At 40.5% G+C, this 61,400-nt stretch overlaps 1 protein-coding gene across 2 annotated transcripts; it reads left to right on the top strand.

Moving 5' to 3' along the window:
* Nucleotides 1-29,490: 29,490 nt before the first annotated feature.
* On the top strand, nucleotides 29,491-58,885 carry AMPD3 (adenosine monophosphate deaminase 3). Of its 2 annotated transcripts, XM_062494227.1 has the most exons (15): nucleotides 29,491-29,512; nucleotides 32,197-32,422; nucleotides 34,884-35,079; nucleotides 35,513-35,678; nucleotides 37,760-37,979; nucleotides 40,382-40,511; nucleotides 48,348-48,542; nucleotides 48,789-48,920; nucleotides 49,812-49,975; nucleotides 51,126-51,252; nucleotides 52,066-52,229; nucleotides 54,256-54,376; nucleotides 56,360-56,533; nucleotides 57,611-57,721; nucleotides 58,653-58,885. In XM_062494227.1, the coding sequence occupies exons 1-15, from the start codon at nucleotides 29,491-29,493 to the stop codon at nucleotides 58,827-58,829; spliced, it is 2,325 nt and encodes a 774-aa protein (XP_062350211.1). In that variant the 3' UTR covers nucleotides 58,830-58,885. The 2 variants fall into 2 exon arrangements, with proteins under 2 accessions (XP_062350211.1, XP_062350212.1); XM_062494228.1 differs by lacking the exon at nucleotides 29,491-29,512 and having other exon boundaries at nucleotides 32,181-32,422.
* The last annotated feature ends 2,515 nt before the right edge of the window (nucleotides 58,886-61,400 follow it).

Genomic DNA, 61,400 nt, shown 5'->3' with positions numbered 1-61,400 from the left:
AGGTACCACAAATTTTTTTTTTAAGCAGCCATGTCACCTGAACAACCACAAAAACTGTTTGTTCTCCAGGTACATCAGAAAGTGCTCAGAGTTCTTCCACTGTTACCTAGGAACAGCGTCTACTTCATCCAAAAAGTAGAGAAACTGGTGTACTTTCAGATGATTATCAAAATCTGCAAAGCATCTTGGTCCATGCTAAGAACTGCAGTCAGGTGCCAGATATAAACTCTTTCTGCAAGCACAATGACAGAAAGGGGAATACTAATGAATACTTTGGCACATATGAAGCCTTTTCTGGCTCATTGAGTACCCAAAGGACAGCAAGTCATAATTAAAGCCAATAATGGCAACTCCAGACAGACATCCAAATAGTTTCCTTGTGCCGTCAATTCACCGTTTCATATTATCTCACATCATACTTAAGTAGTGTAGAGCACACAAGCATCAGGAGAAAGAATTCCAGCATGACTTAGTACAACCAATAAGTAAATCCAATTATGCCTAACTAAAATGTGTTTATTGCCTTCACAAGGGTTTGCTTTTATTATCCAAATATTTTTTAAGGAACAGGGCTTTTTTTCACCAAATAATTTGTGTCAGCTTTGAAATTGTTTTAATTTTTAAATACTTAATTCTTTGGAGTGAGGCCATGTATTCTTCATGAGAAGAAGGAGCATAATTTGTTCATGAGGTAAAGAACTTTGCTATGTAAAAGCCTTTTTACTATAAGCTATGTACACTAGTCAAAATGCTTGGTAATGTCTCCAAATGAAAAACAAATGGTCCCATTTAGACTAGAATCAATGTTAATGATTTGACAAGACTGGAGTGTTTTGCATGCAACATTCCCAGCAAACACAACAGCAATGAGGATGCCAATTTTTTTTTTTTCCACTTTCTTTGATTCTGTGATAACTTTTACAAAACATTTAACTAGACCTCCTTGAGTCTCTCATCCACTTACAAAATCCTGGGGTTTTCCAAAGTCAAGAAGGATCTGTTCTACCCACTGAAGGCACATATTTTGTAACAAATTCTGACTCCCAGAATAGGTTTGCAAAAGAAGTATTCTTCCAATACTTTCTGTAAGTTGTCACTTCTTTGAAAATTACATGTAACTTGTCCATGAGTTATAAAAAGGTTTACATTTTCTTCATACTTCTCTACAATGGTGCAAAAACAAACAAACAAATGTCTGGGTTCTTAATCTCTGATGTCCAGCAGTATGGGCAGAAAGGGGAGAACAAACAAAAGGGATCTTATCTGTTAGTTCAGGAGCAGACTGAGCAGTTCATCAAACAAACATGCTTATTGTCCTTTTAAGAGGTGGTTACTGTGACAGGAGTTCCATGAAGCTGAATCACTCCAAGACTGCAAGGCACCGTGTAGTTCATCCCACTGCTGTTACAGCACAGCACAGAAGGGTGTGGGGGGTCCTCGTCTCCCCTGATGTGACCCTGCTCTGCTGAATCTCTGTTGGAAAGCACCAAACTCTCAGAGGCCACCACACTTCCCTGCCTGCTCACGAGGGCTCAGGAGCAGGTCTGAGCTGCACACCGGAAGAGGACAGCTGCACCTTGCAAAATAAGTCTGTTGTCTTTAGAGACAAGGAAAAAGGGAGGGATTCTAAGTCACTTTTTCTACGTATTTTTTTTCCCGAGGCTGTGCAGCCCATCATCTCATTCTGCATAAGGAACACATTCATAGTCTGGCCTTTATTGATAAACAATATGAAAAATATGCAACTAGCATTTATCATTAGTCTCCTTGCTGCCGACAGACATCAGACATGCTGGTGTGATGAACTGGTGAGCCAGATAAGAATTTTAGCACCAAATCCCAGGCCTGAGATTATCCCATCTAATTGAAACAAAACTTCTACTGACTTCAGCGGGAAGAAAATCTAAGCCCCAGCTTTCTTTCAAAAACATGTCTATTTTTATACCAAAAGATTGTATTGTAAATTTTGCTTTATACTTCATTTATTCCCAATTTCTGGTTTTGAACATTGAAGAAACTACTAAAAGATACAAGAATGGGATCCCTGTCAAAAAGAAGGAACACAAATCCAGGCTCCCCATTCAATCTGAAATGAGTTCAGCAGTGTATGCTTATTGCTGCTGCTCTAAGTGGATGTGGTGCTGCTGGCAGTGAAAACTTCAGCAAACATACATGTATCAAGTGTGTCACTAAATGTGTTCAAGAGCAGGGATGGAATCCCAGAAACTTCTAGTGCTCTTGTCCAAAACCCAGACTTTTTTTAAATTTCATGCAGTAGGACTTTGGTGTGTTTTAAACACAAAGAATTTATATAGTAGCATTTCCTTCCTCCTCTTTTTTTTTTTTTTCTTTATGTTAAAAAACCCCACCTTTCTACCTATTTTGAAGTGTTGGAAAAGGACTGCCCAAGTGAGAGAGGAATTCCATAGCCTGCAGCAGAGACTGGCAGTCAATCAAAGTGCACACACCACACTTTGTTACAATATTTGCACAAGACCATCAGGACCTGTTTAATGAAGGATATAAAGAGATTTGCACAAAGAATTGAGTCCTACAAAGATGAAGATGATTAACTGAGAAATAGTTCACATCCTCTCACCCCAACCTGATTTAATTAACTCCTGGTAATGGGGGAAAAACAACCCCTTACATTACAAGTGCATGAGGGCCAATAAACCTGATTTATTGTCTTAACCACACTGCAAGACAGACAGAAACAAATGACACGTTTTTTCCATGGAATGTTGTTAGAGTGTGTGCACGAAGATATTTTCCTTCTCCTGGTGCATCTGTACAACTTTGCTGCCATCTGCTGCCTCCTGAAGACAAACAAATCACTCTAAAATGAGAGCTGGATGCCAGTGGCACGGAGCTGCTGCCAGTGGGAAGGGAGGCCTGGCTTAGAAGTGTTTTATAGCTGCCCTGGGCTGGTTACTCAATATGCTGAGTAAGGCAGAGACTCAGATTTTTCATTCCTCCTGAGCTTTACTCAGAAAAAGCAGGAACAGCACAATACCTTTGCACATTCCAAGGAGATGGAGGAAGGAACTACCCTGATACCACTTTTACCACTCTGGGCTACCAAGAGAACAGTAGCAGCATTTTTTGAGAAAAGAGTGATTTTGAGGTGTGACATGAAAAGATAAAAGGAGAACACTGGCTCCTGTGCTGCAGGAAAGACATATTTACTGAAGAGAAAAGAAGACTGAAGTTAGAAAAGACCAGCAGTGCCTTTTCAGGAGAACTCATGATTGGAGAGATGTGCATATGCTCTTCATTTCTATACACAGAGCTCTTTCAAAGGCAGGAATCAAGACAGTGTGCTGAGTCAGACTGGCCTGTTTCTCTGCCTCAGGCATAAACAACACCATCTCAGTAGTAGTCAGGTATGAACTGTCAGCTTCCATGATCACAGACGTCAAGTTGGACATTAACTGTTACAAACAGAAGGGATTATTTTCAGAAAAAAATAAAAAGTATGCTGGATTGAAATCACAGTTGTATTTACTCTACATAATTATGTAATCTACACACACTTAACACAAGTAACCTCATTTTAATGAATGGCATGTTGCAAAATGTCTTCATTATAACATATAATCCAAAAACACACAAGAAGTAAGTATCATATCTGGTATGAAAGGCTGCTTCAAATTCTACCTGAGGAAGCTAGAGACAGTAGAAATGGCTTTTAAAAGATTGTAAAAATCTCTTGGTTGATGTGAGGGATTTTTAAATTTTATTTTTAATCCTGCCAAGTAACTCAACCAGGCATTGATAAATGGACCTTCCATCAATATATTTATTTTCCTCCTTATGGCTGTAGAGATACTTCAAAAATTATATTCTGTATGCTGCTGATATAGAAGATTCAACCCTTCATTCATAATGGGTTTAAAATAAGTAGCTGAAATGGTTTATTTTGAAATTTTTTTGGAATCAGTGCTGGTTACCTTTGCTCTCTCCAGGATACACAGGGATTCACTAGTTGGGGCACAACATGGACCTTCAGCCAGGACATTACTTCATGGACTTTCATATAGATCATGGAAGCACAGAAACACAGACAAGTAAACACAGCTGCCCAGGCTTGAGAAACAGGTTTGCTGTCACCTGTAGGGCATGGCAGCAGTAATAACCATGCAACCCACACATATGTCAGCCCTCTTCCCTTAAAGCCTGGAGATCACTGAAGGAGGCCCCCATGTGAACAAGCCCACTGGGAACCTAAAGAGCAGCACTCAGCAGCCAAGGCAGCCTTCCTTCAGTCCTGAAACAAAGGCCTGTGCAAAACCCAGTCTAAACATTCTACTGCACAAATAGTTGCTAGGGGATTCCAGATTTCAGTCAAATTAGGATTTTGAAATAGTAGCTTTTATATATGTCTGGAAAGGGTTTCAAAATGCTATTTCGAATTCTGTTCTAGATCTAGTTTTGTTTTCCAGTTACGATTCAATTTTGTTTTTTTATTAAAACCACAGCACTTTGATGTCACCAGTTGCTAAATTAGACTGGATAGTAACTCTGACAGCTCTCATGTATTCAAGGTAAATGGGACTGGAGAGAAAAAAAGAATCTGTGATGGAGAAAGTACTGGAGTTGTGTGATAGGCCACATCAGAGATTCTGAGGGAGAAAAGTGACCTTCCAGCTCAGTGTCCAGAGCAGCAAGCAGTCAGTATTTTGGACATCATCAGGAAGGGTACTGAGAATCATTAAGGTGGTTAATAAGGTGAATGAATGTGAAGTGTCACTCATCAAATCCTGCAATATTATAACGGGGGGAAAGGGGCAGCCACTGAAACTGTCAGGGGAATGGTATCACAGAGAACAGTATCAAAGCAAATGCTACAGGAAATAGGCAGAGCTGTGCTCCTTAATCTAGTGGTGCTGGAAGAGCAGGAGACCAGACCACAGGAAGTGGCCAGGTTCACACAATGTCCCTAAACAGGACCTCCTTTCACTGCAGGAGACTGGCCCAGCACACTGGCACAGACAGGCTGCTGTTCTAACCCAGGCAGGCACTCCTGTGTTGTTCTGAATAAAGCCCCTGTGTTGAGCATCCCCTCCATGCAGGAAAAACCACTCTGTTGTGCTGTTCTGGGAATGTGAATGGTGGCTGTGCTGTGGCAGATGACTGGGAAACTGGCAAATGAGGGTGTATGGGGTCAGAAACACACACACCATGACAGATTCCAACAGACAGCCCACTCCAGTGCCCACACACCCTCCAGCTGCAGCCTGAAACTCTCTAGGACTGAAAGCTTAGAAGAAAGTTACCTCTTGTCAGCAAGGCCTTGCAGTGCAGATAAAAATAGACTCAACATCTCTGGAGGCAGAACAACATTGAAGAGTCAGTAATTGTTACTACTGTCACCAGTACTTGGCAGGATTATAGAAACAACTGTTGAACTACTTCAAAAGTGCTGCAGAGTGGAATAAAACATATTACTAGAACTATTCTAGCCATGTTCTGCTTTCTCTTAATTGCTGCTTGTTTATGAACAGTGTTTCAGTGCTTCTTGTCCACTGTAGCAAGAGAGAAGCTTGGAACTTCTTTTGGCTTCAGTTGAGAACAGAAGAGGTCTATGAGGTGCTTTATAACTTAACTGAATGACTCAATAAAAGAAAAAAATGCACAGGTAAGAAGCTTCTTCTTTGTTTTCATGCATATTTTTGAAGGCACAAGTTTTTTGTTGATTAAGGGTTTTACTTTTACCCTGCTTTCTTACCAGCCTCTCTGCTGATGAAGGATGAATAGGGAAAGTGCTGACCTTTCTCTCTCTGTTGCAGTTAATAAATACAAATAACACTTTCCTGTATCCGTGCCCAGTTTGGATAAAACAGTCTGATAGATACTGTATCCCAGATGTTACATTTGATAATTAGGCAGCTTTAAAACGCAACATAGCTGCATGTTATTAAAACCACTAAAATAAAATTAAATCTTTATCCCTGTCTTCTTTTTCTGCAGGAAAACACAGGTTTTGCCTTGAAAAGGTCAGAGAAAAGAAGAAGCATGATGATGTAGAGGAAGGTAACTTTCAATTCTAGCTTGTCTGTATTAAATACTTTGCAATAAACTGCTCATTAGCTGCTTATCATAGGCAAAACAGGCAGTTGGTGAGCTCTGTTGCTTTTGTGCATTCTAATACACTTCTAGCATGATCCAGAAAATCCAGGCAAGGGGTAATATATGTGATTACATGACTTGTTATCTTAAATGGTTTCATATGTGGTATTTGCTTCAGTTATTTGACATGACTCAAGTTGACCTCATTGTTTGTATGCTTGAAAGGGAACAATTATGCAACTACTAAATGGTATGGAAGACAGCAGTGCCACATGAGACAGAAAAAAAATAGGAATGCAATGTCTACTAAGCTGTCAAAACGTCTGACACCAACATAGTAAGTTTATTTTCTTTGTATGGTCCTACACTACAGAGTAATGAAAAGCTAACATTCATGCTGTAAATATGGATTAAAAATGACAACTTGTAGCTCTTATTGTGATTTGGAACCTACAATTTTTGTGGTTCTCTGTATATTTTCAGACAAGTTTTGCATTTGCCAGAATAACAAAAAAAAAACCTACTTAAGTAGACAACAGTGGTACTAAAACCAGCATTTTATGACAACGCTGTAAAATTATAACATACATAAAATTATGCACATGTATCTTTAGTTACAAAATCTTTGTATATAGTTAATGTGAGTTTGGCAACCTCTTATAGAGGATGTTGAAGCAAGTACATCTTTAGTTTTATCAGTGGTTTACAAAAAACACTAATGAAATAACATAGCATTACTTAAAACTGGACAAGATGCAAACACTATAACTTTCTTGTTAGCACTGACCTACTTCTTGCAAAGCACTTGTATTAACCAGTTAGAAAGATGGAAGAATCCTGGAAAATTCATTGGTATCTATTTAATCTGGTTTTCAAGTTCTTTATTTCAGTTTTCTTGGCAGCTATTCCACATTTTTGTAAGGGAAAGCATGTAACATCTTATGAAACTGCAAGGCATCCTCTTAAAACCATTTTGCTTGATTTCAAACCACCTTGAAGCCTTTACAGAGGTTATAGAACAAGGACATCCTATTGCTCTGCAGCCTCTGACTGCACTCTCCTATTAGCCAACATCAGCAGCCACAGAGTGACTGGCTGGCCAGCACCCAGCTGAACCAGCACAGCATCGTGCTGGGGCTCCAAGGTGAGTGCTTCCTGCTGGCTCCATAACAAACCAGCTCAACAGGGATTGCCACAGACTGCTGAAGGTTCCTCAAGGCACTGTTAAACCATGCCATAATTAAAGAGTTTATTGGGCATTTGGTACTGATCCCAGTGTTCTGACTAAAGCCCACACCTGAGGAATTGCACTGTATTCCCTGGTCCTTCCTCCCCTCTCTGTGTTTTCTATTCCCTGTTCTACAGGTCTCTGGGGATGGCATGCATGCTCCAGAAAGTGCTACAGTGAAGAACTGGAGAAAGGGAACTTCAGAAAAAATCAGTAAACATCTTTGGCTTGCACACACTCTTGGCCATCAGTAGGTGCTGGTTTGCTACACAGTATAAGAAGCTTTCCTGGTCCTAGTGGCAGAATCACTGACACACACGGAGACAAGAGCCTAGAGAAGATGTATGCTGCTTTGGGGCTGAGGTAATTTTCTGCACAGTGGCTGGAACTGTGGATTTGTGCTTGATAGTATAGTGGATAATACAGCTATAAGCTGTTAATATGGAAATGTCTTTGTTATTGCTGAGCAGGGCTTGCACAGAGCCAAGGCCTTCTCTGCTCTCTTCTCCATGGCTGGTGAGGGAGCTGCAGGTGCACAAGGAGTTGGCAGGGACACAGCCCAGGACAGCTGCATGACCAAAGGACATTCCGTGTTGCACAGCATCATGCTCAGGATATAAAGTGGGGAGGAAGAAGGAAGAGGGGGACATTTGGAGTGGTGGCCTTTGCCTCCCCAAGTCACTGTTCGTGTGATGGAGCCCTGCTCTCCTGGAGATGGCTGAACACTTGCCTGCCCACAGGAGGAAGTGGATTTGTTTCTTGTTTTGCTTTGTCTTTATTTCAACCCCATGAGATTTCCAGCCTTTCCCCTTCTGATTCTCTCCCTGATCCCATGGGAGAGCGAGCGAGCGGCTGCCTGGAGCTTGGTGGCTGGCTGGGGTGACACCATGACACTATGACAAAGTGTTCTCTTGGAACAGGAAGGTCACTGCTGCCAGCTCTGAGGGAGGCAGACACTGCTGCCTGAGGATTTATTAAAATTTTCCCCAGATGATCTTGCCTCCAGATACTGCTTTCTTTCAGTACGTGAGTAGGAAGATCAATTTTAATTAGCATGACTTTAAAGCTGACAGAAGCAAATACCAATTACTGTCAGTCAACAGGGTGATTACAACTACCTCAGACACATTGCAACAGAGGAGTGGTTGCTTTATTTATGTCTTAGAAGTGGATGGCAAAGGAAAGCAAATATCCTTATTTAGCTCACAGCCTTGGAATCAAGAGGAGAAAAATATTTTTGCTTACCATGACACATTTAGTGTTTTGTTCTGGATTTCCCGGGACTTCTCTCAAATATTTAGTGCCACCAAAACAAGAGAGAAAAGTAAATATATCAGAAACCCTCAGAGCAGAGGGCTTTTGTCTCATTTGTAGCATTCATTAGCCCAGGTGTTCCTTCCTAAGTTCACTGCTATGGCATTCCTTGTTGTAGGTTTCCAGAATGATTATCCCAAGCAGAATGCCTTGGGAAGGTAATGGCTTCTCTGCATGTGTCTAGGTCATTCTGACCTAACCCCTTTCTAACATTGTCAGACAACTGGCCCACTGCCAGAGTGCTCAACAAATTTAACATGCCATTAGAAAGATTATGGTTTGTGTTCAGTACAGATTTTCTGCAATTCCAAATGTTGTGAAAATGCCTGGAATATTCAAATACTGCTTGTCCTGGGCAGAGATAGAGATGATTTTTTGTTTTGTTGACTCCTGTCTGAAAAGCTCCTCCAATCTTTGAGTTATTTTTATCCATGTCTAACTTGGAGGAGTTTTGAAACAGCATTTAGCTAAAAAGAGAAGCTGACATAAAAGTGTGTGCCAACTTTCCAAATGCTGAATTACAATTACTTTCCTGCTTCACTGCCACCTATGAAGAATGTGGTTACAGAGATAACCCAGGGATTGAGATACCAATCTTCAACACTGCTACATTTGATGAAAATTTCAGAAACTACAGAATCAGAAAGATGAGCTGGTATGGGGGCCCTGTGAGCTTGTGGGGACATCTCTGTCCCTGAATTAAATTACTTCTTTTAGCAAAACCTTGCTCTTACTGGGCTTGGTGACATTGTTTCTTGTTTCTTATACTCCTGTGTTGTGTACACTTCACCTAACAACAATACAGGTTTCTTGTACAATAAAAGTTGTCCAGAAAAACAAGTGCAAGTAACAGCACACACTATGGACAAAAATGCCAAATCCAGAAGATCCAAGTAGCTGGGAAATGACATGTCTGACTAAGGACACCTTTCATTGATGACAAGAATTTAATACATGTATCTAAGAAGTGATAAAATATATAGAATCCCAGAGCACTACAATATTTAGTATCAGATATATTTAGGTGTGGACTTCTTTGTAAGTTTGTGGAACATTCAGCTAGAGGCATAGAAGTCCATCTTCATTTGTTTACTATCTAAGGATAGTATCTGTGCCCCTAAATGGATTTCCAAAGTACATAGATGGTCTGCACTGACCTTTGAAAATTCCAAATGAAATCTGCATATGTATGCAAGTATCAAGATGTTTCCATTTTACTTTGGAAAAAGCTGGTTGGAAATTAAAGAAAATGGGAAATGCATCAATTTTGAATCTATTGTGTTAAGTTTTCAGGACTATCTGTTTTCATTATTTTGGTTAGTTCACCTCTATACACAATTCTTTAAAAAGTTGCATATATGCATGGTTAAATAGGCTAGGTAGTGCATGTGGACATGACCTTGCTTGGGCTGAAGACTTTAAAATGCAAAATGCCTTGAAACACAAAGTGGTAAGAGAGTTCATAAAGACTGTTTTATATTACAATAAAGAGTATTCTATTTAAAAGTTACAGGCTTGTGGTTTATGTTGCTGAACTCAACACAAATAACAAAATCAAGCTCAGTTTATCTCCCCCAATCTCCATTTTTTCTCTAGAGAAGTGTCTTCTTTCTGTCACACATTTTTCTTTCTCTCTATTGTATACCACTGGATGGATCTCTTGTCTGTATTTTTGTTTACTACAAGGCACTGAAAAGAATACTGACAATAAAGAGAAAGACTTCCTGGTCTCACAGCAATATCAAGTCACACTTTATCCTGGATCAGCTGTGTCAAAGAAGGTGCACACACTTTACCTTGAGAGCTGTAATTTCTGCTCCTCTTGTCACTGACCACAGAAAAAAGCCACGGCTGGTACTCCTCCTTCAGGCAGCGTCACAGTTTGTCTCATTGCATTTTGCCAGGATGATTGTTTTTACTGAAGCAGCAAAGAGAAACGTCTATTGCCTGCAAGCACCTTCCAGTGACATGTTTTCAAACATTAAGGCAAAATGCATCAGGGAAGATGTGGGTTTTCAGGGGCTGCCAGGCAGGACAAACCACACGCTTCCTGTGGCCCCGGTGACACGCTTATGTTCTGCTTCTGAAAGCTCTGCTGGAAACCAGGAGACAGAAACCAGTTTCTCCTGGCAGAGAGCAGTTCACCTTTGGAATTCTGACTTGTACAGTACAGCAGAGGCTTTGGTTAACAGGGCACTTTGAGGGAATCTCTGTGAACAGAGACACAGTGCAGTGTCTTTACCTGTCTTTAACACCAACACTGACAGATTCTTCTTGGCCTTGCCCTGGGTGCCCTCTCTGGGCTCCTGAAGCAGCAGCTGAGCTCTCTCTGACTTACTCTAGGACAGAGTTCCAAATACATAGCTTTCCCCATCTTGGTGTTTCTGGCAAGGAAATTAGTACTTTTGCAAGAGTACAAATGGGAAAACCTGCATTTTTCCAAAATCTGTACACCCAGGAGTCAGGAGGATTCTTCTAACAGACTGCCAGCTGGACTAAGAATAATGAAGTTCCAAGTTTTAAACAGTGGTCTGCTCTGGCTATTCTTGATGTAAAAAGATACTTTTACTCTCCCCTCCAGTTCAGTCCTCCCACTCTTTAATTTTTTGGTTCCCTTTCTTGGACTTCTGCAGATTAAAATCAGAAAACAAACAGTATTCCTTCCCCCACTTCAGAAGAACACTTTTCCTGCTTTTCTTGGCTGATTGCTCCTTTCATACTCCGTGGGCATCCTTGGGATATCTCCCAAGGCAGGCTCTGCAGAATGGCCCAGCACCAAGCAGTGTGGCTGTCCAGAGCCTACCAACACTGACATGACCTCATGTGGCTTAATTTATTTCTTTATACTCTTAGATAGTATGGGAACTCACACCAATCTCCAGGTCTCATAACCACATCACAGCCTCCTGAAAGGAGACACCAGCACTGGCTTCAGTCCTCTTTCTGAAGGTTCCAATGTACAGAGCCCTTGTTCTTTGTCTTCCATTCCTGCAGTTACAGGAAAACCCAGAGAGCAGAACAAGAGGCTTCATTGTTTTACAAAACTGGTTAACACCTTGATAGCTAATTTGGTTTAGGGCAAAAAATAACTAAAAAAAACAAACAAAAAAACCCAAAGAAACACCCCCTTCACCCATTTCACTACTGTGCTAGAGATTTGTGTCTCCTACTCTCAAATTCTTTCTAGGAATCTGAAATCAGAGACCATTCACCAAAAACATCTTCTGAGTAACATCAGTGAGGGGCCACAGTGTTCTAAGGTAGTTGATCTACTTCTCTAACTGATTAGATTCACATATAGTTAATTTCTGGATTATACCAGAGATTTAGAGACTTTAGCATTACTTCAAACCCTGGAAACAAGATGCTTGAAATCATGTAGTTCATAAATATTAGAGGAGCATCTTCTGATACCTCCTCCAACTTTTGACCAACAAATGAATAGTTTGGCAAATGTTGTTCAGTCCTTCAAACAGAGGACAAACACAGAATTTGGGCAAGAATGAACTTCCACTTTTTGTCCTTATCACAATCTTTACACATACAAAAATGCATCCAACCAAAATAAAATCCATCACAACATTTCCAAAAAATCTATCAGATAATGTAGGAATTTGACCTTGTCTGATGGCCAGGTGCCCCCCAAGTTGTTCTATTACTCCTCTCCTCATCAGGACAGAGGAGAAAATAAGACAGGACAGAATTTACGGATCAAGGTAAAGGCAACTTAATAATGCAAAACCAAAGGCTGTGTGCAAAGGAAAATCGAAAGATTAATTCTCTACTTCCCAACAGCAGGCCATGCCCAGCCACTTTCTTGAAAGCAGGGATTCAGTACATGCAGCAGTTGGCAAATTTAACTGATGGTGGCTTCTGCTGCCTGCCTCTATGATTGTCCTTTGCTCTTTCCCACAACAGTGAAATGGAATAATCCATCCCACAACAGGGATATGAAACAATCCATCCCATAACAGGGAAATGGAGTATCCATATCCCTGCAAGTGTTCAAGGCCAGGCTGGGTGGAGCTCTGAGCACCCTAGTGAAAAGTGTCCCTGCCCATGGTGAGGGGTTGGAACCAGATAATCTTTAGGGTATCTTCTCAACTTAAGTCATTCTGTGATTCTATAGCTTTTAAGATGTTCCGCTACAAAAGCACTGATTCTGTGCCACAGAATGTGGTGCTTTGAGACCAGCTCCTCATGCAGTGCAACTGTCCCTACAGCAGAAGTGAAAATCTTTGGAAGAAGCAAGACACAGACATTGGGAAGGCCTCTCCTTGCAGCTGAATCCCACTGTGTCACTACTGGGTGTTCTCAGCTGTCTCAATTTCCATGCAAGAAATGAACAACTTATAGCTTATGAATCTGAACAGAGAATTTAATTCCTCCAAAGACTCAGGACATGAATAATAACTCCCTCTGACAGACCAATGATGATAGTAATTCCTAAGCTATTTACACCATGCATTGGCATTTAAAAAGCAGGGAAAAAATGAACTTATGCTATTCAATTGCTAATTAAAAGTGAAGTACATTACCAGATCATTCTTATCTAAAACATGAGAGATATACAACTGGACTATTGCAATTCAGCTTGCATCAGAAGGGCCATGATAGTAGACCATAAAGGATGGCTAATTAATTGACAGACAAACCACCAAGATATAAAAGAAATGTTGGTTTTTAACAGCTTTTTCATTATTAATAGTCAGGTTGTAAATTAGAATTTGCGTCTCCTGCCCATCCTCAAGGCCCAAGCAAAAGAATTATCTTACTGTTCATTTACATAATAAACGAGGTTCTGGATCAAATGCTTATTCAAATTTAGAATTACATATCTTATTTGGAAATATGAAGAGAACTGGTGGGTGTGACTGCTGCCACATGCATATTGGGAAGAAGCTAACATATTGCAAAGTTTGAGAATTTTGAATAATTTAATTTTTTAATTTTAAGTTAAATTAAGAAGCTCATAGAATATTGAGACCAGAGTAAAGGAATACTGGAAGGAAGACTGTCCCTTTCTCAAGGAGGATTAGGTTAGAGAGCGTCTGGGCAAACTTGACATCTACAAATCCATGGGCCCTGCTGGGATGTATCCACAAGTGCTGAGACTTGGGTCACCTCATAGTGAGGCTGCCCAGGAACATCTTTGAAAGGTGGCATTGGTCAGGTGAGGTGTCTGAGGACTGGAAAAAATGTCACCTGTCTCCAAAAAGGGCAAGAAGGAGGACCCAGGGAACCACCAGTCAGTCATCCTCACCTCAGTCCCTGGGAAGAAGACAGAGCGCCTCATTCTGGAGACCATCTCTGTCCACAGGGAAGACAAGAAGGTGGAATCAGGTGGATTCATGATGGGTAAATCCTGCTTGACCATCCTGATTGCATTTTATGATGAAATAACTGCCTGGAAGGGTGAGGAGAGAGCAGTGGATTTTGTCTACCTTCACTTCAGCAAGGCTTTGGACACTGTCTCTCACAACACCCTCATAGGCAAACTCAGGAAGTGGGGACTGGATGAGTGAACAGGGAACTGGTGTGTTCTCCACAATTCTCCACAAGTTATGGGAGAATAGTTTTAAAGTATTTCATTAAATAAATTATTTACCAGTAAAGAAACTGGGACAATTCTAAATGCTTTCATAAGATAAGCAGCTAAAATATTTTATCATAGGAACCACAAAACTTGCATCTAATAATCAGAAATTTGTCAATATTTCCTCAATAAAACATGTAATTCCTAATAATTCTGTATTTATTAAATGTGTTATTAATTTTCAAGAAAATAAAGTATATACTTGGAAGTGAATTGTAATTACATTGTGTTCTCCACCATTTTGTTGAAGGTGGACTATTTCACAAGCTTTCATTTTTCATTGGTTATTTTAACTCATTTTTCCTGACAACTGAGGCACACCTATAAATTACTGTCACTGTTTGTAGCAGCAGACAAGCACCAGTAAACTCAATTTAGAGCCCTATCTCCAGATCTTTATTTTTTTTCTTTGTTCACACAGGTCTGAATTCTTGTCAGCATCAACTTAGGAATGCCTCCCTTTAAGTGATGTCACATTCTGGGTGATCTTTGCTGTCTCCTGGCAGCCTTGTTATCCTCTTTCCCTCTGTTTCAGAATCACCATCCAGGGCAACGCTTTTCTTGCTGAATGGAGCTTGCAAGCTCTCTGCACCACACTGTGACAACTAAATCCACTTAGGATTTAGTCATGAGCCAGATACATCCCACAGGATGTGGCTCCATTATTGCTTCATGCATCAGACACGTCCCTCTTGAACTGCAAGCGCAGGAGACTTAATTGAGTAAATCTTAACTCGGAATTTTCTCTCTAATCTAATCTCAAAAGGTTGCATTAAAAAAAAAAAAAGATATGACTGGTGTTATATAATGCTGTAAGTTTGTTCCTCCCCCCCCAAACAGCCTTTTAATTTTATTGGAATTAGCTGAATGAAGCAAACCGGATTTAGCTCATGTTCCTTCTGTGGATTTTTAGCTTTAGATTAGATATCTTGTGATTTTTTTCAGTGAGTACAAATATGAAACATGTCAAGTACATGTTATTGAAGCAATATTAGTGAGATGGCAGGTAAGTGTTGAGTTGAACAGGAAGAGCTTATTGTGAGGTGGTAGGCTGAGGAATTGCTTCCCAGGGGATGGAACAGAGCTCTGTTCCTGGGATTTCCAGAAGGAAATCTCTTGCAGGAGCAAGAGAGTGAATGGGTCTCATTAGTCAGGGGAACACATTACACACTTTCTGGAGCAAAGTCCCAACATATTCTATTCTTTATATCAAATGCTACTTGCTGCCTTAGTGTCACACTAATTAATTTCATTTAATGGCAAATAAAATGATTTGTGTTGGTTTGTTTTGCCATAGTTCTGTAATTGTTGTTTGCGAAAATGGTGCTGTGTTCAGGTATCAGTGAGATGTGAACTCACCCCCTCATGATGACCCTGCCTATTCTATTTTTAAAGGCCTACTCTACTTTTATTTTCATTACTTGTTGGTTTTTTTCCTGTTTGTTTTGCTTGGTTTTGTTTTTTTTGGTATCGTGCTCTCTTCTACAAATAGATAATTAACTGATGTGGATATGGACCTTATCCTTTTACATTTTCTGTTGAGATCAATATTCTGATGTGATTTGTAGAGCTACAGGGCTATGAAAGCAGTTTGAAAGAGATGTCTCACAGGAGCTGAAGGAAGGAAAAAGCCCAAATCTCATCCAAACCCTATGAGAGCTAAGCCCCAGCCTCCGGTCCTGGTGTTCTTCCTTTTCTGTGTTTTATTCCTTCTGAAAGGAATTTGTGTGAATGGAAAGTAGACAGATTCAGAGACGACCTTTGCCTCAGAAAGCTGGAATTCTGGAAGGTAATGCAGAGAAAGGGGGACTCAACACCTGCCTTGTCCTTGTGCACTTTATGTAAGCTCCCATTAGTTTTGCTTTAGTCACTGTGACTTTATAAGTTTGTTCAATGCTTATGAGATCTGTTCACCTGTTTTTATGTTAAACACTTTGATATTAATCTAAACCCAGAGTATAAATCCATAAACAAAGTATAATTCACAATCACTGTCATTTACAGAGGTATTCACCACAGAACAGAAAACCATGTGAAACCTTTAGGCAGCACCTTCCCAAAGAGATTTTGCAGGACAAAGGCAGGAAAAAAACCCAAACCCGAGCACATAGAACAGTTAAAACCTTGCAAATACAACACACAGATCCACACAGACCTTGGGAATATATTTTTGTGCAGAATGCCTGTACCTTTGCATAGCACAGAGCCCTATGACCTGATTTTTGGAAGCCTGTATCCGAGGCGTGTGATTTGCTCAGCAAATAGTAATTGAGCTGCTATTTTTAAGGAAGATTTTCCCTATCCTAAGGATGCCTCAGGAGAATCTGAGCACTGTGCTCATCAGTGTTTTTGCAAGGCTGGTGGAGGCTGCACTGCTCTCCTGCAGAACTGGGGTGATTAGTGGAAGGAATCACTGCTTCTGTTGGGCAAAAGAGACACCAGATACCTAAGCCTTGTGTTCTGCCCCCTCTGAGACCATCTTTTTCCTTCACCATTCCTTCCAAATCATTATTTTTCTCTTCAAGGACTGAATCATGGCTCCCTGCCTGTGTCCTTGTTAAGATCTCAGCTAGAAAAATGCTTTTGCTTAAGAAAATAACATCATGGGAAAGGCCATGGCAACACAAACACTTGTTTTGCCAGAACACATTTATACTGGATGGGTGGATAGTTCAGATGGCCATGAACACTTAATAAAGATCATTTTTCTAGTAATTCCCCAAGGCACTTCCTTAAAAAAAAAAAAAAACCAAAAAATTTATAGAGAGACAGGCATTTCAGGGGAAACTGCCAGACTTAAAACAAATACGATTCCTTTCCTTTCATAAGTTTTCTTGTCACCTTAGCAATCTAGGGAAGGCAATTCCTAGTCTAAATAAATTGGATTGGTTTATGCCTTTTCAAATCTTCAGTCTTTCCTAAGTTTTATTTTTGCATCCAAAATCCTAATAACAGCCTGTAACACATTTACATTCCTGCATTCTTGCCTCTATTTTGCTGGGGACACAGTATTCCTTTTCCTTTTTTTTTTTTCCTCCTCCTCTCTCTCCCTTTGGTAATATGACCATTTTGCATTTTTCCAGATTTGGAAAAACAGGAATGTTTTCAGCCTTCAAGTTAGTGTTTAAGGAACAAGAAGAAAAAAGGCACCTCTGGCCTTCAGGCACAAATTTAGAACATTAAACTACATGCAGAAAGAAGCAATATTAAATCTAGAATGAGGAAGTCAAAACTGTCTAAGAAATTTCACAGACTGAGAGAATTTAAGGGCAGGATGAAATGACAGCTCTCTGAGTTTGACTCCTGTTTGTGAAGGTGATTACATTTTGCCCATTTATTACTGTGCTGAGATCCACAGCTCTCTTCAGCTGAAGCATTGCCTCCAGAAAAGTACACTGCTTTGAAGTGAGAACATCAAGAGGTGGGAAATCAGCACCTTCCCTGACACCTATTAATCACACACACTGTTAAATAGCACACAAGCTTCTCATTTGAGTTTGCTGCTTTCCCCCTGCTGCCTTTGGATCTCATTTTTACCTCTTTCCACAATATTAGAGAGTCCTTCTGTTGTGATAACTCCACACAGAAGAATCCTTTATGGAGAATTGGCTCACCTTGGTGCACAGATCTATACAAACTGCAGTGCTGCATTTCATGTCATTGTAGCACTTTACTGGTCTTCATGAGGACAACCCAAGAAATACGAGGTGTATTTTCCTGACACATCCTAGGTCACTTAATACAAGTAGATACCACACTGTCTGCAGTTATCTAGAACCTGGCTCTTGAAAGCTCCAGCCAGAATTTCTCCTGTCCAGTCCACTTGCTCAGGTCTCACTTCCTGCAGCTATTGCAGACTTCCTGTCCCAGGTTTCCAGTTTTCTGAAGTTTAGTTCCCCTGAAGAATCATTTGGGGTAAAACATTCCTCTAACTTCCTTGTCTAACTTGGTCAAATTAAGATTTAAAACAAAAGACTCCCTTTCACTCCTAATCTCAGACAGAAAGGCTTTCCTAGCAGATGTGGATACACATTCAAGCACAGCTAATAAAAACACACCTGAACATTAAAACAGGGTGAAAAAATTCCATTACATACTCAAATATCACAAATATTATTGTATTTTTTCAATCAAGGTAACCTTTTATCTACTCCTGAATTATGTAAATAAATGAAGCAACACTTCTGTAAAATCACTTTAGCTCCTGGTTCTTCAAGGATTGAAAATCCTGTCCATGTACTGTGCAGGAAGCTGACAGACTCAGGCACACCAGCTCAGACAGTATCTCAGGGCAGGTGTGAGAGAGGAGGCTCTGTTGCCCTGTTCTGTCTTTGCTGGCTCCTGTTGCACAGCTCAGGTCCTTGTTATTTCCCCTGCTCCATAGCTCCTGCCACACATCTGGAAACAGCACACTCTTCCTTCAGTCTGTCACAGTACTGAAGTCTGTTTATAGGACACAAGTGTCTGCCACAGGGAGGGAAACAAACAGCTCTGTTTTGAGTGAAATGTCAGAGTTGGGCTTTGACATATTAGGAATAAGTGAAGCAAGCAGTGAAAAGGCTGGCAGAACAAACATGGGCATGCAGTGGGGAAAATATTGCCTTGGCATTGGGGATATGAAAAGTCATTCTGCAAAGAAGGTCAGATTTCACATTTAATGACTGCTTGTCTGGATTTAGGACTCTGTGATGCACTTAAACCAGCAAGGTGTACACTGATACCAGTGGGGTACAGGCATGAAGATCTAGAGGATATCCTCTCCTTCTGTACTGCTATAGCTCACTCAGCCTTACAACCACCACCATTTCTCAGTTGAGGAAACACTCCCATCTTGACTGTTAATTCTGCACTTTGACTTTCTTCTTTACAGTTTTCCTTTTGTTGCTATTCATTCCCTTTCCTTTGGAATTTTCCTCCCTCTGATAATTCCCCTTTCTTCTCATTTGTAATTTTAATTGCCTCCAATCAAAGTTTTACTAAGCATTCCAAGTCATGTAATTGGATTTTAATTCAAAGATAACTCATGTTCAAAGATAACTAATACCATTCAGAATGTTATTGCAAGTTGCCTATTTGTAGAGTCCTGAAGAAAATGCTGCAAAAATGTACAATGAGTTCATGTTTAGAATATTGTAATGGATTTTCTTCTCTCCAGGGAAGGTTATGGGTGTAACCCCTGTAGCATAAGCTAGTCCACAATAGTTGCTTTTAAATAACTAGTTCAGCTCTGAGAAAAACTCCGTTTATGCCATGAGAGCTGTATCAGAATATTTCCTTGTGTATATCCTTATAAACAGGATAGCTTGGCACGGACCTGCTTTAATGTAAACTGGATGTCTGGAGAAACTGGGTATATCATGGTTTTGTGCACTATATCAGCTGGGGGAAATGGAAACACTCCACTGACTCAGACAGGTCTTTTCTGGTCTCTTTTCTATGAACCACATTGCTGGCTCTCCTATGTCCCTAACTGCAATATTATGAACTTTCTGGCCTCCAGCTCTTTGTTCTAATGATTAAACAAGACTAACATTTTTTTGAGGTCACAGTGATAATATGATAGTCCCTTTGAAGGGATTCAGTAAATACAATACAACAGCAGTGCACTGTGGTATTATCAGGACCTTAATTTTGACTTCTGGCAATACTATCAGTGAAGAAATTCTGGTTTTAAAACTTAAATGTATAGTGGGCAGAAGAACCACCAATAATAACCAAAACAGGTTTATAAAGCACAAGACTCAGTTTCCTTTCCTGACCACACTGGGCAACTACTAAAAGGAATCCATCTGTTTAGTGATTCTTAGAATCATGCCCCTCCTAAGATGGCCATGCAGAAGTAGCTTCCAAGAGAACTACAATAACTCTGACTCATTCTGAGATTCCTGGTAAGCAACTGATTTTTAGTAGTTACTGCTGGTCATGTGGGATTGGCTCCAGCACCTATGTGGAGATCAAAATAAACCCTTTCTTTGCTTCTTAGGGACTGTAAAGAGTCTCAGAACATCAGCTTGAATTTGGCCACTATCTTTCAAACAGACAAAGCTAGATCAGGTCACCTCCCATGTCCAAAGCATGCCCTACCTTTGAATTATACATATTTTAGACTGCTAAATGGACATTAGGTTTTAAATTAATCACTGCATTATGTTTACCAAATCTGTATGATTAAACTAAACTTGGACAGGAAAAAAAATTAACAAAAAAAAAAAAAAATTAACATGAGACACCGACTTGTGTCATGGACCCAGGAAGAGGTGGCTTGTCTCAGAAACAACAGTGGCTCTTCCTGGTACGACACCTCCTGTCCTCTCTCCTGTATCTGCCATGCCAGCAGAAGTTGATAGGTTGTCTCAGTTTCTGCTTTGGCTCCAATTTTTCCTCCATAGAGCAGAAAAATTCTCTTTTGCCTTTTTGTTGAGTAGTTGATCTGCACTCACCTTCCTACCTTACATTAGGAGAATAAAGCCATCTCAATTATTTAAACAGTAACTACAAAAATCGCATTTCTTTGCCTCTAGAAGTGCAGAAAATGACTGTGTGAATATGTAGTGGGGGAAAGGACTGTAGCTGACAAATGTTGAGCAATTATATCTGAGCTCAGCATGAGAAATGATGAGAAAAAAAAAAAAAATCAATGTAAATTGTGAACGTGTCATGTGCATGCCCTGAAACAGCAGGCAAGGGAGAAGCATAGGGATCCATTTTCTTTCTTTCAGGGACAGGGATCTAAATGCCAAGCAGAAATGAAAACATATAACTGCAAATGATGATATATGAAAGTGGTGGAGCATAAATATAAGAAAACCTTTTTGTCCAGACTTGGGTGTCCCGGGTGAAGTAATAGAAATCTCCACATGCAATTTAACACTGTCAGTTCTGCTACCCACAACTCTACATTTTGTAAGAATCAAGAGCTGTCAGGGATTAATATGAAACATTATGTGTTGTTTTCCCTCTGTGGCCTATATACTCTTGCACACACGAGTCCAAAAACCATGGAACTGTAATTTTTAAACACTAGGTGGCTCCATTGGCTTTTTAAATGCAGCATTTCCCGACCTTGCACAAAATTTTGAAAAGCAAATACAATTCAGAGTGTGGTCCATTGACAGTTTAAAAAAAAATACAAGAAAAAGAATTGTTTTCATCCTCTGAACAATGTGGAACTGATAGCCAGTGCAAGGGGCAAAAAGGCTTTCAGTTTCTCCCCTGTATCATACTGAATACTCACAGCTGTGTCCAGAGGATGCCTGCATGGTACCTAAGGACGGAAAACAAAGGATTCTGGCCCCTTGCACAGAGACAGTTGGCAAAAGTGGTTTTAAGCTGTTGATATGCTCTTCCAAGCTTTTGCACCTGTCTGTGCCAAACTGGCACAAGGAAAAGTCAGGGAAGCATCCATTCCTTCCTGCTGCACTGCAAAATGCTGCAAAGTTATCTTGAGGGACTGTGAAGTTTACTCTTGCTCTTTTAGCAAATATCCAGTTTCAGTACCAGATTACTAAATGAATGTTTGCATACAGCAAACTTACATTTCCCCACTGTTTTGGGGTAGCAGATATAAGTTTAAAAATTATATTTCCTTCACGTGAGTTCTGAAGAAAAACTAAATTGATCTGAAAAAAACAAAGTTGAAGAAAAGCCAAAACGATGGTTTATTTTTAAATTATCTACTCATTTAAGTTCTAAATTCCTTTGATATTTCTGTTTTGTAAACAAAAGGCTGTTGAAACTCTGAAATTAAATATTAGGGAAGGCAGGCATTGAATTCAATGCCTTTTCTTCCACTTTAGTCTGGAAGATTTGAGAAGACTGGCTGTTTCCCTGCTATCAGGTTATTTACAGGAGATGACAGGAATGAGCCACTCAAACACTGACTAATCCAGCAGGTCACCCTCCATTCCACACCTTCTGCCATCTGCTCCAGCCTCTATAGGCTACCTGAAACTCTAAGAGATTTGTTCATGTTGGAGCTGCTCCCTATGGAAATGCCTTCATTTCCACTACATGATCCAGCAAAGAGTTTATTACATACAGAGACCCTCCCCACAGATCCTGGGCTTTAGGAACACATGAAAAAGGAAACGGGTATGAAGGTGTATGGTCAAAAATGTCCAAACAGAGAACCTGAACAAAGCCCTGAGCAAAGCCCTCCTTTACACCAATCCTTCAAGGTGTCCATGGAATTTGAGGCCTTTCCACGGAGAAACAGGGCCAAGGAAAAGAGGAAAAAACCCCAAAAGCAACATCAAACCAACTAAGAAAAAAAGCCCTGAACCACCCACCCGCCTTATCAGCGTCACTAAATCTGAAAGGAAAGGTGTAAAGTTGCAGGATCAGAAATTAGTATAGGGGAAATTGAGTAGCACATAAGCCCTGACAGCACCTACTGTTCCATGAAAGCATCCCAAGCACGCAGCACCTGATGATGCTCTGCCTGCACATGAGGGGACAAGCAAATAGCAACAGGCCCCACCACCTCTGCAATCTTCCCTAGTATCTGCTAAAGACAGAGTTCTGAACTACAGGGCTCTTTTTTTTAATAGCCCTGTCGGCACTGTAAAAAAAAAAAAAATAACCTGTCTTTGGAGACAGGCACTGGAATCACGTCCTTCAATTGTGGCAACAGCTGAAACATAGTACACAGAACTTCGCGGCTTCCTTTTGTCCACATCGGATTACCTTCACTTCGTGTCATAACTGAGAATTAATAAAAGCCTTCCCTAGACCCAGAGAGGGGCACAAACACGACTTAGATATGCGCGCTGTTTCGTTTTAACGGAAGGAAATGTCCTGCAGGTGAAGGAAGAGGCCGGAGTTCCATGGCAGCAAACAGGTCAGTGTGTGGCCGGAGAGAGAGGGAGGGAGAGATGCCCCAGCAGCGCTCTTCCCTCCGTTCATGTACGGCAGCGCCGGCACGAGCAGGGAAGGCTCCGGCAGCGGCGGGCTGTTATGTAAAGGGAAATCTGCATTCCTTGCGTAACTCGGCTCTTTACATAACCGAGCTCTTTACGGGAGAGGAGAGGGAGAGGAGTGCCCGGCCACAAAGGAAACGCGCTGCTTCTGCCTAAAGGACAAGAAATTAAAAAAAAAAAAAAAATCAAAAAACGGGAAATGTCACAGACTGCACATTCCCATAGCTGATAGTCTAGGACGGAAAGAAGACAGGAGGTTTTGAAGTAGTTTTTCATGTAGAATCATGGAAGCATCAAGTTTGAAAGAGAGCTTCAGGATCACCCAGGTGCCCATCAAGGCAGCACTGCCCCTGTAAGCCCTAAGCTGCAAACTCAGATCAACATAAGCATCACCCAGATCCAGACCTTGAACACCTCCAGGGATGCTGATTCCACCACCTCCCTGGGCAGCCCATTCCAATATTTGACCATTCAAACAGTGAAAACATAAATATAACACAGGCGGGGCCACAGCGATTTTTATACAGGAAGATTGGATAAAAATAATAAAACAATTCCCACTCCCAGTGAAAGTTTAAGCTTCTACAGGAGAATAAGGAAATTCTCTGTTGGACTTCCTGCCAACTCTGCCTGCTTAGCGCTAGGCAAGGAACACAGAGAAAGTTTATTTGGGCTGTAAAAGGTCACTGGGAATCATGATTCCTAGTACAAATGATACATGGATACATTTGTACATGATTCCATGTACAAATGAACTCCAGGGGCTTGAGGTTGCAGAGTTTCACTGACACTTGTGAAAGGAGAAACTTGGAAAATACACTTGTAAAACAAAGAGAAGATGAGGGATAATTTGGGACAGGGAAAGCTGCAGTTCAGCAACACCTAGCCTGGAGTTTATTTAAGGATAAAAGTTCAACAACACCCAGCCCAGGGTTTATTTAAGGATATATGACCTTTGTGTAAAGTCATGTCTAAACCGTATCTTGTGTTTCCCAGTTCCTGGGCACTTATGTGCTCCACCTGCATCCCACAGATGCCTGTTGTTTGGGAGGGAAACTTCCCATATGAGGGCCAAAGAACCCAGATGCAAGCCCTTATCACAAATGAGTATGGAAAACTTAATGGCCAATAATAATACAAATGCAGAACTGAGTAGCACTTAACTATTTGCGTTTCCCTACAAACATAACATGTAAACTAATTCTAAACATACAGGTTAGATTTCAGTACTGATTTTTGCAGAAATCACCTAATTTAGAATATTTTTATTTTAGGGGTTTCCAAAATAGACCACAGAGTTCTCCTCTGTGAGCTGTACACTGTTTTATTATTTATCATGCACTGGCAGTGTCTAATTTATTAGACCGTTGCTTGCTGAATATTTTATGTGCATTCCGAGAAAATAAAATTCCTCTTAAAACAAAGTTTGAGTAAAAGGGCATTGTACATCAAAGTTGTGCTTAAAATCTGTTTCTACTACATTGCACATATCAGATTTGAAATGTAACTTTCAGAAAATTCTGTTTTATAAATCAGATTTAAGGTCACTCCGCTACACATACAGGTTTGTCTAATGCATCCAGACCTCTCCTCCTTTGAACAATTCAACAATTTCAGATAAATTATGTATAAAGTCAGAGAAAGGCAGTCTTTCATCTGAGGTAACTACTTGCAAAGTCCAAGCTAAGTAGGTTTGAGACAAACTGGTTTTAAACCAGCATTTTACATGGCTGTAGTGCCAAAGGTAGTTAGCAGATGCCAGCAAAGAATTCGCCAAGTGGCTGGAAAGAAATCTTTCCAAATATCTACATGATGACTTACAATTCCAAACACACCAATGAGTCCCATCTTGCTTGTAAACCTTTCTTGTGCAATGAAGTATTACAGTATATTCTATTTATAAACTCATGGAAAACTTCTTTTACCTTGCTTCAGACTCCAATTATTCTGACTGTACAGGTACTTTCCCAGTTTATTTTTAAAGCAGGGGCTGAACAGTCACATCCTTCAGCAATTTCTGTGGTTCTCACTTCCATTTCTGGTTTTAAAGAAACTGGTTTATGTTTGCATACTCTATGTATGTTATCTTATACTACAGGACAGTTACACTCACAGGTATCCTTCCAGTAGGGAGGATGTCACTTGGTTGAAAACCCCCCTGGAACTGGATGCCACTAGAACTCTCAGTTCTAATGTCAGTACAAATAATTTAAAAAACGTTTTACGTTTTATATAAGCCTAGTAGTATCTTGTATGTACATATTCCAACTAGTCAAGATGGAGTTTATGGAAAAGCTTGGTCTAATCAAAGTTTCTCCTCTTAGTTCTCATCTCACATCCCACTTTATGGAATGGCCTTGAACAATCTCCAAAACATAGGAAATTTGTTGTCTTTATTTAGAGTAGGAGCCAAGCTTCTAGATTTACAAATTCCTCCTTAACTCAATACTGAGAAAGACCAAATCATCTGTACCAAGAGTTCTTAGCTGCTCTAATTCAACTACAGGACTGAATACTCATACGCGCAATTAATTTCTGCAGGCTCTTTGAAAAGCAGTGGATAAGAAATATGATGCTTTTTGATTTGTCAGCTTTATAAAACTGACAGATATGATTGGCTTTGTATCACTCAATCATTCAGTGGAGCAATTTTTTCCCTTTTTGAATTATTACAGATTTCTGTATTATACTGTTTTAAAAAGGAATCCTTCTTCCTTTACAGTGAAGAGTATTTGATAACACGATTCAACTGCATTTCACATTTGGCACAACCCTCCCCTCTGGCATTTGAAGATAGCTTCATTTAACTGTGAGGGGTTTTTTTCTGTTGGAATATCAGAAAGTCTTCAGTAAGTAAAGGCATGTGTGCCAAGCACATCATTAACTGAACTGACTGAAGATCAGAAAAGTAAGTATTAAGTCTAATATGGCTTGGGTGCCACTAATAGGTACATTATAGATTGAAAAATTTCATTTGATCCATTAGTTGTTTTGTTGTTATCAATACCACAGGCAGTTGTATGAATCTATTTACAAAACTAATTCAAACTCCATTAGCTTTTAAGGCACTGCTCAAATGAAAGCAGTCTCTTACAACAGCTGAAACAATTACAAGTGACAATGAGAGACCATTTTGATGAATATGCATTCCAACAGTAATCATCTCCCAGACAGAACCTGTCTGTTTCTAAAAATGATTGTTAATAATACAGATGTATATTTAGGGGAGGTTTATTATTTTGTTCCATTCCTCTGTAAATGTTGACATTTAAAACTTTAACTGTATTTCCTCTAGTTAAAATAGACAGACTGCAAAGGAGAAAATACCATGTGCACTGAAACAATCATGAGTATATTACTGTCACCAGAAGAGTAGCTTTCAACTAAAAGCAAGTTGAAGACATATTAGAAATACACATTAAAAATAATATAAATAAATGTGATCAGCTGTAACTTGGTAAAAAGAAGTGGATAACTTTTCATTGTATAGCAAGATTAAAAAAGATTAAAATAAATACATTTTTACAAAGTCCAAAATCTACCTGAGAGAAAAAGTGCTTGCTGCACAACAGAAGTGAACTAACACCCCAGGTGGCTTCAGAAAGCACTGACATTTTCAATGGGAATCCCAACATTTAAAATAACTCTGAAGTCACTTGCACTACATTCAGTGTGTGGTGTGTAAAAAGTACAACCTACCTACAAACAGGGCTGGCAGACAGGCTCCTCATGGGGCAGACAAGGTGCTGACTGGCATCACTGAGGTGTTCCAAGATTTAGTGGTTTATGTTTTGCAGGTGCCAGCAGAAGAGTACAACATCTGTGTTGAAAATATGCTGTTTTGCTGCCAGCTCAGTGTTAGCTGTCATTCCCCAAGGATGCATGTGAATTGTTCACTAGGAGAGCAGGGATAGGACAGGAAACTAGACCCACCAATGAAACGTATGCTCTTAGATAAGTGACCATAGTAATTGCTTCTGCAAAATATGAGAAGTATTTTCTTGTTAATTTATTACCATTATCCTACCCTTACAATCTACCCTGCTCTTACTACAGATCTACAGCATTTTTTTTAATGCTTCAGTTACTGTAGATAAATTTACTCAGCTATTATCTCAGTTTGCTTTTGAAGTTTTCCAATTTGTTACAAAAGGAAAGCTCATTTAAGTACTCGTGCTTGCCTACAAGTGCCCTGTGTCCTATACACTTCGGGAGTTGCACTTCAGTGCTCACAGAAGTTTTTTCTTTGCTAATGCATTTGCCTTCCTGTGTGAATTCTCTGGCTTTGCTAATATGTGAGCTCACACTGCAATGTTGCCTCTCTTCACAGGGTGCATACAGAGCTGTCCGTTTTTTTGTGAAAGACAGCTGAGGAACAGTTATCTCCCAAACCGTTATTCTTTTACTGCGGTTGGCACAAAGTTAGCACGAGGGGGAACTCTGCCAAGCTCTTGCATCCCACAGAAGAGATTAAATCAAGTGCAGAGGCAAGACTGATGTGCCAAGCTGAGGAGAGAAAAACCAAAAGGCCGTGGGATACCTGAATCCAGCAGACAGGGCACAATTACAATTTGATGGATACCAAACTGCTGCGATAGCAGGCAAGTTTGAGCAAGTTCCAGCAAGTTCAGGCAGGCGAGCGGGAGAAAGAAATGAAGGAAGCAGCACTAACAGATGAGGAATCAAGGGGTGTATTGAATGGCCAGCAGCAACAGGTGTGCTTTACTCACGTGTCAAATGGGCAGGGCAGCTGTGAGTCACAGGTATAGACACTTACAGTATGTGGTTTTCTGGGTGGCAGATATTTTGTCAGGGTGTTGCCAGCAGCAGCTGATGAAGACATTCAGAATTACTGTGGGAAAAGCACATGCATGCAGCATAAGTCCCAGGCTGAGAAACAATGCCTATTTTTGTAGTATTAATATTGTTTAAAAAACATTTTTTTAATTACGGCTGACTACTTTTCAAATATTTTGGATTGTCTACATGTCTCATGCAACAGCTGTGGCCGTAAGTCAGCCTTTTTTATGACCACATGAGGGTGAATGTGCTGACACTTGTCTAAGAGTCAAAATATTCACTCTTTGCAACTCAGACTTGGGATGGAAAACCTCTTTCTTTTCACTTCATTTCTTCACTAGCTGTGTGAAGTAAAGGAGTTTCTGAAGCCATAAACCCCTGAGGTTTATGCATGGAGCATTTCTATGCCTACCAAGCTGGGGAGATACAGAACTACCTGACCCCTCATGTTTTGGAACATCTACCTTTAACTCTGCTCATCTTTTTACACCAACTACCTTCACCCACTGCATTCCCTGCATTGATAAGATACTTTTATATCTAAATGTCTTCAGGTTAGTCTCCAAGTATTGTAAGCCAAACCGACAAAAAATGTCACTAGAACTTTCAGCTTCAGGGCCCAGAATGTCTCAAAGTAAGGTTAAATTATTTCACGTGTTAATATCCTCATTCCTTCTGAGTTACACTGGGTTGGAGCTTCAGTTATTTATCTTGGCCTATCTACCCGGAAAATTTATTGGGGTTTTGTTTGTTTATTATTTAACATAGATGAACACCTGGACGGCGTTGCTACACCGAAGGGGAGACGCTGGTAAAAACGCTTCTGACTGGGACACATCGCCAGCGCACTTACCGGCTGTCACTGTGCACTGGCCTCACGACTTTCTGATCTCGCACCCAAATTTTCTACGTTAAAGCGCTTTGCGAGGAGTTTTGAACCCGGCGCTCGGGAGGGCGGCACCGCTGAGGCGAATCCAGGTGGGGCCGAGCTCCCGCCCCTCCTTCCCTGCCTGCCGCGCCGGCGGCGGCCATGTGACAGCGAGACTTCTGCCTTCGAGCCGCCGAAGGGGAAGGGGCCGGGGCCACGCTTTGCCCGCTGCTCCGGCTGCCGCCGAGGCCGCTTTGTCCCGCCCGGGCCCCGCCACAGGTGCAGCCGCCGGCCCCCACAGAGGTACGGACAGGGCGCCCCGCCCGCCGCTCGCCCCCCGCGCCGGGGCGGGGCCGGGCCGGGACAGGGCAGGGACAGGGACAGGGCAGGCCGGGACAGCGCAGCCCCCCCGCCCCGCGGGCTGCGCCCCCCGCCCCGGCCGCGATGCGGCCACCTCGGGGGCAGCCGGGCGGCCCGGCGGGGCCGGGGGCGCGGCGAGCGGGCTCCTCCGCCCGCGGGCCATAAAGGGCCGGGCAGGGGCGGCGCGGCACTGCGGTACCGGGCGGCCGGCGGGTGGATGCGGCAGCAGGGAGCGGCGGCGGCTGGCGGGAGCGGCTCCTCCCCGCCTCCTCCGCCAGTGGCTCCGGGCAGCGTCTCTCCGGCCGGCGGCGGCCCGGCCCTGCCCCGCTCCAGCATGGCTCTCCCCGGGGCGCTCGGTAAGTGCCGCGCCGGGCCGGCCCGGGCTGCCGGCGGTGACCTTGGGCCGGAGCCGTGCGGGGCTCCTGCGGCGGCAGCGCCCGCGGGCCCGGCCCCACCTGCTCGCGGCGCTGGGATGCGGTGCCGCCCGCCGGGCATCCGCGGGGCTCGGAGGCGGCCCTGGCTTTCACGGCATGTGCTCGGTATAGATTCGGGACCGTTAAATGCCTGATCGGTAATTGCTTTTTAAGTAATTATTCCATCTATTTTATTTATTTATTTATTTATTTTTTAGTGTAGCATGTTTCAAGGGAAATACCTTTCTTTTCTTCTACAAAGGTGCAGAACTGAAGAGCAACCAACCTTTCTATTAGATCGCGATATTTAGGAAAAGATCATTTACTGGGTGCCATTCATATCCTTCCCATCCCATTAAAATGTCTAGTTGTTGCTCACCTTGGGCAAAGGAGAGCAGTTCAATAGAAGGATACTGGATACAAGAGCCTCTTCCAAGTCAGGATGGCACAGCTCGCACGAGTATTGCATGGGGTGCCTCATGACTATTTTAGGTTTATTAGGCTCATTTCAGTGCCATGAGCTAGCAGTGATGTGGGTGAACATACACTTCAAACTGTTCTGTGTTTTAGCGTCTCATGCTTGAGTGGAGAATGTGAGCTTGGGTTCTGTAAGAAAGAAAAAAAAACTTTGGTGTCACTGAAGGATTGTACGTGCATCTATACTTACTGTCTCTTCTCTATATCTTATTGTAAAGATTTAAAATACAGCATGGTTTCTCATACAGCGTGTTTCTTACTGCATTTCTGTTTCTGATCACAGTTGTCTAGGAAAAAGTTCATTCAAACTTGGAAAATGCTCAGCATTTTCTGCTCAGCAGAAAAAAAAAATTACTGTTACACATTGTACTAGTGTTGTTAGCACTTTTACTGTAGTTAAGTATAAAGGGAGTTTTTCTCTGGCTGAAGTGGCCCAAAAGGCCCTTGCTGCTGACAACTGTGCTCATTGAGGTCAGGGGACAGGACTCCCATGACTTCCTTGAGGGTTGAAATTGAAAAACCAAACCTAAATTTGGATGCTACCAAGACACAGTAGTGCATTGTCATGGAATTATTCAACTAAGCATGTATGTATTTTTAAATTTCTTATGTAGTTATACTTGATTTTATGAAGGCTTAATACTAATTGCAAAACAAATACTCCCAAGGCACAAAACAGTACAGTCAGATCTACAGCTCTTTAAAATTAGAGATGCTTTTCTACTGGGCTCTGAATGGGTTCTTATAAACTAAGAATGCAAAGTAATGTGGGGGAACACTAAATTGCTGTATTGAGGTCCAGTTTAACTCTTGTCACATTTTCATACTACATTTGCTTTTAGAATAAAAGCAAAAATGTTCTCAAAGCAACTGTGAAAACAGGTGGACATTTATTAGAGTATTTTAGGCTGAAAACAACAGGATCACATATCAAAAGGATCACATGTCAACATGTGAAACCTGCAGCATGCCTACAGAAAAATTGTAATGGGGGCCCTGATAAGTTGTGCCTGTTGAGATAAAAAATTGCCATGCTCCATGCGGACTTCCAGGGTATGTTATTTAAATGAATGCTATCTCACAAAATATATTTGCATTTTTCTAACCAAAAAGGATTCTGAAATGCCAGTTTTGAACCCAGACTTCACGTTCTGGCAGTGCTTAGACCCATTTGCTGTGACATGCTCACAGCTATTTTTAACTTATGTAATAAGAATTTAATCTTATTTGTTAGAAACTCCATCATACTGAAGACATTCAGAAAGCTTTATAGTACACAACAAATAATGCTGGTCAGTGGCTTATCAGCACTGTGTTTTTTCCCTCTGGAATGCTTCCAGTTATGCTAAAATGCACGTTCTGGATTGTATGAAAATGGAATAAAAGTAAAGCCAGGAAACTAAAAATGCAACAATAAAGATGGCATTTTAGTAGTGATGCTAGAACAAAACAGAAACATTTTGTGATGAAAGGCCAGCTACTTAAAAATTTAAAACATGAAACATTCTTTTTGAAAAGTAATACTTAAATGCCAACTAGAAATGGAAGTCCATGACCTCTCTGCTTCCCACATGCATTCGAAAATGTGATATGAGCAAGTGGAAGAAAGAGTCACTGAGTTAACTATCTTTGTTCCTGTTGTGCAACTTTTCACTTCCCGGCAGTTCTGTGACTTTGTGATTTGTGCAAGGGATGGGGTGAGGTGGAAATGTACAACCTTCTTTTCTGACTTGCCTGTTGGTTTGAAGTCACTGAGTAAAGAAGAAGGCAAGCAACTGAGTGAATGTGATTTCCAGGTTCAGTGCAAGGAGACACAGCTGAGTTTGCATTGTATCAGAAATAATTGTCTGTCTGACTGTGCAAGTAAGTGGAATCTCCTGGTAAATATCTACATAATTTGCTTAGGAATTTTTGTGGGTATACCAAGAGGTTCCTGATGCACACATTAGCATGGCTCCAAGAGCAGAGCTGCTCTGTGGTTCTTGTGTACTGCATGCTAGTTTAAATTCTGCGGAGCCATTCTACTTTCTCCTGATTTTGCTCCAAGCTCTGCACTTTGATAGGCGTACCATGGGAAAAAAACCCCTAATCTCTCACACATCTTCACCCATCCTGTAGCTCTAACTTTATCAACTTGTGCTCCTCACCAGGCGAGATGCCCCGACAGTTTCCCAAGCTGAACATTTCGGAGGTGGACGAGCACGTGCGGCTCCTGGCAGAGAAGGTGTTTGCCAAAGTCCTGAGAGAAGAAGACAGCAAAGATGCGTTGTCGCTCTTCACAGTGCCTGAAGACTGCCCCATTGGGCAGAAGGAGGCCAAGGAGAGGGAGCTGCAGAAGGAGCTGGCAGAACAGCAGTCTGTGGAAACAGCTAAAAGGTTTGTTCTGGAGTTGCTCTCTTAGTGGAAAAATAGTTTTTGAAATGAGTTTGAGTTAGTATTTAAGTACCTGGCAAGCAGCATTCTGCCTCTTACTACTTGAGGAGAAAGGTCATCAGCAGGTACCAGGGCCACCCCTGTGGTGTCCTTCTGTCCTGTGCAGGAGGTATGGGGATGGACCCCAGGGAGTTTGGATTGGTCAGGTTGTCTCACCTGTGTTCCCAGCAATAGCACAGATATTGCTCATGCAAATTTAATAAACAGCATAGCTGGGTAGGAATGAACAAAACCCCAAGACTCTTTAATGTATGAAGAGTCAGAAAAAGAAACACTCCCCTCTCTTTTTCTAGTTTTGTTAAAAGAAACAGAAAATTTAACAGAGAAAATGAGTCGTGTGATATTTCCTTTAGTCTCTGCAAAAATAGCAGAGAATTTATATTTAAGATCAAGGGGTAAGGTGAAAATTGGTATTGGCATAATGAGGTTATTTGTAGGTTTCCTTTTCTCACAGAGATAAAATCTAACCACTGTCAGCCATAAAAGTGCACATTAAAAGAAAAAAAAAATCATTCTACCTTTGGTTTACCTATGGCTGTAATGAAGGCAAACTTGCTTTGGTTTGGGATATTTTTTTTTTTCTGTAAGAGAAGCAGTGTTCCCCTGATGTCAGGCTGTTCCAGTATCTTCCCTTCACAGGACTGCTGGGCTGTTTCTGGAGTCACATGAGCTTAGCAGCAGCCTGACACCAAATGGATTGGACGTGTACAGACTCTTCAAAAAGCAGGCAGACAAGAAAGCCTTTGAAAGTGATAGCTAAGCACATGTACCTGGTTAGCTGCAGAAAGGCAGTTGGGCAACACTTGGAATCATGTTTCTGTAGCAGAAGGGAGAAAAGTCAGTTTAGTTAAATTAAGGTATGACTCACTGATGATAGAAGCTGAGACTTTGGGTTTGGAATTGTGCAAGTGGATTTCCCAGTTGGCATGTTCATAGACATAAACAGGCACAGAAAGGAAAAACAGATGTTTCCAGTAAAACAAATGTTTGGTATATACTTCCTCTTGAACTAGTGTGTTTTACTTTTAATTTGGAAAAATTATCTCACAGAAACAAACTCAGGCTTTGTACAGGTTTAACTGCAGGAAGGGGTATTACAGGTATTTTGTTTACATGTGGGAACAGAACAAGTGTTCATCCCTATCCTGCATGACTGAAGTGTATTCAGGGACAGTGGCACAAGTACAGCTTGTGCTGTTTCCAGTTGCAGTTGATCAAACACTGCCTTTTGAAACTGATGCTGATTTCCAAGGTGGCTACAAGTGCTTTAGAGGATGAAATTTGGGTGTTAATTGTACCAGCACTGCATGTTCTTACTCTTAAGAAAACCACAGAAGTAATATGCAGCTTTCAGAGAATGCTCCAGTGTTCCTTTTTCTTTGTCAGTGATTCTGATGCCTTACTAACATTTTCAGGTTTTGGTACCTAAATGACAAAAGTAAGGGACTATTTCCACAGTGCAAAAGAAATTAATATCACAGGTAGTTTATAACATAGTATTTGTATGTTATATTAATATTTAAAATACATCTAAGCACATTTAAACTGAGTAAGGAAAATTAATTCCATCTTCAGAGATATTCCAAAGTTCCCCTTGAGGTATTACAATTACTTCACTGGAAAACACAGCAATTTTCTTAGCTGGTTTATCTGAGGTGCACATCTATCACAGCTTTGATGAGAAAAGGCAACATTTTAAAATTTATGTGAGCTACACCTGAAGGGAGGAGTGGACTTGTGTATCAAAGCCATGCTGTGATATCACTCTGACAACCAACATCAGCCTTCTGCACAAGTCTCATCAAACACTGCCTAAGGAATAACTAGGTGCTCTTCCTTTTCCTTACGATTTGAACTGAATGACTGTGTGTGAAATTTTGTTGCCTAGTCTTGTCTGACAGCTAGATGAGTTTTAGGTCTTGCCAGTTTTGGGAAGAATGAGAAGTGTGTGTAACAGCATGATGACTTACAATTTCCATGTGTAACATTGACTTGTTTCTGTCTGATCCTTCACGAATTCTGATGCTGTCAGTCTGTAAGAATCAACCCTTACTAAAGTGAGCACAGTGATCACATTTCCCTTCTTCACAGTGACTTGCTGAAACTGAAGTTGTGAGAAGCCAAACAAAAACCTTAGGGCATCTTAAAAGTGATTGTAAATAAATTGTGGCATATTGGACTCATGTAGAGGGTAAGTGCTATTGTGTGTAGTGTAGATCAAGTGAAATGTCAATACAGAAAAGCTAAAAGCACAAGTACTTTCTGACCAGCATTTTTTCTGTGGTATGAGAGATTTCATTTGTAAAACTTCCTAGGGGATGATTTTTTTGCTGTAATCAGTTTTCCAGTGTATTTAGTGTTTTACACCATGGCTTATTTTATGTTTTATACCATGAATTCATAGGAAGAAAAGTTTCAAGATGATTAGATCCCAGTCTTTGTCATTACAAATTCCACCTCAGGAATGGAAAGCACCACCGGCCAATCCCGTCCTGTCTCCTGCTACACCAGTTCTCCCAAGTGCTTTTGTGCCAGTCCAAGTGCCATATGATGTACCTGAATTCCAGAGAGTTTCAATTAGTGGGGACTACTGTGCAGGGGTAAGAAACTATTGTTTTCCCACTTTGTGTATCTGGACGGTGTAAAAAAGGTCCCATATATGTACATGAAGTATAAAATACCAATATGATGGGTCTCTGCAACAAACTCTAGATTGCTTTGTGAATACAGTGATTTGTTAAACAGAAGTGAAGTTGTTATATACTCTTTTTAATAATAGATTGGATAACAACATAATCAGATGTTCAATAAATAGATAGTATATGGTAGGATAAAAACATTTTTGTGTGTTCTGCATATTGTATTTAGATTCTGCTTCTGTCACTGGCTTCCTGACTCCTTGGGCAAGATCCTTATGGTCAAGCCCTGTACACTTTTGTTTCTGGAAATTCAGTCTCCTTGTTACCGGTGTGGATTTGGTTTGTTGCTAGAGCTGCTATTTTTTTCCAGTATTTACCCAGGTTTTCCTTCCAGGTTACAGTTGATGACTATGAACAAGCTGCCAAGAGCCTGGTGAAAGCTCTTCTCATCCGAGAGAAGTACTCACGTCTGGCCTACCATCGCTTCCCGAGAACGACATCTCAGTACCTGTGCAGCATGCGGGATCAGAAGTGGAAGGTTGAAGACGAGGTGTGCCCAGGTGAATGTCCTTTCTAAAATATTCAATTGCGTTCAAAAAAATTTAAACTGTATTTTAAAATACAGAATTAAGCCCATGCACTACTGTAGTAAAGGGCAGTTGTATTTTTGTGATGATCTCTTCTGACTGTCTTTGTAATTTATTCTGTTACTGAGTGGAGAATCACTGACGGGCCTAAGTTATAAATCCTGTATCTAATTTGGAACTTTGAAGCTGTCAAAACCTAAAAACCAAGACTAGATTCTCACTGATTATTTTATTTCCTAAGCAAATGGGATGTTAAGTAGCATACTTGTGCTCCCCCAGAATAAAGCTGGATGGCTGTGGTTTAAAGTGAAGTCATTCCTCCTCATATTGGCATAGGGGACTAAAAGGGGTGATGAGCTCATCTACATCATAAATTGAAGCATGATACAGACATGCCAGTTAGCAAGCCCTGAATCAGGAATTTCACAGGCAGGCTACACTTGCCAGGTCAAGACTGGAAGCTGTGGAGTCATATTTGTTGGGCATTCTGCCTGGGTAAATAAACTGATCTCTCAACAAGGCTTATTAGGTTGAACATATTCTCCCACTATGTGTGTCACAAATTATTTTTGTCTGTTGGGTGGGTTGTGTCTTGAAGGCTTTGCTTGTACATTAAACTGTTTACACTGCTCATTTCTGGATTAGGCTGTGAGGAGCAACCTTTGGTCTGTACAGATGGGCCACTGTAGATGTGTCCATGTTGCTGACAACTTATTTTCAGCCTTGAACTGAATTTTAAATCAATTACCCTCTGGCTTAGTGGTTGAAAGAGGGTGACTAAATATGTTTTAAAGTGTTTGTTTTCCAGAAGAGTGTAAAGAGGACAGTATACTGAATATTCAAGACAGGAAAGATATTTTGGAACAGCTGCCAGGGAGATATTTCCAAGCTATTATTAGGTTAACTTTCTTACAGTTATGGTTTTAAACTTACGACACAAAAAAATGAAATCTCATCACACAATGTCTTAATTAGCACAAGTTTGAGCTACATTGTTATGAATATTAGAGATAAGGATGGAATCAATTTATAACATACATTCATGTACTCTAGGTGAAAAAAAGGACTGGTAATTATTTTTTTTTGTCATGGTTTAACTGAATGGGTAAAAGAAGAAATCTTGAAGACTGAGCCAAAGAATGTAGTTCAGCTCACATAAACGCAGTCAGGACACTTTGTGCTGGTTGCATTAATAAGATATTGTAAGAAGTGATGGCTGTTTGTAACAGGAGTGACAGTGTTTGAATGTTCACATAAGCTAAAGCTCCTAGAAATGTGTGTGATTACTTGATTCTTAGGAAAAAAGTTCATTACTTTTTAAAAGCTCTACAAAACTGTACTGAACAAATCCCAACTGTGCTTCTGGTACTTTGTGATTTTGTTTATGATCAGAAAGTCAAGGGATAAACTGGATTTGTGTTGTACTATTTTTAGCTTCTATGTTTCTTGCTTCTATTAAAAAAAAAGTTAGGAAAAAAGTTCTAATAAAAAATCCTCAAACAAAATCATCACCACAGAAAACCACACATAAACAAACTAACCCCCACAAACTAAAAAACTCCAATCCAAACACAACAAAACAACTGATTCTATGCTTAAATATGAACTTCCAAAATTGCCACAGCGAGTCAGAAGGTGAAAAGAAAATAATGAAGGTGGGTATGAAGCCAACAACTATTTTACTCTTCAGAAATCTCAACTGTATTTCAACTGTCCTAATTTAAATACTTCTGCAAACTCATTTTTGAACACTCCAACACATTATTAATAAAGAACAGTATTAAATCTGTATGCATTGGTTCAGAGAACTCTAATAACATATGACATTTGAATTAAGGTAGGCACTTAATTTAGAGAGGGGCTGCAACTAATGCCTGTCACACAAAACAGATCTTGTTGTAACAGCAGGTCTTTCAGTGACTGGATGTGATTTTAATGAAAATATTGAGATCTGTTAGAAATTAAGTTTTGCAGAAGCAGAAGGTTCCTTTTGTAATTATTTTGCCTTTTTTTGGAAGGTATTTCTTCTAACTGTAACGTGAATTTGTTTTCAGATTTCCATTCACCCCCAGAAGAAAATGAAGATCCTTATAATCTCGATGATGCTCCAGACAATTTGGATTATGTTATCAAGCTGAAAGGTGGCATTCCCTTTGTTTATGATAACAAAGAGATGATGGAGCTCAATGAGCCTCGGAGTTTGCCATATCCTGACCTGCAGACCTACACCCTTGACCTGAGCCACGTTCTTGCTCTAATTGCAGATGGCCCAACGTACGTTCCTCTTTTGTTACTCTCTGCCCCTTCAGGCTGCTGCTTACCTTATACTTGTGTGATATTTAATTCCTCAGCATACCCATTCTATAGTAGTGCTTTGCTTTTCTCAAGCATTAGTGCATCATGGAAGATCTTAAAAAGGAAGAAATACAATGCCACCTATGGCTGCCTTTCGTTTCTTTGGTTTCTTAGCAACAACCATGGCAAAAAAAAAAAAAAAAGGGTTAAGAGGAAAAAATCAAGGAATTGGCCAAATGTTTCCATTCAAATCAAATCTGACCGAAACTTCTTGAAGCATGGGAACTGAAGCTTGAGCCTCTTAAATTTTGTTTTGGCCTGGGCTGAACCTGAGTTTTTTGAGCAGTTGTCCAAAATTCCTTCATGTCTAATCTGCTCTGGTTGTGTGAAGAGAAACTCTGCACATGCAGAGCATACAGATCAGCTCAGCAACGTAAATACTCAGTCTGATTTGTTCCAGATACTAATTAACTGCTCATATGCTGCAAAACTGACCCATGCCTGCACAATCAAAATAAGTCAGAAATTTCCCAGAACCACCAAATTGCTGTGAAGTCTTTAAAAACTAGAACAACTCTAGTACAGTCAGTGACACTCCTGACAAAGCAATGTCCTTGCCTAGTGCATGATGAAAGCACGTGCATCCAGTTTTAAATTTACCTCCTAGCCGAGGATTGGAAACGGCATCATTTCTCATGGCCTCAACACCAGGAAAGGAAAAGAATCCACTGTGAGATGGAACTAAGCAGGAACCTGAACTGTTCTTCTCAGCTGTTAGCCCTGTGTGCCAGCACTGCATTGCTGGTCCTGCTGTGGGAGAGATCATCATTGACACTGTGCCCAGTAAGCCCCACCTGGTGCATTCTTTGCCCTGTGAATCTGTCTCACAGCTGTGTCACTCTGTCTGCCTCGTGCAGCGACACTGGCAGAACAAGCCTGGCCCATTCCCTAAGCCCTTTCTCAGGAGCCAACTCCTGTGCTTCTGCCAGTATTATCAGCTCCAAATCAGTGCCAGCTTGAGCAGGCTTTGGTTACAGTCAGCTATGGGCAAATGCATTCCAGTTACAGTGCGTTATATTCCAAGACAGATAATGAGAAGATAGAAGGATGAAGAGGAAAACAAGCTGAAGCACCTTTTGCAGTTTTCACTTAAACCTTAGACCTCACAGTTGTAACAGAAAGCCCCAAGTAAGAAGGGCTGTAGGACAAGTTAGAACACTCAGCACCTTGGTGAATGTAGGTCAGTCACCTGCTCTTTTCACTAATTCAGAGTAAGCTTTTGCAGGCTCACCCACACTCTGATAAATGTGCACAGCCCAAAAGCAATAGGTCTTTCTCATAATCCTGTTCCATAAGCTTTTCTTTTGGTATTGTTTCCTTGTTTGCAGCAAGTGCTTTCCTGACATTTATGCCCATCACATAGGGTGCTGCTCAGAGATCAAGAGCCACTGTTCTTTAATTTTTGCTGTTGGTAAACTGATGAAATCTCACCCCTACTCCTCAGGTTTGTGGTCTTTTGGATAACAATATGACCTAACAGACTTCCTGCAGTGGGCAAAGAGATCTTGATCAGTATTGGGTTCTGTGAGGCTGGGTTTAAACCAGACTTCCAAAACCATACTGGGATTTGTGTCCTGTTGAGGAGAGACTGGCAACAATAAAGCAGGAAAAAGAAGGCTGTTACATTAACAGTGCTACCAAAATATTGTGGAGTCAATAAGAATTGACAGATGGTGAAGAGAAAAACCATGTCATTGGTTAAAAATAGAAGAAACATGACAGAAGATGAAAGTGAAGATAGAGCTCTGAGTAGGCAAGCAAGAACAAGAAAAGCATATTTTCTAAAAAGGGTGCAAGAAATTATTTTGGAAAAAAGTATTTTGACACAATATATGTGTTCTCAAGGCATGAAAAATGGAAGCATATTGGATCTTATCTTGGTTTCTCACATTTAACTGAAAAAGCAAATAAATGTGGAGGATTTAAAAAAAGTCATAATGAGTAAGGCTGGATGACAAGTTGTTTCTGTTATATATGACAAGATTGTTCTATTGGAGGTACCATTTTAGGGAAGTTGCAATTGACATCATATGCTTTAGTCATTATTACAAAAAGGACTGCTGTTTATGCACAGTGATGAATACTTGGACAAGGTAAAGGACATAACATACTTATGTAGAATTCTGCTTGAGATTTCACTGATAACTTTGGTTTGAAATTTGCTTACGTATTAGTTAACCAGTAGGATAAAAGAATGGATTTGTCTTGGACCTCATAAAATGCTCCAGCTTTGTTTTTACTGTGAAAACTTGGATGTTCTTTTTGAATTTGAAATACAACTAGTTTTAAGTTACAGTTCATTTTTGTGTTTTCTTTTACAGAAAAACGTATTGTCATCGGAGGCTTAACTTTTTAGAATCTAAATTTAGCTTACACGAGATGTTGAATGAAATGTCAGAATTTAAAGAACTGAAGAGTAATCCCCATCGAGACTTCTATAATGTGAGAAAGGTAACTGTGAGAAGGATTAAAGGCATGACACTGTTTTTAGTAGGAGTTTCAGCAGTTTTGTTTTTTCTTATGGGAGGTGTAGATGATATGCATGAAGTAGTGTGTGCATACCACTCCACTGAATTAACTTATTTTAAGAATGTTAATGTTTTTCTACGTGGGAGCTCTCCAGGAAAATTAACTTGAATGTGCGTGGGTTAATTGGATTATGCTAAGCTAATTTATTTACTTACTCAAAATCAAAGGGCCTTAATTGTGTGTAGATTGCTTTAAAGGAATGAAACAGAGTTAATCAAATGAAGCTCACTTGGATTATTAATAAAAATATCCTTATGGAGGTTTAATTAATTTTAATGAACTCAAAGATATTCAAGTGCATTTTTCTGCTTTCATGTAGGTATATCCTACTCGACTGTAGTAGGAACAGCTGTATAGATTTTAGATGATAATTTTATTTCATATTGAAAATAGATGTTTAAATACATGTCAAAAGACCTCCCACAGAAACTGAACTGAGGGTTCATGCTGCCATCAATATCTGGTAAAAACAGTCTGTGATATATTAAGTAAAAAGATTATCTGAGTTGTAGTCATGGCCCCTCTGAGATACACTGGGCTGTAATTAGGAGACAGGTAGGGGAATCAAGGAGCTGATTTAATTTCCTGACATATTCAAACCCAAAGGAGCTGCATTCTCTTCAAAGCATGGAAGCAAGAATGTTAGGCTGCTTCATTTGCTTCCCTTTCCTGAAGTGGAGAGGAAGTTACTGGAGTTACTGCTTCATTTTGATAGGTTAGATTTCTTCACAATCGTCGCTGGTGTGTTTAACCACTTTTTTCCATTTTGCATTGTTTCTCTGTGCAACTGGATGAGGTAATTCTTATTTTTTAACTTCAGGGTTTACTAATCTTGTTACATTTTGGTTAGCACTAGTTCATCAGAAGGTCCTCTTGGCTTTTCCCTATACCATGCAGTGTGATTGCTGGCTACTGTTGTGGTAATAAACTGTCCCAGTGTCCATTACAAGGGTGGAAGCAGATGAGTTGTCAGGTAAATTCTAATGCATTTCACCCTTCTGACTGTTAAACATATGGATGGGAGGATCTGTCAGCTGATTCACTCCAGTGGCAGAGACTCAGCTCCCAACCTGACAGTTTTCTTGCATAACCCTGGAAATCTGTTACGTGCCACATTCAGAGGAAAAGCTTCCGCAGCTGACAGAGGCTTCAATAATAAAACACATGGTGATTGAGACATGCAGAGGTGTGGATTGGGTGACTACCACAATCAGTTTGATTACTGAGAAGTTGTAATTAACAGGATTGTACTTGCTAAATTCAGCTTTGGATCTAAAAGCAAACGTTCAGTATCTCTGGGCATATCTTAATTATTTTTTAATTACCTGCTGTTGAATAAGCCACTCTACAAAAGGATTCATGTTGTTCAAAAGCACAAAATGCGCTTCGCTTCCCCTCTGGCAATAAGCACATTGCAGAGAGCAGGAACCAGCCTGCTCTTCTCTGCCAGAGACCATTCCTACTGCCAGATACTGCTTGAAAAATTCTTGCTGCACAGAGTTATTCTTGCTTATTATAAAGTAAGCTCACAAGTAGTATTTTTCTGAAGCAGTCTGAAAAGTCAACTGTATTGTAGACACAATTCCTGTAAACCCCCAGATAATCTTGTTTTCCTTGTGCCTTGCTGATGTTTGGAACTGCAACTTCCCTGAAGTGCTTCCTTTCTGATAACAGTATTGGCAGTGAAACATTTGAAAGCCACGCTTCTCAGCCTATGTTTTCAGGATGTCTCTTTCTTAAGTCAATACTGAGAAGTGCTTACTGCTCACAAGAAAAGCAAGAAACAGGATTCACCTTCCCAAAGGGCTGTTGGTGAAGCTGGGTATCACATCCCTCAGACACAAGTGTGGAGGTCCTGGTACAATCTGCTTATATGAAAGAGCCAAAGAAACGGATGGAAAATGACAAAATTGGAACAGATGTGAATGTAGTGGCAAGGTCAGTTAGTGAACATGTACTGCTGTATTTAGAAAGGTACAGTAGAAAGCTGGCCAGAATTAATTGTTAGCATGACAACCAAACATTACTGGTTTTCCCCTATCTCTTCCTCCCTTCCCCACTTTTTTTCCTGATTTAATAGGCATTCTCCTCCAGTGAGATCATCTATTTCCTAAAACCCAAGATAGGGCTCATCTTAAATAAGGGACATGCACGTTTATATCTTGTGTATTGAACTTCACTGGAATGCAGCCCAAGATATGTTTTGCACTGATCAAGCTGGACCTGGAAAATTGTTCTTTACAAAGGACACAGACAGACAAGAATCCACAGGTGGTAAGACAGTGTGGATGGCTCCCCTTCACTCTCCACAGGAGGTGAACAACTGTCTGTGAGGAAAAGTTTAGAGGGGGCTCTTGAGTCTGCCATCAGCAGGATTCCTCACATCCTCCAGCTGATGCACAGCAAAGGGCAGGCAATGCACATTTCCCTCATAACACTGCCTGCATGAAGAATGAAATTTAGGAATTTAAACCATTATGTACCAGGGTGTCTTGTCCTGTATGTGAGGTTTGTTTGAGAAGGGCTTCCTGTAGACCTCTATGCCCAACAGCCTCAGGTAATTTAGAGCACAGTTAATTTTATTTTTTTTTTTTTGAGGTGAAGCCAAGAGATGTTTTTACCTAACATTATTTGCTGCCTTTGTAATGGATATCCATGTACTGGATTGGCAGGTGTTCTGCACTGCAAATAGCTTTGATACAGTTTCTGAAGATGAAAAAACACAGCCTAAGCCTCTCTGGATGTCCTTTCTTTCTGTAGCCACTATTTCAGTGTGTCAGCAAACCAGACCTGAGGATATGTCCTAGCAGTGACTTTTACACATGACATTCTCCTGCCTGTAGGCTCACTAGTGCAGGTGCCCAACCTTGTGTGGGGAACTGTGCATGGGAGAATGCAGTTTCTGCATTCACAGCCCTGCTGAATGCTCTACTGCAATAACTGGCTGCTGCTGTGACATCTGTTGGATGAGGGTGTTGCAACTGAATTTTTATTTTTTTAATTATTGGTTAGACAAAAAGGAAGTAAATTCTAGCTGTTTTTAAGACCACAGAGTTGAAATACCACTGGTTGTACTTGTAAGAAGGAAAGTTAGAGTGGGGTTAAATGCTACTAAATTCTATAGGTCTCACAAAACACTGAATGAAATTAGCAGATGTGCGCTTTTTAAACATTTGATTACAAGCCTTGTGAATGAACAGTGAACCTATAATTTCTCTGAGCTTTGATTCATTCTAAGTTTGCTCTTTTTTAAAATGTTTCTTTTGTTTCCCCCAGTAGCTACTTAACTGACTTTGATGATGAAATAGTTTTGTTATATAAGCCAAAATGACAGTGCATGGGAAGACTTAGGGGTTAGCAACAGATCTAAAGGGAATGCCCTTCAGCATGACATGGAATGGTGCCTTGCTACTGTTAACTGGCAGCAAAGCTGGCTGTTGTGCTTTCAAAGCTCTGAGTGCTGCTTCTCCCCTCCTGCCTTGCAGAGATGTCTCTACCCTCAGTCTTGCAAGTGAGCACAAAATACGATGTAAAGGTATCAGTCATTATAATGCAAAATTTCTGTAGAGACCATAAAGAAAGCTTTTCCTCTTTCCTTTCTTTTAGTTATTAAAAGAATAGAATGAGAGATTTTCTCTTCACAGCATTCTGTTTCTGTATTTGTGTGAATACAAACACTCAGGTTGGATTCTGCAGCCAAACAAGAAGCTGGATATGCAGGGATTCTCTTCTTATCTCTCCTGGTTTCTGAGTTGCTCTGCATGGCATAAATATGAGTTAGACAAGCTCCCAAGGAGCTCTGCACAGCTCTAGGGACTATTTCTGCTGCCAGGAGCATTCCTGCACTACCCGAGGACAGAGTATTTTGTGCCTCTGCTTCTCATGCCTGTTAAAGAACTGCAAGAACTGCAGTCAATCACATTGTATAAAGCTTTGCATGCTATCAGAAAAACTGATTCTGTATGAATGTATTGACAAGCAGGGAATCTAGCAGTGGGATGAGGAATGATTTCCCTTCAATACAGCACTGAAGTAAAGCTTGCAGAGGATTCAGTGTCAAGTTCATGCAGCCCATAGCTATTGGGTTAGAGGTACTTACAAGTGGAAGTGTATGTATTGAGAAAATGTAGCAGTTTACAGCTGTGTATACTACTAATCCATGTCCTGGAGAAGTTCAGTGTTATTTAAAAGGCTGGCCTTGGCATTTCTTTTTGCTGTATTTATCACTTATCACTCTGAATCTAGCTCATATGCTCAATTCACTGCAACACTGTCTGTGATATGTGCAGATAAGCATCCATAAAAGAGATCTGAGATGGAGGTTTTGTAGAGATCTGAGCAACAGTGGAAGGAAAGAGTAGGAATGCAGGGAGATAAGGAATGAGGCAGAGTGGTTGAGGAAGGCTGGTGCTGGTTAGATGTGGAGGGCAACCCTCCAAGCTGTAAGTTGTATACAGATGTAACCATCTTGCCTGAGAAGGACAAGATTTCACCCCAAAACCTGCAGAGGGAAGCACAGGGTGGTCAGGTCAGTGAGGAAGGGAATGGAATAGTCTGCATTAGCAATTTGTGAGAGAGAAAGCCTGGCTTCATTACATGGAGAATTGCTGAGTGAAGGGAATTCTACCATCCTTTAAGTGCAAGAAAGCTGATGTCCAACATCACTTGAATGATGGAATTACAACAATTTAACCTTTCTGTAAACAACTGTTTCCATTTGTTAAAAGGGTGAGTTCACTGATGTTATAATATTGTGTTCTAAGATGGGCTTCTGTCAGTCATTCTGTTTTTCTTTCCATTGAAGACTAATGTGACCTTGAGTGAAAGGTTTTCTGCTGGGGGAGGGGACAATAAGCAGGGCAACAGGAAATCTGGTTAAGGGAATGCAGCCGGGTTTTTTTTCCACTAAGGAATGGCACTATAGTGCATTTGAAAATGCATGTTTGCAAATAGAAACAAGTAAACCTTGTGTTAGGGGTGTGTTACTCATGGTTCAGAAAAGCATCAGCTTATTTCATGCATTGTATGAAGAACAAAATAGTAGCATCTTAAAATGTGAGTGGCTTTTTCTTTTTTGGAGGGGAGAGGAAGGAGGCAAAGGGGGTGTTTGTCACCCTTATATGAATTCAGTCTGTTCAAATTGTTTTAGTAGAAGCCTTTCATAGTCAATAACAATAAAATTAGTAACAATATTTTGGCATTATAACATTTCACATAATAATAACAGCAATAATGACAATAATCTGCTTAACCAAATCAGCCCACCTAAGCTCTGTCTAAGGTTTCTGTGTTCAGATGGTTCATTTAGTTAGGGTTGCACCCTGCATGGTAAAAATGTACAATAGCATACACACTAACTATGTGCTAGGGTAGCTTAAGTCCTTAAAAACTTCCAAAAATTGCATTTATGCTAAAAAACAATAAAGAAAAGCTGTGTGATACTCTTATGACTTTAGACTTGAGTCTTTAATGAGTTTTTGTTACTGAAGTTGCTGCTTGCTTAAAGGTCAAATTATACTGTGTGGTAATTAAAGGTAGCTAAAGTAGTGAATATTCTCTGGAAAAAAACATGAAGGAGATTCCAGAAAGGTCTCTTAACTTTTGGCAGATATGCATGTTTAGGTTGAAGGAGGATAAGGAGTTAAAAAAAAAAGTGTGTATATGTATGTGTATATATATATATAAATATAGGCAGATCTCTGTTCTTGGAATAAACCTACTGTGATGAGCTCAGCTCTAGGGCTGTGTGTGATGTGTTTGTGGGGACTGGAGAAGGTGTCACAGGACCTCACTGAACAGCAAAGGCACACTCCAGAGAAGTATTTCTCAACAGGAAGCAGGATTTTAAAAGCAATGTGATCTTTGCGCACAAGCAAACAAAAGAAACAAAAAGCCTCCTTGCTTTCCATCCTTGCCCTCCCAAGAGCAGTGAATTCATGTTGATTTACATAAAGAGGAAGTGCTGTGTCTTGTTTTGTTCTGACTTTTTTTCAAGACTCATTAATTCCAGCATCTGAGCCAGTACTGGAACCACTGCATTCTGAAATTCAATAAACTGCACTTGTTCAGGGTCCCCACATCTGTATTCTCTGCTTATGACTTGTTTTCCATTAGCATTTAGAGCCTGTAGGGCATCTGTTAACTGTTGCTTCACTCTCCTGTACAAGTTGACCAAGCCTAGTAGTATTTCAATGTTCCAGGAAGAGTTTACAGTAAACAACATCTGTGCCTAAACCAGAGAATGTTTATTAACCTGAGTAAGCACATGTATAAAATGCAGTTTTATACAAAATACCTATACAGCTATCTCTGAAATATCTATACAAGTACTCTGAGGAGGGTGAGAATACATTACATGGAGGTGTGTTTACTGTTTTTACACAGCATTGTTTCCTGTGCATTAATAATGTACTTTATGTTCTATACTTTGAGACAGCCATATGTTTCGTGCTTTTTCATTTAGCTGTAATGTGTCCAGTATATTTGAATTAGGCAGTGATTAACAATTAAGTGTTTATGATTCCGTTTTATATCCTGGTCTTTATTTATGCTGCTGACATTCACAAGGAGAAGCTGCAACAGCTTGTGTATATAGAACATGCAAATAGAATGACTCCAGGGGCCAGGTGAAGCAGTGGCATTCCTGTGGCCTGGACGTCATGGCATAAGCCCAGGTTTACACTGGAGGAGGGTGGCTAATTCATGTGCTCTGTGATGTGTTTCCTGCTGATCCTTAAAAGCAGATAAGGATGTTGATTAGTTCTGTTGGTGGAATGTGAAACTGCAGAGTCACTGCACAAAGGGGAATGCATTGGGCTCACTTTGTTCGTGTCCCTGTTTGCAGTTTCCTGGACAGAGGAGTCGTGAGATGAGAGTCCTTTCAGACATTTAGGTTCAGTGGCTCCTTATATATTTGGTTTATTTGAGAATTTCTTTCAGTGTTACTAAGGAGTTACACAGGGAAAACTTACAAGACAGCCAACCCTCTGGATCTCGTGAGTTATTCCTTTGTATTGTGCTCCAATAGAGGCTGCTCAGGTAGCAGTGCAAACTTCTGAGCAAAAGCAAAGCAGACCTAGAGAAATCATTTGTTTCTTGTCAATACTTTTTTTTTCCCAACAAATCCTGAAGAAGTACTGTCAGCCCTTCTGTGAATTTGCAGTTCCTTTAGTGTGTGAAGAGATCTGAAAAGTCTGTCAGCGTTATGAGTTGCTGTATTATAATTAAACTTGGAAAAAAAAAACCCTCACATGTATATTCTTCAGTTCTGGGGGCCTGAGATGTTTCATACAGTTGAAATACAAAAATGAATTCTGTTTCTGGAAATGGCTGAGAATTCCAAGTCCCTCACTCAGTGAGGATAGTAATAACCACAGTCTATAACTAGAGAGGCACTGTTGATTCATTAATGAAGTAGAAGGATACTATGGGATCAGGGTGTCCTTTAAGGACATATCAAATTTAATCTGATCCCAGGGTCAGTGATTGGCACTGAAAATGTATCTTGTTGAAAATTTTCCTATTTAAATAGGAAACTACTAATTGAGGGCTACTTTACTTACAGTTCTGCTTATTGAAAAATTCTACCAAAATCAGAATCTCAGGGTTCTGAAACATTTTGATTTGCTTAGGCACTAATCCATTTGTTAGTTAAGGAATATTTTAGAAAGCTTTAATCCCTGTTGTGAGTGACATAGATACTTTGCTAATTAAGTTTACGTAGATGGATGATAAGCATAAATAACCTTTTGATTTCAGGTTGACACTCATATCCATGCTGCTGCCTGCATGAACCAGAAGCACTTACTGAGGTTTATTAAGCACACCTATCAAACAGAGCCCGACAGGATTGTTGCAGAGAAAAGAGGCAAGAAGATGACTTTAAAGCAAGTCTTCGAAAGCCTGCACATGGACCCCTATGACCTCACTGTAGACTCTTTAGATGTCCATGCAGTAAGTCTAGTGAAATGACAAAACAAATGAGAAAAAGCTAAGTTTTCCAAGTGCTAAATTCTAGTTTCTACAATGTTTGCATGATAACTTACTAAATCAGAATTTGACTTCGTGCATTACAGTGCATGTTTGAAAGAAGTTATCACACGATTTTTCTTTTCTGTGGCTTTTAATGCTAGGCAATTTATTTTACGAACTATTGTGAGTTCTTAAAACTATGGTTATTTGGGTTTTTTCCTCCTCCAGGGACGTCAAACATTCCATCGATTTGACAAATTCAATTCCAAGTACAATCCAGTTGGTGCCAGTGAGCTGAGGGACTTGTATTTGAAGACTGAGAACTATATTGGTGGTGAATATTTTGCTCGTATGGTCAAGGTAAATAAGTTTCAAGCTTTTCCAGCTGTAGAGAAATGAAGGTTTGTAATAGATTTGTGATGTCATAATTGTATACTAGACCTAACACTATGGTTAAGTGATTCCAAGTATTGGGCTTGCTCCAGCAGTTCCTCAGAGGAAAACCTCTGCTAAGCTAGCCCCTGCTACTTTCTGAATAGTTTTATCATTTAGAAACATCCACATAAGCTTTGTATGAGTTCAAAGCTGAATTGTGGGTGGTTTGAAACTAATGAAGAACAGCCAAGGGTTAATTCACTGGCTTAATATTTTGTTAGGATTTAGTTGGCTACTGGTAGTTGCTAGGGAAGGGGGAGCTAGGGAAGTACCTCAGCATAAATCTGCATCTGCGCATGCATGCAACAGGCTTCAAATTAATTTCTTAGAACAAAAAAATCAGTAGTTTTTGCAATGCAGTAGATGTCAGCTCTTCTTGAAAATATGGTTTAAAATTACTTGCTGTAAAATTGCTTACTACCACAGATTCTGGGTCAGATTCTCCATTGTTCTGCATACTTTATATAGACATTTGCTGTAGTTTACATAGTCTAATTTTGATTTATCAGTCTTAAATGTAGGTCTGACAAAGGTGCCAGTAATGCCTGCACAAGAACATTGTCCTTTAAAAGGTGTTAGAGTTATTCCCAGTTACATGTACAACTAAGTTATGCTCACATATTTGAGCTAGCTTTCTAGCAGAATATTTAGATGCCTAAAATAAAACAATGGATTGAAAGACAAGAGATTCCCTTTATCTTTAAAGGCTGCCAATAGAGGTATGTCTGCTCTGAGGAAAATGCAGTGATAAATATATTTCTAGCTGTAAATGATCTTAGTGTCCATATTAAAGCATATATATTTATTACTTACTAGGAAGTAGCCCGTGAACTAGAAGAAAGTAAGTACCAGTACACAGAACCCCGCTTATCCATTTATGGACGGTCTCCAGATGAATGGCTGAACTTGGCAAAATGGTTCATTAAGCATAAAGTTTATTCCCCTAATATGCGCTGGATAATTCAGGTTCCCAGAATCTAGTAAGTAATCAGGAGCTCTTGGTAATCTTAATAGTTTGAAATAATACCAATGACTTAATTTCTGATAATATTTAGATGGCTTATTAGCTGTCCTGTAGTGCTATTTATAAGCAATAGCTCGGGAGATTTATTTTTGACCATTGGTGCAGTTTTCCTGACAGTCTGGGGGTGGAAGACAAGAGATGGGGATTGAATCTACTCTTTATGAAGCTATTCAAAACTACTCCACTTTAATTATTTGTACATCTGAAGGTACTGAAGCCAAAAATTACAATTGGCTGAAATCAAGCTGTATTCAAAGACAAGTTAAAATACAATTTAGTAATGAAAATAAATCAACTCTTGAATTCCATGAAGGAGTAGAAAATGCTCTGTCAAACTGTTATCATCAAGATTAGTGACTCAATGACAGTGATTCTGGAAACAGACTGATGATTTCCAAACTTAAATTCTTATCAGTTCTTAGTTTTTTTAAGCATCCTTTGGGACTTTATTTCTTTGTTTCCAATACTGTGAGTTGTAATGCAGTCTCCCCCAATAATTTTGGCAGACTTTGTAGCTGAGCTTCATGTTTTGAAGTGTCACAGTTGAAGTATGACTAGAGAAGGATCAGTCACATGTATCCCCCAGCGTGTGCCTTTCACTGGGGAGAAAGTTTCTCTCCTTTAATTCGTTACATAGCAATTTCTTATAAGCATGGCATTGTCAGCACTTTGAATAAGTCATGCACTTAGTGGCACATGGAAGTACTATCCCTTTTTTCTGAAAGGCTCAGTAAAGCACAGCATTTTACTTTGATTTGGAGTAGTTACAACTTTAGGAAACAGAATGTTTCACGAGAGGTAGCTCGTTATCTCCCGTTAGTACATGGATGTCTGTTGGGGACAGGGTCACTGCTCTATGCCAGCATCAATACCCCTGCATGCTGTCTCTATTTCTGGAGCACTTGAGAGCTTCAGCAGAGCCTGGATGAAGCAGAGTGCCAGGCAGCACAGGAAACAGAGCACAGAGACAATCTGCCCTGACATAACCTTTGAATTTCTGAATCCTGGTGGAACTGAAGCTCTAGAATGTACACAAATAACAGAAAATACAAAAGTGAAGGACAATACAAGCTTATTAAAGAATGTGTCTATTTTTTCCCCTTCAGTGACATATTTAGGTCTAAAAATATTCTGCCTAGTTTTGGGAAGATGTTGGAGAACATCTTCGTACCTTTGTTTGAAGCAACAATCAATCCCAAAGACCACAAAGAATTGCACCTATTCCTCAAATATGTAAGTATGTTTGGGTTTTCTTTCTCACATGAAATGGATCCTCTACTGCTCTTTTTTTTTTGGTCCACAGCTGTTCCCAGATACTGAAAAAGCTTCCTTCTCCACAGATTACTTGTGTTATTATTGTTCCCAAGCCCTGACACATAATTTAGTACAAGTCTGTGTGAGGTCCTATTGTCACACAATCTGTTTATTTCCTCAGAAACAGCTCAGCAGCTATTTATTTGTCCATTCATTAATGACCAAAAATGTTTGCATGCTCTTGTTCATCGTCATCCAGGATGGGTCCTTTGAGCTGCTTCTGAACTGGCCTCCAAGAAGGAGGCAGGTGAAAGGAAGCATTGTGTAGATGGTGATGGAACTCAGTAGAGAAGTGGGGATGTAGCTGCTTGCACAGGGTTAACACAGACATTTCTGAGTGTGCCTCAAATCACAGCTCTGAGGTTTGCTGGGAGCCTCTTGCTTTCAGCTGCTTATCAAAGACAGCAGATGAATTCAAAGGATTCTAGTCTGGATCTTAGGCAATCTTGCAGCTCTGTAAACCCCCACAGGAGCCTGAAGGCTTTTCTGCACCTGGGCTTCCTGTTTGTCTCAGAAGGGAAAAGAAAAAAAGGGTAAAACTTTGACAGAACACGTTATTCCTGCTGTGTGCATGGTATGGTAGGATGCAGAGCAGCAGGACTGCTAGGATAGGGATGGAAATGAAGGAGGAGGGACTGGATGCTTGTTCAAACAAGTCCTGAAGCAAGGGTAAGTGATGCTGAAGTTTCCTTCTTGAAGCCCCTTACTTCTGTGAATTTCTTCTCCCCCCAGGTGACTGGCTTTGACAGTGTTGATGATGAATCCAAACACAGTGGCCATATGTTCTCTGACAAGAGCCTTAACCCTGACCTCTGGACCAGTGAGAAGAATCCCCCCTACAGCTATTATTTGTATTATATGTATGTGAACATCATGTTGCTAAACAACCTTAGGAGGTAAGTAGATACTTTCCTATTTTACAAGCTCTCAGAAAATCAATATCTTGCTCTCAAACTGTCAGTGTCAAGATTACAGATCTTCTGAAGCAAGGGTTATTTTGAATTATTTAGAAAGTTGAGTACTTGAGATATTTTGAAAACACTAACTTCTAAATAGTAAATACTAATAGAATTAATTCAAACAAAAAATTCAGAAACTGTAGAGGCACCAGATTAATGTCTTGGTTTGATGTTTGTGTGTATTTTGGGGTTTTTTAACACCAACAAGCATATACCCAACAAAACAAAAGAAGGAAGCCCACAAAACCCATTTATTGACCTTTGCTTGGCTTTGCAGCAGATTCCCAAATACAGTATGCCTGGCTGTCTCCTGGTAATTTAGGAGACACAAAAGTAATATTGTGACACACTGGCTTATGGGGTGCTGCATTCAGAGACAGACCAAGTAGGACACAATTTCAAGCTGCACATCCAGCTAACTTCCTTTAGCAGGCTTCTTGACTCGTTCAGTTTTGACACCAACATCTGGGCAAGTAATGCAGGGAGTTATGTGACATCAGACTGTCAGAGCAGATTTTGGGATCAGGCTCAGGAAAGCCTGAAATTCAACATGAGGTTATGTTGCTAAATTTGCAGCTGACTCATTGAGTGACCTGCACAACTGACTCCAGCTGAGGCACAGTGAGGTTATCCACTGATATGAGAGTGTCATCACTTACCCTGAAAGGGTTTGGTTAGTTTCATTTAGATATTTAGGTTATTTTAGTTATTTAGAAAAAGTTTTGGGATTTTTTTCTTACAGAAGGTGCACAGATTAGTCATTTTGTCATTTTATCCAAGTTAGCATTACAATATTATTTCTTCTCTTCCACTGCTACTTCAAGCATTTCTTTATCATCCTGTTTGAGCAAAACTCATAATGCAAACACCCACCTTAAATTACCTTGTATGTGCAACAATCAGGCGTAGTTGTTAGTTTTACTTCTGTAATGGAAAGGACACACTACAGCAGATAGCTAAGTCATCCCTTTCTCCTGACTTCCTGTACATTCTCTTAGTCTACATGCTTTTTGTATTCTGTAGACAGATTCTGCCAGAACTAATGCATTTATTTTTCACCTCAAGATCATTTTGACTACTGTATTAAAATGCCCCAGATAATCATTAAAAATTGTTTACAGCTGAGATACTGACAGAATTCACCAATGAGTCACTAACTGCTCAGCCTGTTAATCTGAGTGCTTGAGTCAACACAGCCCTGACAAGACTGTTTTATATTCTTGGTAATATTAGCAAGGATGGATTACATCCTCACATCAGGAGAAATGATACCAACTTCCACCCTAGAACTGCCTTATATTCTAGCACTCCTTGTTGAAACTGTGTTTTAAACATCTCCAAAACTTGTGGGACATTTGTGTGCACTGAATAACAGGGTCCATTGTAATCCCGAACCCAACATCACTTTTAATTGTAGATAATGTAGTACAAGAAATTACAGTGGAAATCTGGTGTAATAACTAACATTCTTAGATCATCTCTGCTTCTGAGGGTGTGGTTTTATACTACACTTAACCTGGTGAGATGGCAGCCTCTGATCACACTAGGTACTGTTGGCTAGCTCTTGGCAACGTGCTTCCCCTTCTTCCCTCATTCTGAACCAGGAATTTTGCAGCCACAGGTTGCATGGGTTTACTGAATTTTCTATCTGTCAGTTCACTCCACTGAAATACATTCAGTAGCTGTTCACCCAGTGGGTAGACAATAACTAAATGAGATGTCACTGGAGAAGGAAAGAAGACACAAAATAGGTCTGGTGGTGGAAGGGGCTTGGGTAGAGGGACCTGTCTGTCCTTTTGAGCAGCCCACTACAGGTAGGCCTGCAGAGATGCCACATCAAACCGTATGAGAATGTGCAACTTAATTTTCTTCTTTTTAAATTCACATATTACTAGCAACTATATACCAAATAGATAAAGAACAGTGCTTTCTTTTAAGTGGAACTTGCTTTTAATCTCTTCAGGGAAAGAGGCATGTGCACTTTCCTGTTTCGCCCTCACTGTGGAGAAGCTGGGTCTATCACACATCTTGTTTCTGCCTTCCTGACAGCAGACAACATCTCTCATGGATTGCTCCTGAAGAAGGTATTGCTTGGTTGCCCCTAAACTAATCACTGTGTGCTCAGACATCCATCACTGGTTCAAACAGAAGGCACCAAATTGACATTTTTCTGGGCAGCCCAAAGTTAATTTTGGGCTGCCCCATTAATTCACTTCCATAGCAAGGCACAAGTAACTCTTCAGTTTGGTCAGAAACTCCATTCAGACCCCTCCAACACCAGAACGCATGGACCTGTTGGAGGGAGTCCAGAGGAGGCCATGAAGATGCTCGGAGGCCTGGAGCACCTCTCCTGTGAGGAAGGGCTGAGAGCATTGGGGCTGTGCAGCCTGGAAAAGTGAAGGCTCCAGGGAGACTTCCTAGCACCTTCCAGTAGCTAAATGGGAGTTACAAGAGAGCCGGAGAGGGACTTTGTTGAAAGAGGGTAGGTTTAGATGAGATATTGGGAAGAAATTCTTCCCTGTGAGGGTGGTGAGGCCCTGGCACAGGTTAGCCAGAGAAGCTGTGGATGCCCCATCCCTGGAAGTGCTCCAGGGCAGGTTGGATGGGGCTTTTAGCTACCTGGTCTAGTGGGAGGTGTCCCTGTCCATTTCTGGGGGTTGGAACCATATAATCTCTAACGTCCTTTCAAACCAAAGTAGTTCATGTTTCAATTAAATAAATAAGCTCAACTGAACTTCCTATTCTTAAGCTACAAAAAGACAGCTTTGTCTTCACAGGAAGATCAACTGTTCAGATATGTCAAAGACTTGGCAGCACTCATTTTTGGTTACTCCAAGCACAATTAAAATTACATTAACAAAGCTTAAAACTTTAGACTTGCTACTGCTCCCTGGTTTAGTCCCAGAAGAACTTAAGGAAAACTCTCATTTTTTCCCTACAGGGGCAAAAGTAATTTTCTCTGATTGGCATTTCTCTACTTCAAAGTTTGTTCAGAAGTTCTTAAAGGATTTGCTTATTTTGATCAAGAAATTCAATGTAGCTGTTTAATACAGCAGTATTTTAGATAGAACAAATGTTCTATGACAGAACAAATGTTATAATTCCTGCCACATTCGTTAATGAAAACCATCACTCAAACCATCCTCAGGGCACTGTTTCATAATTAAAAAAATTGGTCAGTGGGTGGCAGACTTGTACCGAGTTTACTGTAATTTTTCAGGAGTTCCCTTATGAATGAGTTTTTTTCTTGTTAAGGCTGGAAAATTCTCTGTATTTTTCAACATAACCCAGAACAAAGGAAAAATGTACCTAAAATCATGTCTGATACTATGCTCACAAATAGTAATATATGAAATTAGACCCAGACAGAGTAGAAATAAAGCAGCGTGTGACCAAAGCATTCTCTTCTTCCCTCTCTCCCGTGTGAGCTGGTGTGATAAGATGGCATATCAGGTACTAATAATAGCAACAGTAATAAAGGCACTTGTCAGGTGGCATAGCATAATAATAGAAACAGTAATAAAAGGACTTGTTAGGTTCACAGGTTGGCTGAGGCAAAACAGTAATAAAGATGATGTGATCACAGATTATTTGTATTATGTACAACAGCAACACATGACTTTTCGTTAATTAAAACTTTTTTTTCTCCTAAAATTTATCTATTGGACTGCAACTTTGGAAATAATAAAAAAAAAAACTGGTTAGCAGTTCTTGCTCATCTCTTTTCTGTGACTTTGAGGTTTTGGAGGAAGGTATGCAGCTGATATCAAGCACAGTGTCCATAACAGTCATATGGTCACTAACTAATCTACAGTAATATTAGTCACTGTATTTTTAAAAAGATGACACTTGTATTAAGGAACATAAGTTATTTTTATAAAGATCAGTAAGATTTAAAATTCAGACTTTTAAATATTTCCTGGAGAAATCATGGTTCACCATCAACCTATATTTTTTGATCTTAAGTGTTCCCCCTGTAGTGCTGTTTCCATTTTATCTAAGGAAAATCCTTCTCTTTTTCATTATCCCACAGTACCATTAAATGCTGACTGTGTTTTGTTTTTCAGAGTCCTGTCCTCCAGTATCTGTATTACCTTGCACAAATACCCATTGCTATGTCTCCACTTAGTAACAACAGCCTATTCCTGGAGTACTCCAAAAATCCACTACGGGAGTTTCTCCATAAGGGACTGCATGTCTCCCTCTCCACAGATGATCCCATGCAGTTTCATTACACAAAGGTAGGAATTGCAGAAAGCACCAGCCTTGAATTTGGCAACAGCACCACACGGGTCCAGAATGACCTGAAAGCTGTTTTACTTCATTGTTTAGGACATGTGTCATGTCTTTCAGTCACTTCATTCATTCTCCCTCCTCATTCTCTGTCTACTACTCACTGTTGGGCTTCAGAAGGAAATGTCTGATTTCCTAATTATGTTTCTTTTGTACTCTTGCCTCTCCAGTGTTGGCTGTTGAAGTATAAAATGAAGGATGAGGCTGAAGGGAGGTTTGAGCCTTCATAAACAATCCTCTAGAGTGCCAGGAAAGTCCAGTTTCCTTACTCTAATAAGTCTGGGGAAGTACAATCCAAAAACACGATGTGGAATCTCAAGATGACATATGAGCTGCTTGCTCAGTGAGCTGAAACAGATTCCTGCCCTTGGGTGGCCTGGCAGGACAGGAGTTCCTGGTCACTGGCTGTGATGCCCTCATTTGTGGCTGGTACCAATTTGAGCCATGCTGTGCCCAGAGGCATGGGCACACACATCTGTGGCTCGGCTCCGTGTCCCAGGACAAGCCAAGCCCTGCTAGCCTTGCCCCGGGCTGGCTGCTGGCCCAGGCCCCGGAGCTGCTGCTGGCTGGGGCACTGGATGCAGTCCCATGGAGTGTGCAAGGTCCTGGGCTGGGACAGCCTGTGGGGCCACACCTGCCTGCCTGGCAGGACAGCTGGAGCCAGAAATTGCCCTGCTACCTGTCCATGTGCAAAATCACTCAGGCTTTACAAATGGGTGCTCCAGGGTGTTTCTGTACCCTGGGGGCTCCTTTGGAATTGCCTAAGAAATGCCTCCAAGGATCTGGACTGCAGGCTGCAATTTCCTAGGCTAAGCTAACTGGATATCCAGTGCCTATTACTTATTAACCAGGGTCCTTGGGAAATTTGAAATGAACAATTTTTCTCATAGTAGTTGTGTTTTTAAAGTTTCAAACTTTCACAGCTGTCTAAAGAGCATGTATAAAATCCTTAATTAGTAATGAGTACGTATCCCCATTTATATCTTATTTGCATATAATTTAATATATGTAATTTGGTGCTGCAGGAAGCTCTCATGGAAGAATATGCTATTGCAGCTCAGGTGTGGAAACTAAGTACGTGTGACTTGTGTGAAATAGCAAGAAACAGCGTTCTACAGAGCGGATTGTCAGATAAGGTAAGTATGGCTGGAAAACCTCTGCTGTGAATATTAGGGCAAGTAGGAACCCAGAAGTCAAGTCTGAACACTGAATAGCAGGTGTTTAGTGATGTATTTGTGCACACCCCTGTCCTCTTTTCCAGAAATAGTCACAAAACTATCTGCTATGCAGTCTTATGTTACAAGTAAGGTAACATTACTTTTCCCCATTAGCTTTGTTTTGGAATTCTCAAAATATGTAGAGAGACCAGATGCCTGTTTATACTCAAGTTTTCCTTCCAGTAACAAACTTTTAATTATTTGGGCGATATCCTTCTGCCAGTGACTTTCTACATCATGTCTTAGCATTAAGTAAAAACAAACTGCCTGTCATAAGCAAGACATGTTTTTGCTTAAAAGGGAGTACTACAGAAATTATTCTGGTTTAGATAGGCAGTCAGATTAGATTAAATTCCCTTTTGGTTTTAAAATTCTGTACAGCCAGGGCTTTCTCTAGGATTTACTTCAGAGCATTCTCTCTTCTATGTCACTTTTTGAACATTTCTCTGAAGGAACTGGTATTTGAAGGGGCTTCATGAGTATATTCCGTTGTTTCTTCCAATATTTCCTAGTGACAACTACTCATTTTCCTCTTGTGCAACATTTAACCAACAAAAGAGACCTAAGCCTCTTTTTGCCCTCTCACATGCAAGATGTGGCAGTGAGGGCTGAACACTAACACAGAGGGTTTTAGCAAGCCAGACTGAGTGCACTTTTGAGTGATTATATGGATAAACTTTGGCCTTAAAATCGCCTAAACTGGTTAAGACTCTGAGGAAGAGTTCAACGGCCAGCTGGTTGAAACTGCTCTTTTCACTTGTACTGGACTCATTCAACTATCACTTCTTTCTGCAGTAAGTCAAAGCAGTTGAATTGACTTCTTCCTTTTGACTTTTAATCCCGTTCACAGGAAAAGCAGAAATTCTTAGGGGTGAATTATTGCAAGGAAGGGCCTGAGGGAAATGACATTCGAAAGACAAATGTTGCCCAGATCCGGATGGCCTTCAGGTACGAGACTCTGTGCAATGAACTCAGCTTCCTGGCTGATGCCATGAGAACAGAAGATATTTCTACTCTGTCCAAGTAGTTACAAACTCAGAGAAACCAGAACATGTCCCTCTTAAGCAGGATAAGATGCTAATTAACCTCAAATAATGTCTTTGATGCTACAGAGACAAAACTGAACAGAACAAAGGGAGTATCTGTGGAAGGTAAAACGGCGTTTGCCATCACCTGTTACTGCATTATTCTTGTTGCAAAGATTTCGGTTTCTACGAACATTAGGCTTTTTAAGATTGCTGTAAATATTAAATGCAAACTCGGAATCGTGTACTATTTGTTTCATACTGTCTTAACTGTGCCCTGCAGTGTAGCCTGGGAAACCAGAGAGAATATCTGTAGGGCAGCTGTGCTGTGCACCTGAGGATCCCACAGATGCTGACAGCACACACCCACCTGGGTTGGTCCTGCAAGTCTCAGTACCAGTCATGGCTTTTAACACTTTTAAACTTTAATCCTTTATTCATTAGCAGTTTCTACGGGGTGCAGAGTTTTAAGGCTACCCTTTCATTCTGACAGTTTTTAACTCAATGTTTCAGCAGTTATATTGGAAAACAAGAAAAACCAACATCGGGTAGTCTTGTTCAATGACTAATTAATTTCTGTTGTTATGTAGGATGTCAGTGAAGAACAGCAGATGAATGCTTTTTAATCTAGCAAGTGGAAAACATGGTGTCAAAATCACTGTTATACATTGTAATGAGTCTAATTACATCATGAAAATTTTGCCTTCAAAGTTAAGAACAATTTTTTTATTGCTTTGTAATGGGAATATGTGGATATGCCCGTTCAAATTACTTAGAAATTTATGCAGATAATTCTGGTTGCATGTAAAGAGAAATTTTTTACTTGAAAAAAGGGAAGTGTTCTTATGAATCAGTGGTAGAAATGCCAGACCTGGTTCTGGTCCTACTTCTGACATATTTTTACACATTTGTTTTAGTCTGTATTTTAGTCGACTACAGCTGAATGGGAAGTCAAGCTGTCTATTTATACAGAAGCCAGCCCACTTGAAATCTGTCATTCCAAATCATGTTATGTTATATTAAACTATTTATTTATGAGGAAGTGGTTAGTAAAATACAGCTACTGGAGTATTTATCACTTTCTGTCTTCTTTCTGTTTCATCATCTTTATGACACAATACTACTCCTTCAGAAAGGATTAAAGGTAATAACATGATGTCACCTATGTATTGTAGAAGCTGCACACAATTTCATGCCAACAAAGACTTGAGGCCAGGGTAGCAGAGGGTGTGGATGCCCATGAGTCCAGCAGAGCAACTCAATTCAAAGGCCTGCAGTCCCTGAGGGAGGACCTGAGCCCAGGATTACACCCCTGGCTCCCTAATATCCTACATAGGGACTCTGGGCTTCTTCAAACAGGCATTTGGCATTCATGCATAAAAAGCCAGTAACTGATACTGGCCCCTGAAGGTTCACCTGACCTTGATCCCTGCATGTTGTGCTCAGTTAGATGTCTTGTGCCACTTTTATTTCCTAGGTCAGGTCCTTCTCCTGGAGCTTGGGCACCCTACAGCCTTCCTGTCAAGAGCTCTTTAGTTCTCACTTGCCCTTGGAAATGCAGCCAGAAGTGGCAGTGGTGACACCACCAGAACCAAAGTGGGTTCTTTAATAGCATAAATGTAAAGAGGCATTGAGGACTCTCTCCTTAGGCTGTGAGAGTTCCAAGAGATATCTACAGGAACACCTTTTTAATGTTTTGCTGTCTTGACTGGAGATTGCAAAGAAATAGCACTATGTAGGGGAGGGAGGAACTCACCTCCTCTTGCTATGCAGCCTTGCAAGAACCCCCTGAGAGAGATAAACCTAAAGATGTCAGGAAGCAGCCTGGAATTAAGGCTGCTCTGAAGGAGTCCAAGGCACAAGAGGGAGAATTCTGGCCATCCACTCACCATCACAGTTAGCCAGTGTCATGCACAGGGAGCTGCTGTGATTATAGAGGCTTTTCATCCATAACCAGGGCTGCAGACAGGTGGTGAGAATTTGACTTCAGCTCTTCAGTGCCCCAGCCTAGTGTCTGCAATATGCCAGCTTTGGTATTCCTTGTACCCCTAAAAATCATGTGAAACTGATGCTGCCCAGCTGTAGGAGAGTAAAATTGTCCCAAGTTCTCAGTCAGCAGCCCCTGCTGGCCTCACTGTTGGGAACTTTACCAGCTCACAGAATGTAGTCTCATGATAGGTGTCATTTTGCTTAGGATGAAGTCTGAGAAAGTGGTTTAAGCTGTTCAGCTGCATCAAATGCAAATGTATTGTTTTTATCTTGTTTTTCTAACTTCCTAATAAACTGTTACCACCATAACATTATTTGGGAAAAACATCAGCATCCAGGCTAAATAAGCACCATACTTGGTATGAAGAATCTAAATTTTAAGTATTTCCATCTGATAAACATTGCTTTACTTGGGTTGTTTCACCTGAAGATTGCTGCTTTTGTTGTCACTTACATGTCTTTTTTAGTTTCCTTAAAATTACACCAAATTTGTGTATATATTTAATGCCTTTTCAGCTTTCCTTACCTCAGGTTCTAAGTCTGTAGCTGTTACTGAAAAAAAAAAAATCTTGATTTGCATATTC

Source organism: Cinclus cinclus, chromosome 6 (assembly GCF_963662255.1).
Source record: "Cinclus cinclus chromosome 6, bCinCin1.1, whole genome shotgun sequence".
Lineage (NCBI taxonomy): Eukaryota > Metazoa > Chordata > Aves > Passeriformes > Cinclidae > Cinclus > Cinclus cinclus.
The sequence above is the reverse complement of the archived record's forward strand: the minus strand, read 5'-3'. Positions and strand labels throughout refer to the sequence as shown.

Bases quoted from the DNA above. Each gene is read 5' to 3' on its own strand.
- AMPD3 (XM_062494227.1), top strand. From the start codon at position 29,491: ATGGCTCTCCCCGGGGCGCTCG. The intron at 32,423-34,883 runs GTTTGTTCTGGA...ATGAATTCATAG, and splicing joins TCTGTGGAAACAGCTAAAAG to GAAGAAAAGTTTCAAGATGA. The intron at 56,534-57,610 runs GTAGGAATTGCA...TTGGTGCTGCAG, and splicing joins TGCAGTTTCATTACACAAAG to GAAGCTCTCATGGAAGAATA.